Source organism: Copadichromis virginalis, linkage group LG17 (genome assembly GCF_057382275.1).
Source record: "Copadichromis virginalis isolate Kocher_CV1m ecotype Utaka linkage group LG17, C_Virginalis_male_GT1.1, whole genome shotgun sequence".
Lineage (NCBI taxonomy): Eukaryota > Metazoa > Chordata > Actinopteri > Cichliformes > Cichlidae > Copadichromis > Copadichromis virginalis.
The window spans coordinates 15,580,414-15,642,836 of NC_140634.1; the positions used below are offsets into that span (position 1 = coordinate 15,580,414).

Sequence of the window (62,423 nt, forward strand, 5' to 3'; positions counted from 1 at the left end):
TTTCCTGCAATTTTATTTAAAACAAATGTCATCCAGTAATACTGTAAGGAAAAGTCATTCTCATTATTCTAAAGCAGTTCTCAAATCCCTAGTGCGTTCTCGTGGTTTTTAGACACACGCTGCTATTGTTTCTACATACAAATCACAACTAAAGTCCTTTGTTAAGGTGTTGATGCACTTCTCACTTGAAACTGACAACTTATCAGAACCGTTTGTACTTTTGTCGGTCCCAGGTATAGATTGCTCACTTTCCTAAATGTTTTCCAGCATTGCATCAGTTTTTTCAATCAAATTACTTCAAACTTTTTTCAAATATGTATGAAAGAGCAAATACAGTAACACACTGTTAGAGGCTGACTTGCAACAAATAGAAATACATACTTTCAGTTTAGTGTCACAGCTGCTCATCCACATTTCCCATTCAATCATCTTTCTTCCTTATTCTGAGGTGTGAACTTCAGCAGGCAGTCTTGACCATGTCTACATGACTAAATGCTTTGAGTTGCGATGCGAAAGGATGATTAGATATTAGAATTACTGTAATGAGCATTGGCTCAGGCATATCTAATAAAGTGGCCGCTGAATGTATGTAGTGTGACTTTACTGGATTAAAATAGTTGGTGCAATTTTCTCACATTGTATCAATATATTTTTGGTTTGTTTTCTGATGCTTATAGGTTTACAAATATTATTTTTGCTTTTCTCCATTTCATCAAAGTCACTCTTACCGCACTAAATGCAGATCTCAAAATGGTTTTACACAGAGTCACCTTTGCAGAAGGCACTACAACAATCAAAACCTTTCTCATATTTGTTAAAACATAAATAGTCTGCCCATCACCACTCCCTGATCTTTATTTCTCAAAACCTTACCAACTCTTGAAAGACGTTTGTAGGCCTAATGCAGAGCAAAAAAATAAATAAATAAATTCAAAAACAAAAATAATATGTGAGGGGTTTTTTTTAAAAAAACTTTACAAAATGGCAAAAATGGAGAAAAGCAACAAAAATAATTCAATTCAATTCAATACTTCATTGTCCCACAAGGGGAAATTAGTTTAGCAGCAAGGGCAACAATAAGAATAAACAAAACAATGATAAAAAGTCCTAAGACAGTTATTCACTGTTAAGGAGACGGATTGCAGTAGGAATAAAAGAAACCTGGAGTCTTTTGCTCTTCCTCACAGGTACTCTAAAACGACAGCCCAGAGGGCAACAAGTCAAACTCACTGTGAAGCGGATGATTAAAACAATTAACAATAAAATGAGCCTTCCTCAGCACATGCTTGTTATAAATGGCTAAAAGCCCATCTTACCAACTCCCTGAGATTTTGATGGCAGTTTTTACCAAAAGTCCCAACTGTTTCTTGTTTTTCAGAGTTATGTTCAATAAAACTTCTGTAAAACAAGGACAAAATTTCAGATGAGACATTAAAAGATTTCATTTTTCTTCTAAAGAACAGTCTTTGCTGAACCTTTTTGGTAGTGGCATCAGCATGAGGCTCAAAACACAGTTTGTGGTAAAGAACAACCCTTAAATACTTGCATCAGGAAGAAGAAAATGATAATATATACAACTGGAGAACAATGCAGCAACCACTGTATAGTCCAGTAAATTAACACTACATACATTCATTTAGGGATCAGACAATGTCTCTAAGGAGATGGGGCTTTGAGGGAGTAACAGGAGGAGATAAGGTGCAGAGAGGCGTTTAAGACTCCACCTCTGGTCCCTGGTCCTCATTATGGTCACGTTTTGGGTGGCTTAATAAATTTGGCCAGATTTCTAGAAACGAGAGCTGCTCCATCCAAAACGGGCTACTTTTTCTCACAAAAGTTTCCCATTTATTTATAAAGCCCACAGCATTTTTTGGACATCACTCAGACAACCAGCAATTCAAGAACAAGTCTTCACCATTAAACTTGCTTGCAACTTTATGCATGCCTTCCTCTTGGAAAAACATCAGACTTTCTCCTCTGAGCTCAAAGACTCGTGTCAGCACTTTACCTCGTGAAAGCCACCTTGCCTCACAGAGTGAGGAGTCTTTCATAGACTCTTCATGTTGAGTCTGAGTCTGCAGAGGGTCCCAGTGCTGTGGAAGACACCATGCCTCATCCCTGTACCAAAGACGTCACGTGATCAGCCACACAGGGGCACCACAGGGACTGTCCTCTCCCCCTTCCTCTTCACCCCCTACACCACAGACTTCAGAACCTGCACAGAGACCCGCCATCATCAGAAGTTTTATGATGACTCACATCAACACTGGTGATGAGACAGAGTACCGGGCTGTGGTCGACTCCTTTGTCACGTGGTGCAAGCAGAATCATCTCCAGCTCAACGTGGCAAAGACCAAGGAACTGATTGTGGATTTTAGGAAGACCAACTAACCCTTGACCCCTGTTTCATTCCAGGGGGTCAGTGTGGACATTGTGGAGGACTATAAATACCTTGGAGCCGGAGTCGTCTCTATTTTCCGATGGATGCGGAGGTCCTTCAACATCTGTCAGGCAATGCTCAGGATTTTCTAAGAGTCTGTTGTGGCCAGTGTTATCCTCTATGCTGTTGCATGCTGGGGCAGCAGATTGAGGGTCGCAGGTGCCAACAGACTAAATAAACTGATCTGCAAGGCCAGTAATGTTGTGGTTATGGAGCTGGACTCCATTTGGGTGGTGTCGGAGAGCCAGATGTTGTCCAAGATAAAGACAATGCTGGATAATACCTCCCACCCACTCCATGACGTGTTGGCTAGCCACAGGAGCACGTTCAGTGAGATTACCAAAAAGCACCACTGAACGACACAGGAAATCATTCCTGCCCGTGGCCATCTCCCTGTGCAACTCCTCCATCTAATACAATGTAAACACTGAAGTAGTTACACCCTTTTGCACACGCTCTTTTCTACTCTGTAATATTCCTGTCAATATTCTTGATATTTATTTTAAATCACCTCTGTTAATCCTTGTATATATTAGTGCTATTTTTTAATTTGTAAATCTGTAACATATTGTATTGTTTAATTAGTTTACTCTGTTACTGTTACTGTATTGGAGCAACTATAGCCCACATAATTTCCTTAGGGATTAATAAAGCATACTGATTCTGATTCTGATTCATTTGTTGACCCTCATACTGTCAGCTGCCAGAGTTTTCAAACATAAAATACACACCAGTCTCTCCTCATCTCCTATAATCACTGTGAAAACAACAGCAAGATGCGATTCATCATATTTCCTTTTTGGCTTATTATCGGCACTTGCCTTGTCTGTCTCAGATGCAATGCATTGTTTTCTTTTTATAAATGGTAAATGGCCTGTATTTATATAGAGCTTTGCTAGTCCCTAAGGACCCCAAAGCGCTTTACATATCCAGTCATCCACCCATTCACACACTGGTGATGGCAGCTACATTGTAGCCACAGCCACCCTAGGGCGCACTGACAGAGGCGAGGCTGCCGGACACTGGCGCCACCGGGTGAAGTGTCTTGCCCAAGGACACAACGACCGAGGCTGTCCAAGCCGGGGCTCGAACTGGCAACCTTCCGATTACAAGGCGAACTCCCAACTCTTGAGCCACGATCGCCCCATAGATATAATTTCAAATGGGTCCAGATTTGCGATGCACTCTATTTTTTTTTTCAAGTACCGCTGCTTCGCCTCTGGACGCAATCGGTCTCTATACCGTCCGTTTTCTTTTGAGCTGCTTTTAAGCATGTTTCTTGTCGTCGTCGTTCCAACACAGTGTGTTTGTTTTGATTCGTAGACCCCGAAAATGGAGCTGCGCTCCCACAATGCATTGCGGCGTGACGTCAACTCCAAAGCCCTATACAGTGTTGAATGTTGAATGTGTTTGACCTGCTCCCCTCAGGCAGGAGGCTCCGGTCCATTCGCACCAGAACCTCTCGCCATAAGAACAGTTTCTTCCCCTCTGCTGTTGGACACCGTATGACTGTTCCCACCACTAACACATGACCCTACGCTGTGTTCACTGCATCATTCCATTTTTGGCACTGATCACCACCTGCACTCATGTATATATCATGTATATATCTATCTACTTGGCACTTTTAATTCTTATTCTTATTTTTATTTTCATGTCTATTTAAGCGTAATTTATGACAGTATGTTTGCGCTGAAGCACCGCAGCAATTTCCTAATGTTGTAAACCTGCTCAACATTTGGCAATAAAACCCTTTCTGATTCTGATTCTGATTCTAATTCTGATGAGAACTCTCAACCAGAAAACTGGTTCTGGTTGAGGGAAGGAGGTTTTGAGGCATTGACATTCTGACAGTATCTCAAAACATACGACACAGGCAACAACTTTGTGAGCTAAAGAAGAAGTGCAATATGGTCGTGGAGAAGCCCTCAGCCCTATAGAAAATCTGTGGAGGGAACTCAAACGTCAAGTTCCCAAGCAGCAACCAAGAAATCTAAAGAATTTAAAGTCTTTCTGTAAATTGCAGTGGGACAAAATTCTTCCTGAGATGTGTTTAAACCTTTTTCACCAACTACAAGAAATGTCTTACGATGTTAGCCACAATATAATTATTTAACCCACGGTATTTGATTCCCTCCAAACACATACACACACATACAAACATGCTCCAAACTTCTGCCTCGCCTGGCTCTCTGCTCTGACTCACATAGGAAAAAAAGGTTTAATCATTGGAGTAAATTGGCTCGTTGGAAAAATGATTCGTCGGGCATAATGTGCATGTGTGAGCCATTTTGAGCCATTTTGAGTCATTATGCTGTGATCTGAAAGGTTATAGAATTGAAACCAGCATGAGGCTGGAGCTTCCAAGGGCACCTAGAGCACTAGGCCTCGAGAGCGGCTCCACATGTTGCCAGACAGCACAATACCACAGCAATGCGGAGGAGGGGGACAGCTGCGTGTACTGTGGGAAAACCTAATTGGGTGACGCTGCTTTCAAACCTCAGTCAGAGCAATAAAATGAGGTGTTTGTTGTACCACATCACTCTGAATTAATGTATACACTTGTACTTTACAAACACACGCAGTCATGATTCCATCACTGTAGAGCACAGCACTGTAGCTAACTTTCAGTTCCTCATCTTCTCCTAACCCTTACCGCCACCTGCCCAACCCTAACCAAAATCTAACCATACCCAGTCTAGCTTTAGACTAGTTTCAGTATTATCTGGGAGTGAGAACCAGATAAATAATATTGTCAAAATTATATTGTTCTCCAAAAATTATAAATAAACACATTAATGAATCACATTATTGCATGGCGACATGTTTCTTCTTGAAAAAGTTGAGCACTATTTTATTCGGACACAGCAAATTAATCACCAATTCACAGATTAGTACAGATCGATGTCAGTCCCTTTGTTACTGTGAGTCAGAGGTCATCGAACATTCTCAGACAGATATAGTGCCGTTGACGTTACATAACTTCCTTAGTGTACTTTTAGAAATGTACATATGGGACTGAGTTCGCCACAATCAGGTATTTTCTAGCAATAACATATGCAGAAAAAAGAGACACTTAAAGTTCTCCAAAAAATCTAATCTGTTGCATGAACTGTGTGTGAACATCCACAGTGATCTCTGTCTATTGATAAAGGAAAAGTACTAATACCACAGTAAACAGTTGTTTAATGACTGAACACCTGAGGTTTCTGTTTGTTTTCAAAGAGGTGTTCGGCATTGGGAAGGCCAGTGGTTTATTGTGGGTGCTGACTGTCACTGATGAAGCTGTGCCCAACTCTCTAAATCCTCTGCACCTTACAGATTTTACTGGCAGACAATCCTCCTGACCGATGGGCTTGTGGAGCTCCGGAATAACACTTTGAAGGATGCAGGGTAGGTTATCACAGGAAAATTTGTTCCAGGCCCAGGAACGTCAGCAGTGCCTGTACAACAGTCACTAGGCACAGACAATTTACAACAGGAGATCAAATACTTGTACTGCTTCTTTTGTCCAGCTCAATTACTCACCAAGTGGTAAGGACCCTTTGTGGTCACACGACAAATGCGGACTTTGATTATGAAGTGGTGTGGTAGGACTGGGGAAAAGCCATACAGGTTTACCACCTCAAACTCTTGCATGGAAAGAGGTCGAATCAAGATGAGCTGGCGACTGTATTGCCAATTTCTACCATTCCCGCCTCACCCCATTACTGTAACCCTCTCACACCACCCCAGAGAACAGATCTTGCTGCAGTGCAACAGTATTTTGCAGATGCGTTCTTCCCTCCGCCCGGTTACACCCAACTCATAAAGCCCGATTTTTAAAACTGCCCCAACAAAACGATGCATTCACAGACCTATAGGTTACCTGAAAATAAAAGGCAAATAGTTTGGAAGGAATTGGCTGCTATGTTGGAGATGGGAGTGTTGGAAGTACTGGTGTGGCTCCATAGTTCTTTTGTTAAAGAAAGATGGGTGTATAGGTTTCTGTGTGGACCACAAGGTAAATGAAGTGTCACAGTTTGATGTTTGTCCCATGCATGCACTGCTCATTTTTTTCACACTGGATTTGACCAGGGGCTACTGGCAGATTCCCTTGTCTTCAAGTCTAAAGAAAAGATGGCTTTCTCTACTACATACACTGCATATGATACAACCTACCGGGATAATGTCATCATCCACAGTGACATCTGGCAGAAAGTTACTGAAGTGCTAGAATCCTTGAGCCAGGCGGGGTTCATAACCAGTAGTGGTTTTTGATACGGGTGACACGGGCGGTTGCCCGGGGCGGCATCGTGGTGGGGTGTGGCATCAAAAGAAAATGCACATACTCATGCTGCCCCGACGTCATGCCAGCGCATATCGGGAATGGCATAGGCACCGATCGGTTTTCTATCACCCATTTGCTGGGAGTAAGGGCGCCCTCCATTTGCGAGGTGCGCCTGCTGCTTGCGGTACAGGGAGGAGAGGGTGGGGCGGCGGGGGATTCTCTGACCGGATGGAGCAGCATCTAATAACCAACTCGCAAAATAAAGCAAAATAAAAACAAACCAACAAACACAAAAACACCAGACATTATGATAAAGACTTATAATTTGCACCGATGTTTTTCCTCGGTGCGCCTGCTCGCTGCTGAAGTCAAAGTAAACTTTATTGACATCTCCGCTAAATACAGTCCAGTATATAGAGAGACGAGACGACGAAGCTCCAGTTACAGCAGTGCAAGTAAACAAACAATAAATATAAGAAGAGTAAGAAAATAAATATACACTTTAGGACTCGAGGTAAAGGGATCAATACAATATTTAAAATTCATAATTTACAGTTTGATGATTTAAAGTCTCACACACAACTTGTTGAAAGGGGAGGGGGGCCGGCTGCTTCCAAATAGAGCACATTTCATTCATAATCGTGGCTCAAGAGTTGGGCATTCGCCTTGTAATCGGAAGGTTGCTGGTTCGAGCCCCGGCTTGGACAGCGTCGGTCGTTGTGTCCTTGGGCAAGACACTTCATCCGTTACCTACTGGTGGTGGTCAGAGGGCCCGGTGGCGCCAGTGCCCGGCAGCCTCGCCTCTGTCAGTGCGCCCCAGGGTGGCTGTGGCTACAATGTAGCTTGCCATCACCAGTGTGTGAATGTGTGCATGACTGGATGTGTAAAGCGCTTTGAGGTCCTTAGGGACTAGTAAAGCCCTATACAAATACAGACCATTTACCATAATGATGTAAATCCAAGGCCATTATGTATTCATGATTTGAACCCTGGGTTGCGCGAAATCCTAGAAATAAACCCTACACAAAGTGAATATGTGAACTAAGGTGTAGGTTGTAGGGGATGGGTGTTCATACTGGAGTGCAAAATTAAAACCAATGGAAGATGGACAAGAAAAGTTCAAAGCCATCAGTTTGAGTTTAGAGAAAAGAAGAGGAGGAGAAACGAGCAAAAGATACAGGTAAGCAGATGTGTCATTGGATAATGGCAGGTCATCCTGAAACAATCAGAATCGGAATACTTTATTAATCGCTCAGGAAATTATGTGGGTTACAGTTGCTCCAAGAAGAAATGGTAAAAATAGCAACAGTAACAGACTAAACTCCAAACAATACATTATGTTACAGATTTTAATATTAATTAGTCATTGTCAGTTGTTGATTTGTCCTGTTCTTATTGTATGACGAATTATGATGGCTGTCTGCTAGCCGTTTTATGTTAATGTACAATCCTTAATATGTTTTATGTGTGTGTGTGTGTGGGGGGGGGGGGGGGGCAGAAGGAGTGTTCGCCCAGGGCGCCAAAGAGGCTAGGACCGCCACTGTTCATAACCAACCCGAAAAAGATTACGGTTGGATGGAGGGAGGTACAGTGTCTGGGGTACCACTTAAAGGGTGAGCAGCTGCACTCTCATATAGAAAAAGCAGGAGCTAGTGCATCCTGCCCATGTTCCAAGACAACAAAAGAGGTGAGATGGTTTTGGGGGCGGACTGGGTACTACCACAGGTAAGCATGTTGGGCCGGACTTCAGGGTGTGATTTGTAGCTCAGCTGCAGGGGATGGGTGGCACAGTGGGTTCAGGGAGCAGTGCCAGGGGAAGCTGACTAACACTGCTGGCAGACATCAGCCAATTCTGCCTCTACCATTTTACACAGTAGTATCCTGGGACTGATTTGTGTGGCAGCAGATGACAGTGAGGAGCTGGGGACATAGACTGGAGCTAGGCAGGCAATGGCACAAGCATTGCATAAAGTGAATAATAAAGAGTTATCCTGAGCTGGGAATGCCGCATCCCGTGTGTGTATTAAGGGTCCAGATCAAGGCTAATGTCACAGAGACCTGGACTGGAAATACATGAAAATGCAGCCAATGGCCAAAGAAAAACTAGACATTTAAGGAAGAGTCCTTCAGAAGCCATTTAACCCACTTAAAAAATAGAAGAAAGGCAAGGGTTTGTACGTAACATATATGCTGTTATTTTAACTGTTATACTCATTTTGTTATACTAAAATACATTTGAAAGTAGGTTGCTGAAATCTAAATCTCAGTGTCTCGTTTAATGCCAAGAACATGACCCTGCATTGCTCCATTATAATCACAGTGAATCAAACACACATATTCCATGCCGTTCATGCCAGTTCCAGATGGGAAGAAATTCCTCCTTATTTTGTTGTTATGAGTAATGTTTTCCATCAGGCTCAGCAGGAAGGTCATTTTTTGGGAAGAGGAATTATTCTTTTTCAGTCAACACAGTTGCAGCAATCTTTGGGTGTATTAAGCAGAAGTTAGGACATTTTGTATGTGTTTTAAAACAGGCAGGATATTGTAATTTTTCATTCTTTCTTCAGTTTGGAGAATTAACTATTATGATCAGCAGCATCTGATCTAAGCTCCAAACCTACATTTGTTGATGAGATATTACACGCTTAGGACTGTGCAGAAGTAGAACAGAAGCAGTGACATTGTGTTGCTGTGTTGTTGGTTAATTTACTTTGACCCTCCCACAAAGTGAGAAATCATAGTAACCAAATAACTTTGTTCTGGTAAAATGAAAATATTAAATAAAATGGCCCAAAGAGAGGATTCTTATTGTCAGTGAAAGTGTACCAACACAGATCACTGTAATCGGCACCCGTTGGCTAGGTCTTCTCTGCTAATTTAAGTCACTAAAAAGGCACTCTTTGTGCCTTCAGCAACTTTTAGAGCATTTTAAATAAATGATATGATACATTTTAGGGCTTCTATGTGGACATGTTTGTGCTTCAGTTTTGGTGAGTGAGATTCTAGTATCATATTAATCTTTTACTTAGAACTAGATGTGTGACCATATACATTTCTTTTGCTAGCATTAGCTAATAACTAAATACAAAAAGAAAGAAAGAAAAGAAAAACAGTTGGGCAGCAGCCAAATCTTTAACATAAAGGCTTTATGAAATCCTTATTCAATGTTTCTCACAGCCATTGATGAAAAGGAAGTTATTGAAATTGTCAAACAGAGTGTTGAGTTGAAGCAATGCCCAAACATAAAACTGTTTAAAAAGGGTTATGAAGAAAGGGAAAATGTTGATATTCAGTGAATACCTCTGTTTAGGAATTTTATGATGATGTATATATTATATCAGACATATGTTCGTTAATATTACTGCAGATTATATCAGTAAGGAGGCTGATTAAATATTGATCGATAACTTATGGTAAAGGGGTGGGATTAAATAAGTGTGCACAGCTGACGCAATGTTGAAATGTATTAGCTTTATTTTGTATAGCATTTTTTCTCTTCTTTTTTCTGCTCGATGGACTTTGCATATTGTTTACATGATCGAAATAAATTAGAACAAACAAACAAACAAATGTGTCTTAGGGTTTGTGGGTGGTTGTAGTTCGGGAGATAAAGCGGGTCATCTACTAATCAGAAGGTTAGTGGTTGCTCCAGTCTGCATGTCAAAGTATCCTTGAGCAAGACACAAGTTGCTCTATGATGGATACATTGGAGTGTAAATGTTAGGTAGCAAGAACTTAAGTGGAAAAAAGTTCATGTTGTATAAAGTGCTTTGATTGCTCAAGTGGAGTAGAAAAGCACTATATAAGAATCAGCCTATTTAAAAATCAAAGGGTCCAATAAAAGAGTCCAAAACCATTTGTCTTCTTTTATATAAAGTCTATTTTCTGGTGGGGCGGGGAAGGACTGTTTCCTCACAGAAAGACAGTTCTTGATTAAATCTTCTGAGCGTGCAAGTTTTGTTTGTGCCTGTTTTGGTTTCCTCCTGGTAAAAAAGAAAAAAAAAGATGCTAGTTAGGTTAATTAGTTATTCTAAATGTTCTAGATTAGATGTGCAATAGATGAACTCGAGTTTTTGAGCTGTCAGTAATACTAGTCTAGACTAGACTAAGAAGAACTCCACCAAGGTGGTTATTGGACTACAAGCTAGTGCTAGGTTTTAATAAATCTTTTAGTTGTTTTGTGTGTGTGTGTGTGTGTGTGTGTGTGTGTGTGTGTGTGTGTGTGTGTGTGTGTGTGTGTGTGTGTGTGTGTGTGTGCGTGTGTGTGTGTCCCATAGACAGAATTATGTATTCGTGTTGCTTTAAATAACAACAAAGGTTTAAATTAACAAAACTGGACAATCTCTTGTCTGTGCATCACTGGACAATCACGAGAGCCCAGGTTTATTGTTACTACAAATTGCGTTACAATAATTTCATATTTTCTTTGGGCAGTGCAGTATTGAATCATTCCCATCAAGTTAGCTTATGTTGCCCTGAATGCAGTTATTGCATCCAACTGTGCTCTCTGTCTTCCTAACATGCTCTCAGCCTGCATTCAAGCCCAAAGCTCTGCACTGTTGATGTGACTGGACAAATTAGTGTTACTCCAACTAATGTATTCAAACTGCTGCCGAGTGGCTACAGAGGACATTGAGCGGTATTAGAAATGATCGCTTTGACTGTGAGCGACGCTAACCACTCGTGAAAAGGTGACAGCACATTTGGCTGCTATTTGCTAGGGGAAAGAAAAAATAACTCCAAGTTTAACTTTGTGGTATTTTAGATATTTAATTCATACAGGATGTGGAAAATGTGTTTGGTCTATTCACATCTTAAAAGAGTCATTCTGACGAGAGAAACATGCTACAGAGTTCATCTCATGCCATTGCCCCTTGAACGCTTTAATGATTTTGTACTTTCTCAGTGCCAGCCTACTCACTGACAAACTATTCTTTCATAAAAATCTCTGGATGGCCCAGCTCTGTACCACTCCTGTTGAGCGCTTGCACACACAAATATTAAATATTTGTGGTGACTCCTGGATGTGTCTTAAGCAGACAACATCTGACAGGCCTGAAATGAAGCCAGGGCAGATATGAAAACAGGCACTGTCTGTCAAAATCAGGAAATAACCCCCACATTCACCTCAAGGGCCCAGCTGAAAATCATTAGTTTAAAACAATGTGCTGCTTCTACTGTTAGTCTGTTGGCTAAGCTACTGTTAGCTTTCAATTTGACGTTTTCTTTTACAAAAATGGTCCAGCTAAAACTAGTTTTCATATCAAAACAAATATACAGTATGATTCGATAAAAGCATGGAAAACATGACACATCTATTAATCTGCAATATTACATGATAATTTATTTTTTTAAAAATACACAAAGGCAAAAGTATTTACAACTGACTGCACACTGAACAGAAGAAAAATGGTTTTAGTGGTTGTGTTTGATAAATTTTGTACTTCCTAGAGAACTCTAGTGTGTTTGCCCAGATTTGGTTATAAAAATGAATTCAGTTTATTATTTTTAATAAGGATTTTAACAAAGAGAGGAGGTCTAAAATAAAAGGACTGTAAATGTCTTGCAGTTTGCAAGCAGATTACAGTCAGTCCAGCCAGACAAGATCTGTGGTGATATTCAGAAATAAATAACTATGATCGAGATTTGGAGAGCTTATCTGATTCTGCCTCCTTCCATTGAAACTGTTTGTCAAGAAACTACACAGATGAACCCTTCCTATACAGAAAAAACAACTAGCATCTATAAAATAGGATCACTTGAGGGAACTCTCGAAAGTCTGCAACAATACAATACAACAGAAAAAATGAGTATATTACACTAGATTTCCATGTTAACAATGTTGACATCAGCACAAATGATGTATGAAACCAATACAGATGTCATTATTGGGGACCAATGCTAACATCAGCATGAAATATCCAAGTTTTAGTATTACCCTTGCCCTTTGGGGGGAGTTGCAATCTTTGGGTGTGCTTGTTTTTTTGCTTTTTTAAAATTAATATCTATTATTATTTTTCCCCAAAAAACGACTAAACTGTCTCCACATCAGCTCTATAAACATGCCAACATATGCTGTAAGAGTCTATGTAATTTCAGACAGAGATCTGTCATCCCTGTTTTACACGCAGATCACAATGACTAATTAAACTGAGAAATTAAAATACTCCCAGTTGGGATGTGATTCATTTGTAATTTTCCACTTTGTGGAAACATTCTAGTTTGGTGCTGTTTTGAATGGCATACTGCTCTACATTTATAATATTACTTTATGCAAACAGTTAGCTTTGACTGGACTGAAACTATGATAAGGTTAGCTTGGCTAAAAAGTTAAAAATTGTTCTGAGGAATCGGCTTGCCCAAGCTAGGTGTCTGACCTCTACAGCATTTTCTAGTTCTGCCAGTGCTTCTTTATGGTGGCCCCTAGAGACAAAGCAAGTACAAACTCAGAAGCAAGTACAAATTCCAAAACACAACAGAAGAGTTCCAGCACAATAGGGGCAGTGTTGAGCTTCTCTCTGAGCAAAGCACACTGACTGTTAGTTAACGTCAGATTTGACTCCACATTAAGCTAAGCGTTCATAGTAATTAAAAACAAATTAAACAAACAACAGTTTGCATATTACCTTTCTTATAAAGCGTGGTTGTTCTATCCTTGCAGGTGTTTCCCCCCGGTATCCAACGCCCTGTGTTTGCAACAAACTTGCCATTTATTTTGCAAATCAAGCTAAACACTGCCCCTAGCATCATGGAGCAGTTTGTACGTGTTTTGGAGTTTGTACGTGCTTTGTCTCTAGGGGGCCACCGTACTTCTTAACTGTTAAGCATTCCCAGAATACACAGTATGATGACATACTGAACCATCCCAGCTGTTTGCTGTCAAGTTTTCTAAACAAAGCTTTTAAAAGTTAGTTTACACCTTAGCAAAACCAATTGAAATGGCATGGTATCTGTATCCATCCACTGCATGCAACAAAAACAACATATTATTAACAAAAATAATATGCCATTTTCCAGACAATGTATCCAGATATATATTACAAGTTTGTGCAACGTTTTGTTATTAAATCTTACATGATTCATATTTGGTGTTGATGTTTGATTTAGTTCAAAACTAGTCTGAACCACAAGATCAAGATCATTGATGTCATAAAGATATAAAGAGATAAAAGTATGAATCTGCTGACATACAGGATGCTGTCTTATACTGTGTGTGTATACTGTGGCCTTAAGAAAAAAAAAAGCCCCAGTCTCCATAAAATCCCCTTGGTTGCCATCATGCTGTCCACATTGCTTTTTCAACATTTATAGATGGATTACACTGCTAAGATTTCTAGCTATGTTGTTCTGCTTTTCAGCAAAACAGCAGAAAAAAATCCTGAAATATCAAGTGAACTCAGCTATGAGCTGAATTTTCCTTTGTGTTATCAAAGCAAACCACAAGCTTAAGCTGTTTGCACTAAAATTGTCTCTTCTATTTCATAGCAATCATCCAGACAGGCATAATGACCTCTGGGAAGCCTCCCTGTCTCTCAACAGCCAGCACCTCCAGTCCAGCCTTGGCAATGATGGTCTTCATGATGTCCAGGTGGCGGCTAATGCTGCTATCGATGGGGTCCAGCTTGCAGCCTTGCCTAGCCATATTATCCTTGATTATGATAACACCATTTGGACGCAGACTCTTTTTGCAGCGAAACAAGAAGTTCATCAGGTCCTTGTCTGTTAGGTGGCCTAAAGGGAAAGACAGGAAAAATAGTTACTTCTAACTGATTTATTAGTCACTGCAGAAATCATCAAGTCCCCCAATAGAACTATGGAAGTCCAGTGACTGTGATTTCACCCAAATGCAAAAACCTTGAGTCAGAATAATCTTAACAAAAGTCACGTCGTTTATTAAGAAGATAATTCATTAACAAAAAGCTAGACATGAAATACAAAAGGAACTGAAAACTTCAAATTACACAAAATAAACTGGGAAACATACTATGAGGTACGAGGAGCTCGGACACATTAGGCAAAATGAGCTGACGCTCAAGGACAAAGGGAGACCGACACAATATATTCATACAGGAGGGTGATTAGGGGAGCAGAGACACTGTGATACACAGCAGTAACAAATTAGACATAACGAGATGGGGGGACATAAAGCACACGAGACAGGGGACTATCAAAGTAAATCAGGACGCACAAACACTGAGAGACTAGGACAATGTGAGCTTGATGCAGACAAAAAGTAAAAAAATATGGAGACATGGCAAACTTAACATGAATGACACTAAACTACAAAATACAGATATGAGACTAAAAGGACAGAAAGGGGATGCCAAAGGGAACTAATAAACCTAAAGTTATCTAAAATAAACTAGAGATACATAATATATAAGGAAAACAATATGAGATCAGAATAATTCATAAGCACAAATATAAAAATAGAACCTCGGAACATTCTTTTAAAGAATTTTAGGATTTTCTGTTTGAAAAAGTGCAAAATGCATCAACAAGTTTGCAGAATTACAACAGCATGCAAAATATTTGGAAAAGTTTCATTTTGTATCTGTATTTTGTATCAGCCAAAGATAAGGTAGATAAAGTGCCGAGGGTATAAGTGCTTTCTGTCAAGGGTACATGGGCAGTAACTTAGAGGACAGCAGTTAAGTGACAAGCCATTGTACCTCTAAGTCTAAAAGTATAAGTATAATGAGGTACTTAAGAGTATACTGTATCTTCATAAGTATACAATTTGAAGCATCATTGTACAATAGATGAAAATTCAAATATATCAATACACCTGATCTTTCATGAGCAGAGTGTATAGATAACCTTCATACTTACATGCCACCCACTGCATCCATATGACATCATACTTGTTTTGTGGAGGTGTGAATTCTTGCAGATTGTAGCAGTAGTAGGTCTCAATACGGTCAGCATCGTCACCCAGGTACTCCTCATGTGCATGGAGCAGGAAGTGCTCCATCATGTCTGCCATCTCCAGTTTCTCAAACACGGGAAGGAGCACACCTTTGGCTACCCGCCCGATCCCACAGCCACAATCCAGAGCACACTGTGTGCCCGCACTACCGGGCCCCTGTTGTTAAAAAGAAAGAAAAAGAAAGGATAGACTCATATAACTTTAATCAAATTAATTTTAAAGGATACTTAGAGTTTAAAGTTAGGAAAATGCAGACTGTCTATAAAGCAAATGTAGTCATAAAATGAGATTTTCAATTTTACAGAAAACAAAAAGATGCTTAAATCTTTCTTGTTCTTCTAGTAGTGCATTATTATCATGTCTAAATCATAAAAAGTTCTATACTTTATGTTTTATGTTACCAGGTGTCAAGCTTTCATGCTCAAAAGTACCAAACAAATCAACCCCAGTTCCTTAGGGTAACAAAGCAATGAACTTTAACACAAGGGAATAAAAAGTCACCTCACTTGACTTGTGCTGGTTTTCTTCCTCTTCATTTGGTATTCTGACCTCACTACAACCCCTCCACATCAGGGACCCCAGTTTATGATTGTAGGAAAGTATGGGGGCCCACAGGAGCTCTGTTACAGGAAGCTTCTTGGTTTCAGTGAATTACTGCCATACTGCTGTGCACTTATGTAGCTCTCTTTAATCTGGATGCGTTCTAAATCTTTTCCTGCCACACTCTTTTTTAATGGAAACGTCAGGTGTAAACAGAAGCTGTTCACAGCCAGGGAAGAGACTTTGGAAGAGAATAATGATCCTCCTGCTTTACGCCACACACAATGGGGAGACATAATCAGATGATGCAGGTTATGTGTGTGAGAGCCCTCCCCGAACACCACACCCTGAAGCCATTCATCCCCCCCCTACCCCCCTGCAGCTAAGCCACAAGCCACCCATACCCCCATCGATGGAGAGCCATCTAGGCCTAGCCGAGCAGGAGAGGAAATCAGTGACAACCATCTCCATCCCTGGCCTATGGACCACCTGGTGGAGAGCCAGATGCCACCAGGTGATCCGGACATTGGCATCCTTCATGCGACGGAGGCACTGCAGTTCCATCACCCATCCGAACACAGGGTGAAAAGGCAGCCCAGGAGGTAATAATGAAGGAGCATTGTTGATTGCCCACTGGAATACCAGGCACTCTTTCTATACTGTGCTGTGCCTAGTCTCCCACTCTGACAGTTTGCTGCTAATAGGAGAATTGGCTGAAGCGGCACTATGGGATATTTGTGGCTGTCCCCATGCACACATCTAACCTCCACCCACTCTGCCTCCAGCAATGCCCCAGGCCAAACCAGGGTTTGGTGGGGCAGGGTCTGCATAAAACCTGAGTCCACCATAGCCTGGTGGACACATTCAGACTCCACAGCATTCCTTCTGACATCATCTCTAACTAGTGGCTCCAGTTCAGCTCTCGTGTATGGGAGTTTTAGACTGAGGTCCCTCTTCAGTGCAATGTCTCCTCCAACCTGTCAATATGGCACTCCAAGCTGGTGTGGGTAGAATACGCCCACAACACCATGACCTCTGCTGCTATGGGCCTATTAACCTTTGAAGCATGGCTTGGCTAGGAGTCACCTCATTCCCAGCCACTGAAGGTGAGCTCACTGTACCCTCAGATGTCCCCTCCTATGAACATTGCGCTCTGTATGGAGTTGTTAGCAGAGACGGGTCTTCTAGCAGAATCTGCATGAATATTGAAGATACTTATTATCTAGACGGAGGAATAATCACACGTGGGGCATCGGCTTTTACCGGAGCATTCACACCAAAAGGTGACTTTGTTTATTGAACTCTCGCATATACTCCGCAGCATAACAGGAAGCATCCTTTCAAAATAAAATCACAACAGATGACAATGAGGGCATACCTATTAACTAGCTCAACAGGAGTCCAAAAAATTGGCTCCCAGTTTCATTGGCCTGTTTGAAATAGAATAAATCATTAACCCTATCTCTGCCAAGTTGAAATTGATATAGAATGTGAAAATTCACAGTGTTTTCAATATCTTCAGTCCACTGTGTACATTAATGTTTAAATTGCTATCCCAATTTCCCATTTTCTTTATGCTTTTTGAGCATTATAATTTTATATGGTTATATTACTGCTAGAGAAAGGATGCCTCCTAATTGTTTGTAGTTCCTTTTAAGCAGTCTTAGGAGTTTGTAAATAAAGGGCATGTAGCCTGACTCCCCTGTCTACAGCAGCAACACACACACAGACAAACCCAGAACATTAAAGAAATCCTTTCCTTGTCCACTGTACAGAAGTTAGCGCTGTTTTTAAAAAATAAATAAATAAAAATACCATAGTACAAAGTGATTACCAGCTGTTGGCTCAGCTCACTCTGTGTGGGTGTTTATGAGGCTGCCATCACGACTCCAGTATAATTAGAATTTGCACTGAGGCGCCATCATCATGAAACAATAATTTGTTTTGTACAATAAGGATGACAAATTTCTCACCAAAAATAGATTCTGGCATGTACACTAAGAGCTACATTGCAAATTGATATACTACAGGACAATATGCAGAAACTATGACAAAGTGCATGCAAAGCATATACTTTAAAGCTTAAAAGCTATTTTTATTCATCTTTAGGTATGAAAAGATGAATAAAAATACTTTAAAAAAAATCCTGACAGAGGCTGTCATAATTCATGCATGACAGGGTTAAATAACAATAATTACAATGAAACACATCATAGTAACATTAAACGATCAGTGGGTGGCAGGGTATGGAGTGACACATCAGAGTCCAATGGGGTGGTTTATGTTCAAGTATACCAACAACACTCACACAAATACAAGAATACAGCCTTTGACTAGCTGCCCACTGTAGTGACCAGCATGCATGAAAATTTCCCAGATTTGTTTTTGCCTGGATTCTATTAATTGAATGTGAGGTACTAACTTTTGACTTACCACGAACCTCTTCAAAAACTGAAGGGAACCTTCCAGATCAACATTGGATATTTCTACGAAATCTCCCATCATGCCCTCCTCTGAGGCAGGAACATCCTCGTAGAACTTCTGAGCTCTGTAGTAGAACTGTTTCTCTCCTTTGATGTACTCACAGGTGACTGGGAACAGCTTCACTGTTAGAACACAAGGACAAACATACCGGGTGACCTATCATAAAACCCAGAACGTCATTTGAACACAATTGACCAACTACACAGACTGTTTATTACTATTCAATGACAGTCACAAGACTCCTCCTTTAATGTGTCTTGTATTCTGTATGAGATACGAATATTATTGAGAACCAGAATTATGTGAGATTAAACATTTAAACATTTGGGATAAGGGTGCAGGGCAGAGCTGCAGGACAGAGAAAAAGTTCTGGAACTACACTCACAGCTTTCCCCATTTTTAGCAGCAACTGTCACAACCGCATCAGGCACAAAATAGGCATGGTATTTCACTCTAAATATAGTTCAGTGGCGCTATAGTTAACATCAACACCTCACAACAAGAGCTGATGCTAGTAAATTATAAACATTGCCAGTGCTTATTCCTAGTTTCTGTATTGTAACGCTTATCCACTAATATTAAATTGTGTTCTGCAAAAATCTATTATATCCACTCAGTTCTTTCAGAGTACCTAATCTTTTCATGTAACGTGTGGTTACTGTGGAAGCACCCTCTGAGGTGTTTGTGCCCTTGGTTGAGGGTGAGGGAGAATGTCATTGCCACCACTTCAGACTTCAAACTTGTGTTAGTTTTTAGACTTCACCATTTCGCAAAATTATGCTATAGCGATAACCCATGTATTACAATGTGACAACACGTTACATCAACGCATGTAATGAGCTATAGTGGGAAAGTGCTAAGAAGTTTACCAGATATGAATTTATAAGAATGATGTCTGTTTTAAATAATGATCAATTAGTTTGATATGATTATTTTTGACTGGTTTGAGTTTTTCCGAAGCATTACAAAGATGACACCAGACTGCTCTGTATGAAGATGGTTTCAGTCCCATAGGAAATGTAGAATGATAATTTGATCACTACTATAAATAGGGATGCGGTGTAGTATTCCTACACTCAGCTCAGCTGTTATATGGTACATGATAACCCTGTGGTTGATTCAAGTTACTGTTGTGAATTTACAAATGTTTAAAACGAATAAGTTTTATTACTGGGAGGCTGATAATAGAAATGTATACAGTGTTGAAATTTCGATATTGCCTTTCAAGAAACTTTATAATTCGCTTTTTAAACTATCCCAAACTTCCACTACTTCAGCTCTACTGAGCTGCAAATAATTTCTGTAATAAATGAACATATTTCTTGTCACTGACTTCATAACAAGTTGTTTCGGGGAGGAGGCTGAGGGCAATGTGTCAGTTTGATAACTAATAGCATGATTCATGACACGGTGGCTTAATCATGCTGCACCTGGCCAGGCTCACTAAAATAAGATGTAAAAGGAGACAAATGTGGTTATGACCTAACATTTTTCTCACAGTACCAGCTTTGATCAAAGCACCTACAACTGGTGTTTACTTGTCATGTTATCCCTCAGGACAGCTTTCAGGGGAAGTGTAAGTATAGAAATGTCGAGAAGAACGGAGAAGACCTGAAGACAGCTTGATAGCACACTTGTCTGCCAATCAAACTGTACATCTACCTCACACCTTGAAAGTGCACCAGCTCATTAGAAGCTGATCTTGGACTTTCTGTGTAACAGAATACTTGCTTAAATGATACAAGGTATGAGGATTAATCTGTCACGCTGTTAGTAAATGACCTGACTGCAGCCGCCTGATGGTAGATCAGACGGCATAGCACTGTCTGACATGAGTAAGTGCTCTTGTGTTTGATATGTCATTCCATTAATGGTCCTTGTATCAAATGGACGGTAAGAAAATAAGACACGTTTGAGCTAGAATGACCTACAGCTCAACATCTCCTGTTGCTGCTGTTCAGCCCATGATCTCATGATAGACATGAGTGCACTCTGGAGATGATTAGCTATTATTTAAACTGTTAATGCACTGCAGTGCTTCCAATGACACTTTTTATATGAATGTACTAACCATTAATGATTCATATATGTCAATTCACTCACTAGCATTAACACTAACAAATCGCTATCCTGTAACTGTTTAATGGTATAAAAACAAAGCTACAAAAGAAATTTTACTTTGTTTCTGTTAATAAATATTTCATTACACATATGGTTCAGCACTTGGGAGAAAGGCTAAGTTGTTGAAAACATTAGGAATTACCAGGACTTACAACCAATTGCTCATCAAATCCAATCAAGTCTTCATCTAAGCCACAATTACGGACAAAATTCCTGTCTGGTTACACTGATATCAGCTGTATTTGCTGCTTAAAGTCAAGTGACCTCTGGAATTTGAATTTGGAGAACCCCCTTAAGCAATAGATATGGCAACAACCTATATTGCCATATCTATTCACTCATCAATCCAAATCATTAAAGTCAAGTTTTTCAGTCACATCCATGGCCGCAGGTGTATAAAAGAGCAGAGCAGTCTGATGGCTGAGTCTGGGTTTGGTGGTTGCTAGGAGAACGGTACTTGCTTGGGTGGACTGTGCCAACCCTAAAGTTTGGTAGAGGGGGGATTACGATGTGGGGTTCTTTTTCAGGAGACAAGCTCCTTAGATGCAGTGAAAGGAACTCTTAATACTTCAGCATAGATAATTCAGACAATAATATGATCCCATTTGTGGATCCGTCCCTTCCTGTTCCAACACTTCCAACACACTCCTCTAAACATTGTGGAAAGCCTTCCTAGGAGAGTTGAATCTGTTGTAGCTGGACCAACATCATATTCAATCCCGTGGATTAAAAATGGGATCTCAGGTTCATATGCATACTAAGACAGATGGGGAGTACATTTGGCCATATATAGGCAATGTCGCCTATATATTTTCTGTAGCTGCTTGGGAAACTAACACAATGATAAGAAGGCATTTTATATAAATTCTCCATCAAAATTCTTTATGTTCTCACTGTTGTTTGCCACATCCCTATTGAGTTCCTGATGAAGACTTTTAGGGCCCTGTTGATCTCGGATCCTTTCTTGTAGTCAATGAGTAATTTTATTTTTTTATTTCAAGTAACATTACCAGGAATTTCTGTTTGCTAATAGTATAAGTCTTTCAGATAGGCTGGAAGCAGAAATGTGCAGGTAACACCACAGTTTATTGAACAGTGGTGTTGTTTGTTGTTGTTTAAAAGGGATTCACATGCTTTTTATCTTTTAGTGAAAGGCGAAGTGCAATATACTGGAGGTGTATGCAGCAACTCTAGTGTGACCATTACATGAAAATATCCACATCACCTTTCTATCTAAGGAAAGAGTTGTACTCTGTCCACTTTATTAGGCACACCTTGCTTTTACTAGGTTGCCCCCGTATGCCTTTACCTTAATTAGAAGATTTTACAAGATGTTGAAAATATCAGAGCTTTTGATCCATTTTGGCATGATAGCATCACGGAGTTGCTGCACATTTGTCAGCTGCCACGAGGGAGCAATGAGGCATTTCCCATTCTGCCACATGCCAAAGGTGCCCTTTTGGATTGAAATCTGTTAATTGTAGAGGTCATTTAAATACAATTAACTAAATTTTATGTTCAAGAAACCAGGCTGAGATTGTCAGAGATTTTTGACATGGTGCATTAATCTGCTGAAAGCAGCTGTTAGAAGATGGGTCCGGTTTGGATATTAAGGTATAGAATTTAATCAATGCTCACTTGATACTAGGGGCCCAAAGTGTGCCAAGAAAATATCCCAAAATATCATATCACATCATTACCACACCAGACTGAACTTTCTGATACAAGGTAGGATGGATTCAATGTATGTACACATGTTGTGATAACTTCGTCTATTTCATTACAAATGGCATCTGATATAAAATAAATAAGTTAATACATTTAAATAGTGCCAAATTACATATGTATTCCATCTGCTGTGTCAACCTTTTAGGAAATAAGGTAGCAAAAGTAGGAAAAGGGCTACTTAATCTATATAGAATAAAGGGAACTTAAAATCTTTTATATAATATATATATATAATTTTACATGTTTAAGTTGCATTCACACAATGGGACACAATGTCATGAACATGCACATGTGAGAATGTTTAAATATTTGGTAGCTCAGACAGGACCACTCGAGCTACAATCCGAGGAGACTTGTTTATACCCCACAGACGGACAGCATTTGGGCAGAACGTCCTCTCTGTAGAGGGAGGCCATCTGTGGAACAGTCTTCCTCAACCCATTAGAGAATGCTCGAAATTCAATTTGTTTAAGGCAAAGGTTAAAAACTGGTTATGGACAAATCAAGTGTGTGATCATGTATGAGTTGTATAGTTTTAATGTTTTATTTGGGAACAGAATGGTGTGTATGTGTAAGTTTGGTGATGGAGTTTTTATTATGAATGAATGATGAATTTTTATGAATTATTATGTCTATTTTTATGCTTAAGGACAACAGATGGAAATTAGCCCTTGGCTATAATCTGGTATGTTTACATTCATGTAATTTTTTTTTACATTTATGTTCATTAACATGCACTGACCTAAATAAATAAATAAATAAGTAAATATAACATTTTGTATTGTAATGCAATTAATGCAATTAAATTTAGTGCAAATAAATGACTATTCTGGTTATACAGTCACTAAACATCTATTTAGACTATATAAAAAACATAACAAAGGAAAAAGAGCTATTGTTATAGTGCACACTGCATGTCCTGCAAACTATACAACTGCACTAATCAGTCATAGGGGAAATTTATCTTTAAGGGGTTTCTCCCATAAAGCCTGAAGCCTATAAAGCAAACTTAAATGAGCTGTGGGCCACTGCTGGCAGTGTCATCTCATTGGAGGGCTACGTTAGTGCTCAAGTAATACAAAAAACAAACAAACACACGAAAATATTTCTGAAAATGTAGTGTTTTGCCTTTTTTTTTTTTTTAAATGTTGTATAACAAGGCAAAACTGCAAACATGAGCGCAAATATATATATTTTTTTCTCACTCTTTAACTGAAGCCCTTCATTGAACTACCAAATAAACAAACTGGTACTCTCTTTCTGGTAAGACACATGGCAACATTTCTGCTATAACCTTTTTTGTATTTAGCAAAATAAAAAATCAGACACATTAGTTTTTGACTGCTAGTGAAAATTGTTTTCTTTACAAATATCTCTATTAATGAACTGACACAGCCAATCCCTCAACATGTTTGTACTCTCTGCTCATACTGCTTTCATATTAAATCATTTTTTGCTTTTTAAAGAATTTATTTTAACATTGAACTCAACAACAAACAAATCCTCCCTATCAAAAAAAAGGAACTTCAAGGGCCAAATTGCATTATATTTCTTCACGTCACTACAAGTAGGGGTGACGTGGGCAGCAAGTGGTCCCCGTGCCGTGAGTTTGAGACCCCTGCTATAAAGCATCTCTGACCATAAAGGTGATTGTCAGAGTTGCAAAAAGATGTACTGCAATGGTTAAGTAGGGAGAAGACCCATATGTAGACAGTCAGTTAGTCAGTCCAAAATAAGAGATTTATGAAGTCAGACACGTGCTTTCAGTTACTAAGTCAACAAAACAGTTATCAGAAACAAAAACAAAAAGGTGAACTAGTCCAAAACACATAAGGAAGAAGCCTATGAAGGTGAATGCCAAAGCAATAATCTCAGATAATCTGAGAAAGCAAGAAAAACATCTTGAGAATGGCTAGAACACTTGACTGCAGTAATAAAGAAATTAAAACATAGATGTCCATAAATCAAGTTGTGTGTAACAATGAAAAATCGCACAGGGAAAAAAATATTGAACACCCTTATTTTAATTTATTTAATACCTTGTACAGAAGCCTTTTGTGGTGATGACAACTTCAAAACACCTCCCGTATGGAGGAACTACTCGCACGTATTGCTCAGGTGTGATTGTGGCCCATTTTTCCTCAGTCTTCAAAGCCTTTAGGTTCAGTGGGCACCTTCTGTGAACTCTGTTCAAGTTCTTTCCAAGACTTTCAACTGTACTCCGGGCAGGCTGCGCTAGCAGCTTTATTTTCTTTCTCTGAAGCTAATAGAGAGCTTACATGCCTCTGTGTTTGAGATCATTATCTTGCTGAAACATCTACCCATATTTCATCTTCATCATCTTGTTAGATGGCAGCAGATTTTTATCAATAATGTCTCGGTACATTTTTCCTTTAATCTTTCATTCAGTAAAATGAGGCATGCCAGTGCCATATGCTGAAAAACAGCCCCACACCATGATGCTGTCCAAGATAAAGACAATGTTGGATAACACCTCCCACCCACTCCATGACATGTTGGTCAGTCACAGGAGCTCGTTCAGTGAGAGACTGAGATTACCGAAAAGCACCACTGAACGACACAGGAAATCATTCCTGCCTGTGGCCATCTCCCTGTACAACGCATCCACTTAACACACTGTTTGCTGCTACAACTACACATGTTTCTTTTCCAAATATTTATTTATAAGTGACTTATGTATGTATGTATGTATATATATGTATATATTGTACTATTCTTAGTTAGCGTATTGTCTGTCTTGTCTTAATGTTGGTTTAAAATGGAGCACTGTAACAAAAAATAATTTCCCCCAGGGATCAATAAAGTATTCTGATTCTGATTCTGATTCCCAACTCCAAACTTTCATCTCAGTAGAGCAGGGCGATATGGCCAAAAATATTTATCATGATATATATTTGAAAATTTGCGATAACGATATAACTGACGATATAATTGATGCGAGACAAAATACAACTCCACAACATTACTAGCGCAAAAAGACAACCTTCCATTTATATTCACTTAAACAAGAAGCTGGTTTTTATGTACATTAAAGCTTTATAAAAATGTAACAGTGCAAATGCAAATTCCTTGCTGAAAGTTTAACCAAAAGGCATTTTCAGTAGAAATGGGGCTGACATATCCTGAGCATAACCATGTATAACAGATTCACTGTTTATGTTATGCTAACATAGCTGTGTCGCTAGCGAGCACGTAGCATATAATTATATACTAGCTAGCCCAACTTCAGTAACCCTACAAACGTCACTGCTGTTTCGTTTCCTGTCTTCATTTATGTTGGAAGTGATAGCAGAGCTGTACGTTTGATTTTTTTCAGAAATCTCTCAGTCAGAACATGCTATATCATGCTTAGGTAACTAGCGAAACTAGCGAGCTAACTTCCGCTAGCTTCCTGCTAACTTCTAACTCCGTTAAATGTAATACATTTTGTTTTCATGGATGCCTGGAAGTTAAACTTCATAGTTACACCTGGTAAAGCAGCAATGCTGATCGTTTTATTAAAGATGAAAGAATTTAGACAGTTTTTAACTCTCGGTGATGCTGCAGTGTTCGTTTGACCTGAAGCATACGGCGTTTAGGACCCAGATTACTCCCAGATTTAAGAGCATCTTAGTCCGACAAATACGACAATAACGACGGCCGCTTGCATGTTCTGCAAAAAAATGTGCTTTGTCGTGTATCTGACGGACAAACACCAAACCAGTTCCACATCACTGAAGTTGCACCATTTTTACAAACCAATTCTGGTTCATCTGTTTCACTCAACAATCGGCCATGTGCGTATGAAAACAAAGGCACTGCGCATGCGCGCTTTACTCATATTCTATATATTTCATTTTCCTATCGTTGCCTAACATTATACCGGTATTACCGTGAACGGTATAATATGGCCCAGCCCTACATCTCAGTATGGTGTTTTGGGCTAATATGCAGTGCTGTTTGACTTCCAACCATTATGGTATCCAAAGAATTCAATTTTGGTCCCATCTGACTAGAATATATTCTCCCAGTATTTCACAGCCTTGTTTAAATGTTGGTCAAAAAACCTTAAATGCGCTTCAACATGCTTTTTCTTCAGCAATGGAGTCTGGTGCATACAGGCCATGGTGGTAGAGTTCATTACTTATTGTTTTTCTTTTTAAACAATTGTGCCTGCTGGTTCCAGGTCTTTTTGTAAGGTCCTTGGGTCTGTGACAACTATTCTAATAATTATTTTCATTCATCTCTCTGAAATCTCGTGGGGAGCACCTAGTCATGCCCAGTTTATGGTGAAATTATGTTTTTTCTACTTCTGGGTTATGGCCACAGCAGTGCTGACTGGAACCTTTGGTAGTTCAGAAATTCTTTTTTAATTAATGCCAGTATGTTTTTTAAGTTGCAAAGGTCTTGAGAGAGCTTATTAGTTTTACCCATCATGAGATGTTTCTTGTGCGAAACCTTGGTAATGAGACATTATTTGATAGGCCAGCTATTGGGACAAAACCAGCTGATATTAATTTGCACTAAGTGACAGGATTGCTTTCCAATTCCTGATAGATTTCAGTTGGTGTCATGACGTTCCATGTCCTTTGTGTTCAGTGTTCACTATTATTCACATTCACATTATTAAACATAACTTGATTTATGGACATTCTTTGGAGTTCTTTGCATGCATGGACTGATTGTGTTGTTATCAACATCAAGTGAGAATTTCATATCAATGAATATATATATATATATATATATGGACACAGATAAGGCAGGAAATTGCAGCAACTCAATAAAAACTTGATGTCAACTTAAGCTGAGTGATATCAAAATAAAACAGGAAGTGGGTACACAGTCCAAATCATTAAATGTTTTTCCGAAAATTAAGAAGTAGTTTTGCTGGCTACGTTTAGCAACTACAACATCCTTTTTTGGTGTGTGTGTGTGTGTGTGTGTGTGTGTGTGTGTGTGTGTGTGTGTGTGTGTTTTTGTGTATGGACATACTGCAAATCAATTTCCCATTGGGGGCAATAAAGTTACCATTGAACCATTGGAAAGACATAAGTTAACTAAATCTGAGAACAAGCCATAGTTAGAGGTAAATCCTGGCATTCTAGGTAAGTGCAGTGGTGGTGATACAGGATTTAAAATCATACAAATCAATATTTACGAGTAACCGTCTAAGAATAAGGATCAGCATTATCCGAAGGAGTCTATAATGTGCCCTGAGGTGCAATAAGAACAACCTTTTGTTATTTTAGCTATTTCAGCAACCTGACTTTGGCAAAACATGGGTATGAAAAGAAGAGAAGAACACATCACACCTGTCATGAAATCAACATTCAAGAAAAAATTTTAGCACATTTCTATGACCCATCTTACCCAGTGGAACCTTCTCTAGCAGGTACAGGTAGCTGGCAAAGAACTCACTCCTCAGTGTGTGGTGTAGGTGAAAGGACATGCTGTGGCGACACATGGTGTCATCTGTCCCTTTCCAGCGGTCCCTGAATGCCTGGTGAGCACCCTTGTACTCAAAGTTTGAGGAGCTGTTTTTGTCATTTTCAAGTGTAATCTCCATTTTGTCCTGTTGGTCTTTTTATCCAGAAAGATCTTGAAGAGCAATGGTACAGCAGAGAAGTCTAAAAGACTGAATACTGTGGTGCCCGTTTAGGATACTGTTTCTCCAGCTGCTGCTATATCTGTCTAGCTGAGTGTTCAACAAGTCTCTGCCAGTGTTCAAATAACCAGCAGAGATCTTTTTCACAGGAAGCACACAGGAGGTGCCACCAGATTTACAGATCACCTGCTAGAGACACTGACTGTAAAGAAGTGAGAAGGGGGCAGGGCATAAATGAAAGGACTTATTTCTACAGGAACTCGTGACCAATAAGCCCACAGAAGGTGACTGAACTGCAGGGTTTAAATTCCAACAAGTCCTTACACCCATATTTATGACTTGATCCTAAAAACAGCGTTGTCTTATCAAGTTTGTATACTCTAGAATTAAAATACCACAGTTTAGACAACAGGCAGCAGTTATTAAAAGCTCCAAGATTCTATGAGTAAATATGACCAGACAGGAATATTATTCATTATTATGAAATATGAATTGAATGCCATTTTTATTCAAGGTCATTTATTCAAAACTTGGAATAAATATTAATTGAATTTATAAAGTTTTCCACTTTTTTAATACTGTTGAAAAAAATTGGGAATAATCTAAGTTCAGACAAGTTAACAAAATATGTGTTAGTATATCTGTGCACCCAAGTTGCAAAATAACCCTGGGACTGTCCAATACAGAATAACAGGATGTAAAACGCAAGCTGGGACATCATACTCTAAGAGGCACAAATGAGTGGCTGGGGCAGTGTGCAGGAAAATTTGTCCAGCATATAGATTAGAAGTCCCCAAGTCCCCAACACATCCAAAGGTGGTTGAAAACAACAGGGCTTAGGTCCTGTGGGATTTCCAGTTCCAAACCCCAAAACTGAAAGTGTGGCTCCATTCTTCTGATATTGTAAAGATGGGGATTTTAACATGAGATTCTATGGCAGGCGTGCCCATAGTCCAGCCAGGGGGCCAATCATGGCCCTAGGTCAGATTTTATATGGTCCCTGGCTCCTACCATAAAATGTATTATTTATAGTCAACAATCATAAACAGAATTAATAAAATGTAATTTCTCTTTTCACCATGAGTTGGAAAGTGAAATTACCAAGGAGTGCATAGGAGTTTTCTACACTCACACAATAAACACAATAGTAAGTGTCGTTTAAAATAAACCTGAAATGCTGATATTCAGCAGCTTCACTGAGGTTTCAGGTATGCCAGAGAGCTCAATCTTTTTTCTTTTTTTTACACAATGATTCATTGATTTTTTTTGGAACAATACAAACAGCAACAAATCAGCACAGCCAAATACAAACAAGAAGAAGAGGAAGAAAAAAAAACAAATACAGGTACATGAGTTACAAGTGTACATGTCTGGGTCAAAATATGTACAGTGTTCCACATTTAAAGTCAAGAGAAAGAAGAAAAAAAGAGGGAATACAGATATTAATTATTATGTTTAAAAACAAAATGTGGTCCCCCTTTATGCAATAGCACAGCAAGGTCACGAGGTAGGTGATCAAGCTAAGGCTGCCATATCCTACAGAATGCATCACAATTGCCCTTTATGATGGCACTAAGGCGCTCCATTGGCAGCACCTTGAACGTTTCTCTGTACCATTGTGTAACAGTGGGGTGCTGTCTCTGAATCCATTGAAACAGTACACATCGCCTCACTAAATGTAAAAGTTTACATAACAAAAGCATTTGTACAGAAGACAGAGAAAGCTCTTCTATAGATAGACCCAAAATGAACAGGACAGGGTTCAGTGGGATTGTCTGGTGAAAGATTGAGCGAAGCTCTATACAGGGAGTGCAGAATTATTAGGCAAGTTGTTTTTTTGAGGAATAATTTTATTATTGAACAACAACCATGTTCTCAATGAACCCAAAAAACTCATTAATATCAAAGCTGAATGTTTTTGGAAGTAGTTTTTAGTTTGTTTTTAGTTTTAGCTATTTTAGGGGGATATCTGTGTGTGCAGGTGACTATTACTGTGCATAATTATTAGGCAACTTAACAAAAAACAAATATATACCCATTTCAATTATTTATTCTTACCAGTGAAACCAATATAACATCTCCACATTCACAAATATACATTTCTGACATTCAAAAACAAAACAAAAACAAATCAGCGACCAATATAGCCACCTTTCTTTGCAAGGACACTCAAAAGCCTGCCATCCATGGATTCTGTCAGTGTTTTGATCTGTTCACCATCAACACTGCGTGCAGCAGCAACCACAGCCTCCCAGACACTGTTCAGAGAGGTGTACTGTTTTCCCTCCTTGTAAATCTCACATTTGATGATGGACCACAGGTTCTCAATGGGGTTCAGATCAGGTGAACAAGGTGGCCATGTCATTAGTTTTTCTTCTTTTATACCCTTTTTTGCCAGCCACGCTGTGGAGTACTTGGACGCGTGTGATGGAGCATTGTCCTGCATGAAAATCATGTTTTTCTTGAAGGATGCAGACTTCTTCCTGTACCACTGCTTGAAGAAGGTGTCTTCCAGAAACTGGCAGTAGGACTGGGAGTTGAGCTTGACTCCATCGTCAACCGGAAAAGGCCCCACAAGCTCATCTTTGATGATACCAGCCCAAACCAGTACTCCACCTCCACCTTGCTGGCATCTGAGTCGGACTGGAGCTCTCTGCCCTTTACCAATCCAGCCACGGGCCCATCCATCTGGCCCATCAAGACTCACTCTCATTTCATCAGTCCATAAAACCTTAGAAAAATCAGTCTTGAGATATTTCTTGGCCCAGTCTTGACGTTTCAGCTTGTGTGTCTTGTTCAGTGGTGGTGGTCTTTCAGCCTTTCTTACCTTGGCCATGTCTCTGAGTATTGCACACCTTGTGCTTTTGGGCACTCCAGTGATGTTGCAGCTCTGAAATATGGCCAAACTGGTGGCAAGTGGCATCTTGGCAGCTGCACGTTTGACTTTTCTCAGTTCATGGGCAGTTATTTGGCGCCTTGGTTTTTCCACACGCTTCTTGCGACCCTGTTGACTATTTTGAATGAAACGCTTGATTGTTCGATGATCACGCTTCAGAAGCTTTGCAATTTTGAGACTGCTGCATCTCTCTGCAAGATATCTCACTATTTTTGACTTTTCTGGGCCTGTCAAGTCCTTCTTTTGACCCATTTTGCCAAAGGAAAGGACGTTGCCTAATAATTATGCACACCTGATATAGGGTGTTGATATCATTAGACCACACCCCTTCTCATTACAGAGATGCACATCACCTAATATGCTTAATTGGTAGTAGGCTTTCGAGCAAATACAGCTTGGAGTAAGACAACATGCATGAAGAGGATGATGTGGACAAAATACTCATTGGCCTAATAATTCTGCACTCCCTGTAGCAATATTCTTCCAAAATCTAGTAATTAAAGGACATTGCCGTATGCAATGGTAGTAAGTCCCCACATCCATATCGCACATTACACAATGAGGAGAAATCTGAGGATGAACTTTATTTTAAAACTCTGGGGTACGCTGCAGTCTATATAAGATTCTGTAATGGCTTTCCTGGAGTCTGTTACAGGAAAACAATTTCTTGGCAGATCTAAAAGTTCTGGACCATGCTTCTGCACTAAGCTCAACTTTGAGGTCGGTTTCCCACCGAACCCTGGCCCTTATCGGTGGTTACAAAATTCAGAGACAATGATTTCCTGAAACATACAAAGACAAAACTAATTTAAAGACAAAATCTTTAATGAGCCAAAGCCGACACAAATGTGTTTTATCTACTTTCTAATCCATTTATCATAAATGTAACAATGTAACATCTTTTTATGCATCCATCTATAGAACGCTGCATGTTATATTCTAAATCTGCCTGTTCTTTTTTAGAAACCTGCCTGTAAAAAATAAACCTAAAGTATGTAATACATCAATGTAATCACTTTCAAGATGGAGAAAGCATAAAGTTTGTCTGTAAGTGACAGTTATGGACACCTAATATGATAAGGAGATTCTGCAGGTCAATTATCAATGTATAAAACTAAATGTATTGTAGTAACACAGGACACAAACACGGAAGCAAGATATATAATTAGGATTATATATAGTAAATATGAATAAATTATTGCAATTTCTTTAACCATCGAGAATGACTAAATCCTTCAGGACAATATCACATCAATGCACTGAACTCACTATGTTGTCCATCTAACAGAGTCTCCATATGTTCTCACTGTAATTTCGCCCTCATGACTGAATTTATGCTTGCGCTAATCAATCTGAATGTTCACGGGGGATCAAACGCATTTTACTCGCAGTACTCAAGTTGACTTACCTTTTTTTGAATGATGACTTACTCACAACGTGGAGGCTTAAAAATAGGCAAATCTTGTACTTAACCATTGGTGAATTGGCTGTGTGGCTCCAGAGATTTATAATTGCGAAATTGGCTCGCCATGTATGCACTGACTCCAGAGACGAGGTATGAAAATATATCAGGGTAAGTTAATAGCGGTTTGGTCTTTGAGGTTTCTACTCCACTGCCGTATTTCATACAGGTCCACATTTCCAATGCACGCTATTTTTTGCAAGTACCATCTCTTTGCATCCGGACACGATTTGTCTCAATAACATCCTTTTTCTTTTGAGCTGCTTTTAAGCATGGTTCGTAGCAATCTTCCTTCCAACACAGTTTGTTTTGATTCGTGGCCTTCAAATATGGCACCAAATTCCCACAATACGTTGCACCGTCAATTCCAAAGCCCTATATACATATTTTCCGCACTATAAGGCGCACTTAAAATCCTTTAATTTTCTCAAAAATCTACAGTGTGCCTTATGTATGCATTCTGGTTGTGCTTACTGACCTCGAACCGATTTTATGTGGTACATGGCACTCAAAAATCTGTCAAAAATTCTTTAGTAAGCATTTACTAAATGTAAAAGTAACACACCACTTGATGGATTGTCAGAGCATTACGGCTACTGTTCCAAGCCTGGCGGCGGAGTAATCAGGGTCCAAACTCCGCTTCAGGTCCTAAAGTCAAACGAACACGGCAGCATCACTGACAGTTAAGACTGTCTAAATTCTTTCATCTTTAATAAAATGATCAGTGTTGCTGCTTTACTAGGTGTAACAATTAAGTTTAACATCCAGGCATCCATGAAAACAGAATTTATTAAATTTAACGGAATTAGAAGTTAGCAGGAAGTTAGCTCGCTATTTTCCACCTAAACATGATATACCATGTTCTGACAGGGATTTCTGAAAAAATTAAATCGTACAGCTCTGCTATCACTTCCAACATAAATGAAGACAGAAAACTAAACAGCAGCGACGTTTGTGGGATTACTGATGTTGGGCTAGCTGGTATATAATGATGTGCTACGTGATTGCTAGCAACACAGCTATGTTAGCATAATATAAACGGTGAATCTGGAGGATAAACGCTAACCACTCGATAAAAGTTAATGTTCACCCGTTCATCGACAGTGCATCTTCTAATCTGGTGTGCCTTATGGTCCGAAAAATACGTACAATGATTTAAACGAAATCTTACTGGGAATGTTTCAAGTAATGCAGAGACATTTGTTTTTGGGAGCGCCTGGAAACTGTGAAAATATTTCAATGGAGTGGAAAAATACCCCGCTGAGTCATTGAACATCTCCTAAGTTTAAGGCTTTAATGTTTCAATTTTATTTTATATTTTGGTTTGCTTTGTCAGTTTACATGATAACAGCAGTTAGACGTTTTTGAAAGTATCTCAGAGGAAGTAAGTTTGAATTTGATTTAACCACAGAGGCGTTTCATAATATAGATCAGTCATTATTTCGTCGCTCAGTTGATTTCTCCCAAAAAGGCATATGATTGCATAGCCGTGAGACAAAAAACACTAACCAGCTAAACAAATCACACAAAAAATGAGATGAGGTGTTAAATACTTTATGCGTCCTTTATTTGGTAAATCTTTTTGTTACAGTACTTACATATGTGAGATGCCTCTCTGCCACACAGATGTATAGTATTTTCACTGTTGGTGTCACCAGCTGTTAAACAGCAGACCACAGCAAAATACACTGTACTTACCACAGCTGACTGTTAGAAAATGATATTGCTGCACACTTTAAACGGTCTCAGCTTCCTTGGGAAATTGCACCTGTTTACTGAACTGTGTTGGACTTCCCGTTCAGCCTGATGTTGATGCGGATGCCCATCTCATCAACATCCTGTCTCAGGGTAGACAAGGGTTGTGTAGCTGTCCTGTTCCTTTCTGAAATTGATCACCATCTCTCTGGTCTTCTTCACATTCAAAAGCAGATGATTCCTTTCAGACCACTCCAAAAGATTGTCCACAATGCTCTGTAAATTAAACTACCGGAGACTAATGACAGTATTTCTGTATGTGGCATGACCCAGAGTTGTATTGAAAGTCTGAGGTTGTACAAGGTGACTAGAAATGGAGACACCACAGCCCCGCAATACCAGACAGATCACTTCCCAGTATCATGTACTACAGCCAGTCTGTCAGGTAGTCATGAGATGGTGGATGTGTTTACTGAGATTTCCAGTAGCATCTTTTTTTTTTAGTAACAACAGCTGAATTGTTTTAAATGTACCCAAGAAATCAAAACAGGTGATTCTCACTGGAGAGCTGTTAGTATCTGGCAGTTAGCTCTCTGCAGATGATTACAACACCATGGTTTTGGTGTAAATTTTACAATTGCTTGACCCACAGGAATTTAAAGGGATGTACTCTGGATATCCACCCGACTGACACAGCTCTTGTTGTTCAGTATAAGGTGGAGGCAACTGTTCTTGGGGAGCTGGAGGAACCCAAGGTTGTCGTCCAAAAAGATTGTCAGAAAATGTGAGACTAATTATTGACATGAGCTGATTTTTTGTTATGTACCTTACATTAAAAAAAACATTGTAATTTAATGTTTACCTTTGCATTTTTGCCACTTTTAGCATTTGCCTAAAAGGCCTGAATGCCAGCACAGACACACACTCTTGCTCAGAAGGTGGTTGAGGAATCTCCACTGATTCACCCATCTAAACTCCATGAAGTGGAGCAGTTGCTCTTCTACCTGCAAAACGGCAAGCAATCAAATGGTACAGATGAGTTTTCTAGGACTATTTTAATATGACTGCGAGCATTTGTTGTAAGACTCATTCTTTATGAATAATGGAACTAGTTTATCGTAATAGTTTTGTTGTGGATGTTGCTTTTCACAGACACCCAGGAGAAGAAACAGATATCACTTCAAGACTTTCCTCCTTATGCTGGATTAGAAGTAGGGACTGATTTTAAGGCTCCATCAAAATCTTGTTTTAGTTAATAATGGAGTGCAGTGTTGGATCATATGTAAAACAGTATATATGTTTATATACTATTCTTCAATATGGTACTGTATTCTCTTTGACGACTGGTGTTTATTTTCTTACAGGTGGATAACAAAGCGGGCATCATCAGAATTGATGAATATGTGAGCTGCTTTATGAGGACATTGAGGAAAAGACTTGTTTAACTTGTTTTGTGCTCTTCTGATTACTTTTAATTATATCAAGTGACCTTAGGAAAACACTAATTATATCAGCAGGGAGAGAAAAAGAGCACTGAGGGACGTCTGTCAACCAGGCAGCGACATGGAAACCGGTCCAGTCCTGGCTAGCAGGTGAGCTCAAGAGAGAATTCAAGAATTTCAGCATAGGGATCCCATATGGAAAAGAAATAGTGAAAACTTATAAAAGACTTGCATAAGATGTGACCTACTTCATATAGTTAATCATATAAGGCTTATATGATTAACTCATGAAAGTGGCCACTGTCTCATTACTTTCATATATTGTTTTAGTAAGTATCCAAAACATACGTTTCATTTATATAATTTTTCAAGGGATCTTATATCTGTTTTCACTCTTGTATGCTTTTCATACAAGTTTCACACAAGACAGATAGAAACTTTATAAGATTTACATATATCTTTTCCATATGGGATAACAATGAATGAGAGGCAAATATGGAGACATATGACAACAAGATGGATCTAAGGTGTGTCTGGTAGGACTATATGGAACACAAAGTTGGCTAGGGATGGACTGTACATAATAACAAGCACTAGTATGAGTGTGACAATCTTTCGTGAGTCATATCTCATTACTGGAGGGGGGGCTTTTCAATACGAGAGACATACCCCCAAAAAACAAAAAGAGGAACAACAGGTGGGGAAGGTGGCTGGTACATCTTTATTGAAGTCCTCTTATTTGTACATAGTTAAACTAAGTTGCAGTTTGTTAATGAAAATGTTTTATTTAAACAAGGGTTCAATGGGGTGCCTGTGGGGGTCTCAAAAGACAGCCAGTAAATCACAAAAGGATAATGCATACTACACATGAAGAAATAAAGTGTATGTCCTTAATGTTGATGGCACTGGTAACCCAGTTAAAAGAGCCGAGATTATGACTAAACTCAAAAAGGAGAAGACACAGATAATTTTCTTACAAGAAACTCATTTATCAAAAATAGAACACAAAAAATTAAGGAAATTTAGGTTCAAAAAAACCTTCTACAGCTCTCATACAAATTCTAGGAAAAGAGGGGTTTTGAAAACAGAGATTTTCCATTTTTGTTTTTTTTTTTAAATCTTGTCCACACGTGCAGTTTTGAAAAATCTCTCCGTCCACATGTAAACGGCCAAAACACAGTCAAACGTTGTGAAGAACCAAATCCAAGCCGTGTAGAAATGTTGGCCAATTAGAAGTCTAGAAGCCTGGGAGGGAAAGAGTAAACAGGATTTTATGCAGTACTACTGAAAAGTTTTTGTGTTTTTTTGGAAAAACAGATAGTTTTGTGCAGTGTTGGGTGTAACGCACTACTATTTATTTTTCTAATTATTATTATATTTTTTTACATATTGTTTTTTCTTTTTTTCCCTCTATAGATCCTATATTTGTGCCTTAAGTCTGTGACTCTGTATTCTATTTCTCTGAAGAAACTGTATTTGTACATAGATAGGAGAGTTGTTCAAATAAATAAAATTTAAAAATAATAATAATAATTTAAAAAGCCGCAGTCTGAATGAGGTGGTCATATACTGAGATCAGATTATTAAGTGTTTGTTCAAAGATATTCTTCCTGGATCATTCTCTGACTTGACCTTACTCAGATCTATAAAAAGTCTTTATGCTCAAAATTGGAATTAAGCTCACATGACTTTTAGAAGACGAACCATGAATTACTGCAAACCTTTACTTAATGACTGTATTTAGATCAAAATTGCTAGAACTCACTAAGATCTCAGTGTTATAGCTCCTTCACTCTGCTACTCTTTGACTTGGGAAGAAAACAGAGCTCAGCTCCTGCTCGTCTCCCTTTCGTGACCAAAAGCCCTTTTTTCCCTGTAACAGCATGTATCCATCATTGCCTCCATCCTTTGTGAGATGGCACAACTTCATTTGTTTCTGTCATAAAGCATTGTCTGCTCACTCCATCTGCCACGCCACATCAGGCAGTCCAGTACTGATAAGAGCCAAGTATTTATGTGAACCGAGACTCTGGGGTCAGGGTGGAAAGAAGAGATGAACACGGAGACATATGTTGGATGTGAAGCACCCACAGGTCACAATCCCCAGTAGCAGTCAGCATGATCACATTACCCAACACTCTTTTAAATTAACCTCCAGTTGCACTTTCAAAAACTCTGCTTTTCCTTTCTTTTCCTTCCTCATTCCTTTATTTTGTCTCCTGCATATGCATTACACATATCTATAATGACTCTTGTTTACCCGTCTGTTCCCAGAAACTGTCCTTAGAGCCTTGGCCAGAGTCCTAAGAGAAGACTGGAAGTGGAGTATAGACTTGGCAACAACCATCATCTCTGTCTTCTTCTGTTTCTCCAGGTAAAAAATCTAGTATATTGTTTCAAGAGTAGTAACATAGCAGGGCTTAGAATCGGAGATGGCATTCAAGTCACTCTAGAATAAGCTTGGTGTATCTACAATAGAGGCAGGGAGAACAGTGATGTGGTTTGCTCCTTAACTGCATACTGCTCCAGCATGCTGCTGAAATGGGAAGCAACAGAGGGATTAGCTCATGTACAAGAGATGTGCCAGTCACCTCACCTGTTGATGGCCCTGAGCCATCCAGCTCCACCTCCCCCATTTGGAGCTGACCCAAGACCCCACCTCAACACCATAGTTAGGCCAAAGGTATCTGGACATCCGAACATACCAGCCATATGCATCTTGTTAATATATTGTTAGATTATTTATATTATTATATTTCAGTTGTCCTGTTCCAGGGTCATGTTCATGTTTATCTGCTCTCTCTCTGTCTCTCTCACATTAATCACCCATCTTTGGCAGCAAAGTTTTACTCTTTAGCTGTGTGTTTTGAAACGATAAAATAAGCCCTCACTAAAACAACACATAAACGTCTGTCAGGGCGAATTTAGGCTTCAAGATGTATGTCTGAAAACTGATCGTCATTCTTGGCTTGTCTCCCTGTCCATGTTACACTAATTGGCTTGTGAAATGGCTCAGGTTGGGCTGATTATGCGTCAGACAAGGACATACTGTTTGACTGGATGTGTTTTGACTTTGTCAGTTTGCTTTGTAAAATATTTCAGGGGTGACCGATTGGGTAATTTCAATGACAGCTGGAATCCCAAATTTGATTAAAAGAAAAAAAAATAGTTTTGAAAATTCACTTTTGGATAAATAGCAGTCTTTTACTTCAGTTCCATGGAATGATCACACATTTCAAGATTGGGTCCCTGTGTGTGAATATCATTGAATATGAGCTGAAGAAGTATGACCTTTGGCAAGATGAGCTGCAGAAGAAGGAGGCTTATATCCCTTTATAAAGAGTCAAAAACACTTGATTATGTGTTTTTTTTTGTGGTTTGTATTTATTTGAGTTCCTTGACTATTGCTACATGAAGCACTCTCTGAGGACAAAAATCTAAAGAAAGTAGAGGAAGAACACAAGAAGTCTATGTAGACTTAATTTTAGTGGGTGATTAGTTCAGCTGTCCTGTGGCTTGTTCTCCGTATGCAGCTATAATTGTTGATAAATTAGGTGTGATTCCTGCTGTTTTGGTTCTTTGACCCGTTGTTGCTCCAGAAAATTAAATCAGCTAAGTTTATTTAATTTCACAGACATTAAATGATAACTTAAACTGCATCATTTGGCCATAACTGCAGCACTTTTGTGAGTTAAAAAGTGGCCAGAATAATTATTTTATCTGAGTTGAGCACTGAAGTCAGATAAAAAGTCAGATCGATAGAAATAGGGTAGAAACTCTGAGTAAGGCTCAGGTAGATGATGGATAACAAATAAAAAATAAAACAGTTTTCTGAGGTTTTCAGGCTAAGCGTCAGGCTTTCAAATTAAATAATACTCTGTTTCGGTCTTTGGTTGATTAATAAGCTGGAGTGGAAGATTCCCTCCTCGGCCTGTGCTTTGAGGACTCTGGCAATTAGTATGAGTCTGGGTGTAGATTTAAACTAACATAATCATCCTGCTGTAACCAGGTTTCTCCAAGGTAGAGTGTTCTTCACTTTAATTTTCCTCTATGCAATAGATCTTTGGTTTTATTTGTTGTTCCTAATTATGCTTACCGTGCTGTAAAACTAGTTTCAGTAACAGGATTTTATGTCCTTTGTGGGTCTATTTTGCCTTCTTTCTTAATTTTTTGTCTGTGATTTTACTTTTAATATGAATCATCTGTATGAATGAATCCATAGTTCTATATGATGTTTTTGAAACTAAATGAAAAGTTCAGCTTTTCACAAGGAAAGATGTGCTCTTTTTCTTGGTCATGGATAGTGAGGTGGATACTTTGGGTGCTATACTGCTGATCAGACAAAAAAATACCTGGGGTTGCTTGTCTTCACTGTTTTTACATGAAATTAAATGCAAGATTAACCAATAATTAACCTAATCACTGGTTACACTTAAGAAGCATATGCAGTTAATCTGCTTGAGGACTGCTACAAAACAAAAGAAAGATATCAGCAGTATTCTTAGAGCCAGTAACTGTTAGAGTTTGTATTGTTGATTGTCATTTATGCTTAGAAATATTTAACCATAGATGCTTAGAGGTGTATAATCAATTGTGTAGTGATAAGTTGTGTGATCTTTAACAGGCTACAGAGGCTTGGTGTGCATTCCACACTAGAATGCACACCTATATCCTGGGAGCACGGGAAGAGGTCGCATCTTGTTTTAATTGTTTTATGGTAGGATTAACGTAGCTACGTCTGTTCTAGTCTAAGTGCTCTTTGTTTAGATGAACTGCAGGACTTCCTCACCGTGTTATCTAGGATGAACCATCTAGGGTGAGGGGGAGGTTACCCTCTTCCTGACCAAGGATGTTTAACCCTTTGATCAGCAACACACACACACACACACACACACACACACACACACAGGCAAGGTACTCTTTGTTTGTATGTAGACGTCGTATGTTAATGAACCTATGCATATTCATGTAACCTCAATAAAAGGACAGTGTATGGGAGAACGGACGAGACCAACTGGAGTCAAGCGGTTGTCCGGTTCTCTCCCGTGCACGAGTAACATGAAGAAGTTTGCCTACTTGCGTCTTGCTTGCAGTGTAATTATATTGTCTTAACGTTCCAGCGAATAGGTTTATGCTACAAACCTAACATTAATTGGTCCTTCGATGCCGGAGCCCTGGAATCGCATTCACCGAGGGGAGGAGAGGCACGCTGAAAGCCTGACGTCAGCCAGGAAGTTCCTGTGGATTCGCGGTCTGTCTTTTCTCCTCGATGAATGACGGTCGGCGGGATTCGGGCTGATATTACACTCTAAGCAACGCCAAGTAAGTTTAAAGAGGCCGACTCTATAACCGTGTCGTTGTGCAGTCTCCGCCACTGTGTGAGGCGTTGAGAAGAGGCCGACTCTATAACCGTGTCGTTGTGCAGTCTCCGCCACTGTGTGAGGCGTTGAGAAGAGGCCGACTCTATAACCGTGTCGTTGTGCAGTCTCCGCCACTGTGTGAGGCGTTGAGAAGTTCGCTACTTTGTGTAGCGATACCCGGGTTCCTTGCTACTTTGTGGAGCAAGAGGTTCCTCGCTACTTTGTGTGGCTAGAGGTGAGTTCTCCGCCGCTTTGTGGGGCGTTGAGAAGTTCCGCGGGGTCCAGATTGTGCTGGACGATAGGCCTATTTTGTGTTGTTTTTGTTGTCGTCGTCGTCGTTGTTGTTGTTGTTGTGTGAGTGTGTGCGGAGCAGAACATGTGGTCTGTGACACCGACTGTTGTTGTTATCACGGGTTTCTAAGCAACCAAGAGTGAGTCGGAGGGAGACAGACGTTTGTGCTGGACTTTGCTCCTGGCAGCACAAAGTATTTATGTAAAAAAAAAAAGAGAGAGCGACGGCTCCACAGCTGCGCGGGTTCACGTGAGCGCGGTCACGCGGACCTGAGCCGTGCGGTTAATCGCAGGCTTATAAATGGAAGAGATTCAAATGTTAGAAGTTTTCAGAAAACACACCAGCCTTGGAGAGCTGTGGAGAAGGCCAGCCCACATCAGCAGCACTTAAGATATGCTCTGGTGAATGGCTTTCCCCCCACCCCTTGCTGACACAATGTTTATTCTTTAGCTTGCCCTGATCGACAGCAGCCTGTGTGCCAGACCATAGATTTAATTGAGGTGGATAGTTGTTAAAAGTCATCTACATTACGCTTGTGGTTGCTTAAATTCAGTACGATGACATGTGAGGTGAAGTGATATAGATAAATATTTAAACTACTGAAGTGCATAGAGGCACTTGACCTGTGTGGAAGACTGTCGTCTTATTATGAACCATTGTTGAGATGTAGAGCACACCTGTGAAAACAACTAATATGCTGAACCCTGTATGAAACATCTAAAAGTACATGATGGAGAAGCTGAGTTGAATATGAAAGTGTAAGACTTTGCCACTGTGGGCAGAGCAACTACTGTGTGATGTTGCGTTGCAGTTTTTTTTTTTTCTTCTGAGCTGATGAGCAGGCTACACATTATCAGATCGAGAGCTGTCTGAGAACTACTCTAAGAGAGGGAAACAGCGCTATGATAACTGTGATAACTGGAGTGTGCAACGTTTCCATGAGCAGTTTTCCTGCATCTTGACTTGTGTGTAGAGTGTTCATAACATCAGCATCATGTTTTTGATTATTTGTTTGTTGGGTTGAAAAATAGTTAAATAAACTGGTGATCATATTTACGGATCACCATGGCACATATCATCAGCCATGTGATTTATTTTTGCAGATGACAAAGTGAGTGTGAATGTGTCTGACATCACAGTGTTTTTGTGCACTGTGCAAGAGTAATTGCCTTTGATTGTGAGTGACAGCGGTGATTTTGCAGGTCACCAGCTATTGTAAATAAAAAAATAAAAAAAAAGAGTGAATAAGAGGGAGAATTTATATTGTAGGAAAAAATAATCATAGGAAAAAGGTTTTGTGTTGATCAACCAAAAAAAACAACTATAATTTCATTTTCTGCTTTTAAGAAAGGACTGTTCACAAAAACACAGAGCAAGAGAGAGAGAGAGATATGTGTTGATTAAGCAGTGATGATAATAATGAAATGTCTTAGTTTGTCACTTTCAGGTGAAAAGCAGACCTGAATCAATTTTCCACATGCAGCGGTCGGAAGAAAGTTATAGTTTAACATCATTGGAAACATGCAGGCCAAGTTTCTGGCTGACTTATTTACAGTGCCATGTGTTTCTCAACCTCACAAGCGAGCTCACTCCTCCCTGAAGATAAGGAATGCAGCTCCATGATAAAGAGACAGCAGCAAGTCCTGAGCACAAAAAGTCCCAGCAAAGCAGCAGAAGAAAGCAAACCCATCTTCCTGTCTGATTGGATGAATTCCACGGAGGGGCGAGCAAGATGGCGGTGGCAGCATGTTGAAATGCTCAAAAAGGACTGAGTGACTCGGGCAAGCCACATGCAGCTAGCATGCTGGCTAGCGACATGAAAGAAATGGACCCTTCATGATGCGTTCAACGTGCCAGCGCTGTGGTGGGAAAGGCTCCATCATAAACACGCCCTGCGCCGAGGTTCAGGCCAAGAAGAAGAAGACGATGACTTCCAAGCCCAAGAAGGTCGGCCTCAGCGTGGGCGAGCTGATTGTGAAAGCCGTGGCCGCTCTCAAGAAGGCTCTGGCTGCCGGAGGCTACGATGTGGACAAGAACAAGGCCCGTGTCAAGACCGCCATCAAGAGTCTGGTGGCGAAGGGCACTCTGGTGCAGACCAAGGGCACCGGGGCCTCCGGATCCTTCAAGATGAACAGGGTTACTGAGACCAAAGCTAAGACGCCCGCTGCGGCCAAAGCCAAGAAACCGGCAGCAGCTGCTAAGAAGTCGCCCAGGAAGGCAGCAGCAGCAGCACTTCAGCCACTAGCACGAAGTCAACCGCATCAGAGGACAATAGTGAGAGTGGCTGTGACTTCACTGTGCATGTGAAGAAAACGTTTGAGGAGAACTGAACAGTTGGAGTTTGACATTTGCCACCTGTGGAGTAAAATGGCAAGAAGAGACAGTGGGACACAGGACAAAGCTGAAGGAGAACTGCCGGCTGTTGGACTGTTGAAGTGGGAGAGGACAACAGAGTGAGAAGACTAGGTGAGAACGCATAGGAATTATTTAATGTGGGAAATCAAAATTTGGGTTAGCAAACCTGGGGAAAAGAAAACTGACTGCTTAAGTTGGAAAATTGAGACGGAGTCTGAAACATTGCGAAAATAGAAACATATACAAAATCACACACACACACACAAGCAGAACATGCATTAACCCTACTAACAATTCCAAACACAAAATGACTCATGAAGACTCATAGCACATTAGTTAAGAAATGATTAAATAATAGCAGAGAAGTGTGTAGGAAAGGCAGCTTTAAGAACATGCTCTGCTGGAGATGCAGCTCCACAGACATGCATTAGACCTGCCTAATAACACAAACACATGTAATGAAAATTAGCTTGTTATCTTTCATCAGTGTTACAATAGTGTCAATTTAGCAGACACTTGTTATCAAATGCTGAATTTATCCTAAAGAAAAAAAATTGACTCTCCAAGTTGCAGGACAACAATTTAACTTTTGTGGGAAAAAAAAAAAAAAAAATCCTGGTTTGATAAACCAGTGATCAGACAATAAATTTAGTTGTTAAAATGGTAAATTGGGAGAAGCTTCCTGCTTGATTGAGGCAGCATAAGTAATTTACTGTATGAGGGAAATTGTCTTTTGTGATACTATTTTGAACATGCTTTTCTGTCGTCCTGTCAACTTAGTGGGTTAATAGCTGATATGCAAATTAGTTGATTGGTTTTAGATTAATGAAAGGTGATTGAATTCTAGCACGAGTGAATGAGATGTGTTGGAGTTTGTTGTGTGTTGAGTAGAGACTCTAAAACACTGAGTTTCCTGCTTTGATGTGCGAGTGAATCCTGTATTTAGATACACAACTCTGAATACGTCAGAACAGACTGTTTTGTGAAGTGCATGACAGCATGTCACATGTTTTATGATGAAGGGAAAAGGAAAATTGAATAAAATAGATCTGTGGCCTAAATGAGTGAAGAGCACAGACCTGGTAATTAAACTCATAGCTAATATGACATTAGGGTTATGTTGTGTGTTGTGCAGTTGATGGTTGGTTTGGAGTGAATCTAGCTGATGATTCTTCTCCTGTTGTGAAGATGATGAGGAGTTTGTGTCATGACTTAACAAGGCCTTTTTATTTTGATACTTTCACAGTGCACTGAAAGTTTTGTTTGATAATCTCTGTTCTTTAAGCAGATCTGCACGTCGGGAATTAAAAGCGCTACACGTCGTCGAGAAAATTGTGCCAAGTGAGTTCTCCACATTTAAATGGACTCTGGAGAAAGCCACTTATTTGGGACAATTATTAAATGACAGTCCCAGTCCAAAAGGATTCAGCGATGTAATCCAAACTAAAGTTCTTCTTTTTCTTTTTGAAATGACGTCATTTTGCTGAGAGTGGAAACTAAATGCGACGATAGGTTCCACTATCAGCAAAGAAAGAAAGAATGAATGCATGAATGAGTGAGTGAAAGGAAAACAAACTGACTGACTGGTAAAAGCTGACAAAAGCTGACAAGACTTTACTGATGTAACACGACTGTGTGAAGTTGACCCCCGCCTGGCAGGGGTGCAGATGAGTCTGTGTGTGCTTCCCTTTACAGGAGCAGAAAGATGACAGCAACACTCGAGGTTGCGTGATGATTTAACATTTTAAATGCCATTTTCTGTGTCTGTGAATTTACTATGTGTGCGTCATTCACTAGCTTGTGTGCTCACAGAGATATCTGTGACAAAGTATGCATACGCCTGCGCAAGCGCTAACATTTGCATTTTCGTTTTTACAGCATTACGGTTCTTCATGTGTTTGATCATGTGATTTATAGGAATACTGGCTAATGTTTCTCTACTACAAGATTTCTGGGTTTATGTGTGAAGAAAACTGTAGTTACAGGCATATGTTGATGGAGAAATTAATATAGTTTGAGACATACTGTGATGAGACCAGTGTTACTTTTTCCACAGCGAGTGTTAACTTTATGGTGTTTTATGGCACCTCTAGAATCCGTTGACCTGTGTCTGACCTCCGTCTGACCACAGTCAATGTGTATTGCTAATGTTTGTTTCTTTGAGAATGCTGTAGTAGATTCAGCTGAAGCGGACAAGTGACATGGGTAAAATAAATAAGAGATTACGGTAATTATGGAATAGTTTATTATGGGCTCATTTGCTGGCCACTTTTGAACCCATAATAATAATATATGAGTGGAGTGACTTTGCTTAAGAGAAGTCACTGATTACATTAATGTTAACAGAGTACATGGGATAATCCATGTCTGAGGTGAATTAGGGTAATAGTTGTAGTTACTGATTTGAGAAAACCTGCACATGACACTTGTCTTGCTGATGTTGAATGCTTATTACTCTTATGATACAATTGTTTACAGGTATGAAGTTTGGTTTCACTTCCAGATTTTGCTTTCCAGGCCGTGATGGTGTGTATGCAGGCTCCTGGGAGAGCCAGGTGTTAAGCAAACTTAATATGCAACACACGCTAACATCTTTTATTGCAGGGTTACGGAGCTACTCCAGAGGAGATGCCCTGATGTTGCCTGGGACATGATCTAGCTAATCTTTTTCTTTAAGACAGGGATCCAGGTTTGGTGAGTTGACGCATGGGAATGTCCATGCGTCAAGAGGAGGGGTCCAAGGATTAACATTAAACAATGTTTACTATTATTGTTGCAGTGATTTGTGTGATTAGCCGTTTTATTTACAAATATTAAACCTATGCAAGTGGTGCATCCATGTTCAGATGAGGCTTTGATGGCCTATAAGTGAAGTTCACTGAACTAAAGAATGTGGTTTGATGATTGTTGATATGCTCTCCAAATAGAAGTTTTTCTTCTTAGCAAGGAAATACAGGTGCAGCAGTAATCTCCTGAGAAATCTTCAGAGGCCCAGTGAGAAACGTGAACCATTCCAGGCATAGCTGACAGCCAGGCAGTGGTTGAGGTCAAAGGTCAAGCTGGTTGGGGCCCATCATGAGATCAGACCTTGGAGCCACAGCAAGGACCATGAAACTGCCTGCAAAATAGAGGAGAGGATCGTCCACAAGATGGGAGCTGAGGCCAGGAGAGAGGCTTCAGGAGGATCAGAGATCATCTTCAGCACAGCAGACATCACACAGAGAGCTGTGCTACTGAGCTTCCAGGAGATTTTAAATAAAATGAAAGATTCAATATTGACGCTGAGGAAGACAACTAAGGTGTACGACGTGCTCTGCCTTAAACCTTCAGCAGCGTTGGAACATGAAAACTCGTGGGATGAGGGGAGCGTGCCAAGCTCCATCGACAGCGCAGAAGGAGTTCGAGGATGACATCATGATTCTGTGAAAGCACAGGAACCAGAAGCTATGGTGGTGATGACAGCAGTTTCCTATGAACATCACCTAATGCTGTGCCACTATACTGTGCATACGATGACACTCTGAAGGCTGCTGGGATCATAACAGCAGTAAGATGACGGAACCCAGCACCCTTTCCACAGAGAGCTTTTTCTGCAGAGCGTGGACAATTAAGGAGTCATAAATATCCCCCTCACAAGACGAAGGTCTGAAGTCAGGTGATGGGGGCTGGTAAGAGGCCATAAAACTAGAGTGCTGAGAGGTCTGCAGCTTTGGAAATAGCTGAGACCCATGTTGACAAACAACAAAACTAACTGGTATGTTTGAATGTTTATTCTACATACATTTGGACTCTGGTCCTATGGACAACGAAACAACTAGAAGAGACATTCATGACGCCCTGCAGAACTCAAACCACTCTGCAGAGAGACATGTGATTTGCACACCCGGAGGAAGCACCACCAAGCTGAGATGTTTTTGAAAATGTTACTTTCTTAGTTTCACTATTAAATTAACAATTTCTTTGGTTGCTCGTAAGATGCAGTTTGCCATGAGATGAGCTCAATGAATGGGGTAACTGCTAATACATTTATTAAACTGTGTAACTTTTACAGTAATTTAGGGTGATTTGACATATGCTGAGTAAAAAAAATGTTTACATTGAAACTGTCAGACATGAGGTATGCATAACTGGGAACTTTCTAGCATAAAGGTCAAAAACGGGGGAATGTTAGAGTTTGTATTGTTGATTGTCATTTATGCTTAGAAATATTTAACCATAGATGCTTAGAGGTGTATAATCAATTGTGTAGTGATAAGTTGTGTGATCTTTAACAGGCTACAGAGGCTTGGTGTGCATTCCACACTAGAATGCACACCTATATCCTGGGAGCACGGGAAGAGGTCGCATCTTGTTTTAATTGTTTTATGGTAGGATTAACGTAGCTACGTCTGTTCTAGTCTAAGTGCTCTTTGTTTAGATGAACTGCAGGACTTCCTCACCGTGTTATCTAGGATGAACCATCTAGGGTGAGGGGGAGGTTACCCTCTTCCTGACCAAGGATGTTTAACCCTTTGATCAGCAACACACACACACACACACACACACACACACACACACACACACACAGGCAAGGTACTCTTTGTTTGTATGTAGACGTCGTATGTTAATGAACCTATGCATATTCATGTAACCTCAATAAAAGGACAGTGTATGGGAGAACGGACGAGACCAACTGGAGTCAAGCGGTTGTCCGGTTCTCTCCCGTGCACGAGTAACATGAAGAAGTTTGCCTACTTGCGTCTTGCTTGCAGTGTAATTATATTGTCTTAACGTTCCAGCGAATAGGTTTATGCTACAAACCTAACAGTAACCAGTGTTGGGAAGGTTACTTTTAAAATGTATTCCACTACAGATTACAGAATAAATGCCCTAAAATGTATTTTGTAACGTATTCCGTTACATTACTCAATGAGAGTAACGTATTCTGAATACTTTGGATTACTTAATATACTATCAAGCTTTTTCCAACTACATGAATGTACTATTGCTGTGTGATTTATTACTATTACTGAAGGATAGTCGCCATACCAATACCAACTAGATTTTTAAATCTTAATATAAAATGAGTAACAGTAGGGCGGACATTAGGTAAGGCTGCACTTTTTGCAGCGATCTCGTACAGGTCCGCGGCGCCGAACCGTAGCAAAGGGACCTCTGGCTAATACGTCGGGTTGCGTGTCGGGCTCGTAGCTGAAAACTAGCTTTACTTTGTTGTCTGGGTCAACTTTGCTCGTCAAAGACAGAGAGAGGCGTTGAAAGGCTGCTCCAACGGAACTTATTGTTTCAGAGGAAAACACGAACACAGTGTACAGTCAAGTCTCAATAGCTTACTTACAACTGGGCTATACTCCCCATGAGTCACCATTCTTTAGGGCTAAACCTGTAACACTGCCTATTGCCTTCATATTAACTAATTTTTGGAAAAATAATTTTTAAAAATATTTAGTCATGTCATTATGTAGGCCGCAAGTAGAGGTGACATGGACAGCGAGATTAAGACGCAGGTATTAGAGCCTCTAAATGCGTGTTTTGTTTGGGTTTCCACTGGCGGAAGTAGTATTATTTGAATATTTCATGAGCTCAATTTAAAAAAAGATTTTATAAGATATAAATGTCCAAATTCTGAAAAATATCATCTTTTATGCTCATTTATGCTCCTTTGCCAAGAATTACTCTGTCAGCGTGGCATAACTTGGAGGTGATCCACGTGTGCCAGTGCTGAGTTGTTATTGAAGCCCAGATTGCTTTGAAAGCAGCCTTCAGCTCATGTATATTTTGGGGTTTTACACTTTCTGTCAACTAGGTAACAGATAAATACTTTCTGCTGTTCTTTTATAAATGAAAATGGACTGGCATTTATATGGCACATTGTGAGTCTTACTGACTGCTTAAACAACTTAAGTCTACAATCAACAGTTTAACCACCCATTCATACAGTGTTTTATTCTATGCACTTAATCCTGTTTTCGTATTGTGGAAAGAAGCTGATGTACTTGGAGAGACACATGGAGAACATACAGACTCCACACACAAGCCTCCAGCCAGGTTTTGAACTAGGAACCTTCTTGCTGTGAGGGGACAGTGCTACGCACTCTATCATCATGCCACCAAGCTCATACTACCTGGTATTGCCATCAAGAACTTGAGAAAGCACAGTGGATCAACTACCACCACCTGTGTTCCAGCTATGATTGTGTGAGAGTTGTAGCAGCTGTCACAAGTTCTTATTTAATAATTCTTTAAGGCTGGTTTCATCTCCATTGCTTATAAATCTTTTGCTATCACACGTTTCCCTTCTTGTCAACTTTCCATTAGTGATGTGCTGGTCGCGAATGAAACGGCTCTTAGAGCGGGCTCTTTGAAGTGAACGACAGAAGACGTGTTTGTTTGTTTTTTTTCTTTCTCTCACCCTCTCTCTCGCACTTTTTTTCACTTCACTCCGCACGTGAGCCTTGTGCTTGCACTGAGCAGAGGGAGGAGGAGCAGTAGTTACACTTGCAGTAGCACAGGAACAGAGTTGGAGGGAGAGAGAGAGAGAAAGAGAGCCAGGGGCAACAACAAGACACAACATCATCACATTAGAAAGGTATAGTAATCATCCACAACTATTTTCAGTTACAGATGGTAAAGGATTTAGAAAGATTATTCATGCAGTGAATCCTATGTATGCAATTCCAAGTAGGAAAACACTCTCCCAAAAAATCCTCCCAGGCCTATATGACAGAGAATGTACATCTTCTTTGTTTTGCATATTTTAATTTATATTTTATTGTGTTGTGGTTTGCAGTGTTTTGTGGTTTCACTTTAAATTTGTTTAAAAGGAAAAAGCTGAAAATTTAAATAGTTAAAAGTTGAAATGTGAATAGTTGGTTTTTGTATTATATGAATTATTTATTACATTTTATGTGGAGTGAATAAATAAAAGTATATTTACGGAGGCCCCTAGAGACAAAGCACGTACAAACTCCAAAACATGTAAAAACTCCAAACACATACAAAAGACAACAGAAGTGCTCCAGGATGCTGGGCACAGTGTTGAGCTTTTGTTACCTAGTGGCTACACAAGCCAGCAAGTACCAATGACCGGATTTGGTGTATGGTAGTAACAGGTAAATGAACATTTGTTTAAATTATTTGAATATATATGAGTGCTTGTGTATAAATACACAAACAATACACACATGCTTTCAATTGTGTAATTTAAGTGATCTAAGTAGCTCTGCTTTGGAAGTTCAGTTAACGCTAGCAACGTGTTTTGGAGTTTATACGTGCTTTGTCTCTAGGGGCCACCGTATATATTTATATATAAACATATATAAATAATAAAACACAGGGTTTTTTTACATTAGTAATTTCTTTTCTGCATAATTTTATATTGTTGTTGATAATAAATTAATTAAAGCAACAAAACCGCCCTAAGAGCTGGTTGGGAGCCGAATGAGTCGGCTCTTTTTAGTGAGCCGAGCCAAAAGAGCCGGTTCTCTAAAAAGAATTACCATCACTTTTTTCCATTCATATCCTTTGATATTCAGTTTTTTCAGATGTGACCTTCATTACCCTTCTTGTGGAGGCTGTCCATCATCATCATCATCATCTGGACAAATATTAAGTCATCAGTTTTGCCCATGTTTGTGATTGAGTGTACTGAACCAGACCAAGACACATATTATACTTTTAAAATATTAATTTACGTACTTGAGATGTAATATTCTATTATTTTTTCATATTAGATTTCTGAATTATATGAGCTATAAGCTTTAATCATCAAATTTAACCAAAAAGGTCTTGAAAACAATTCACATGTAATGAAAATAGTTTATTAAAGTTTACCGTTTTTAAATTCAGCTGCAAATAAAGAACAACAACAACTAACCTTTATTTGTCACATACACAATCATACAGAGTACGGACAGGCTGCAGACGTAGCTGTGCCATTCCAGGGCTTGGTTTTAGCATGGGGGTCTAGCAGGACCCTTACTGGATCCGGGTGGGAATTTAACTTTTTTACAGTATTCTGTTTTTAAGGTACACTTGTATAAGTCATATTTTTTTGCTAGTTTAGTGTGTTTTTGTATTTGTGTCTTTTTATAATTAAGTAAAGGTTTATTTATCTCTAAACAGCAGTTCTAAAAAGTCTTTAAAAGCAAGGTACAAGAACCACAGCTAAAATAACTGTTACCTGCACTGTTATCTTTGACCCTGCAGTTGCTCTGTTTCTGCTGCTCAACCTGGGTGAAGACACACACACAGAGCTGAAGATGAGGAACAAAAACACTGTTCACATGCTTTTGAAGATTGTGGACCGTGAAGATAATGAGCTACTGCTGGTTGTTATCACCATCCTCAAGAAGCACTCTATCTTCCTGGGGAGCAAGATTGACAATGGTAAACAAAAGATCTTAGATTATAAGAGAAGGTATTATTAAACATTGTAAAACTGCATTCAGAATATTTGTATAGTATTTCAAAATTCAGAAGGAAAATATCAGGGCATCTATACTGAATCTCATGCAGCACAACAGCTACCTTCAGCACAACGCAAGTATTTATAGGATGATTAAAGAAGAATAAAGATGTTTTCTAGTAGCCAAGTCAAAGTCATGACCTTAATCCAACAAAAATATTATGGAAGGACCTGAAGTTAGCCTTGCAGAATCTGGTTTGCTCTGGGTTTAATAATTTGAGGGAAGATTGTGGGACAGTGTCCCAAGTCAGCAAAAATGTTGAATGTTAAACCAGCCTAATTAATACAGACTTCTTGCTCACATTCTTCTAATTAAGTAAAACAATATTAATATTATAATATTGTCTTTTTCATACAGTCTGTATAACCTACAGACACCGTGGAGCACAGAGTCTTACCAAAATAGGTAAAATCTTAACAAAATGACCATTGTTAGAAAAGCTTGGACTAACTGTTTGAAACTAGATTTTTAAATTCTATTTTCTACCTTTATCTTCACCTCGTCTAATCAATGGTTTGTTTAAATGCATTGTTTTGTTACATTACATAAATTACTCATAAAGGACTGAGGATTTATTTTACTGTATACAAAAATGTAAAGGATAATATTTTCACAAATGTCTGTAACCTTCTGCAGTGCCAGTTAAAACCATGCTTAGATTAGATTTTCATTTTAAAAACATTATTCAGAGTCCACTTTGGTGGGCCATAGTGCTCAAACAGAACCCTGGCTTTTCAACTGTCCCTAATCCAGTCCCATGTGGTTCCAGTCTAGTTCAAGTTTGTGGGTCTTTATCAAGCCCAGACCCTGTCAGAAACTTGCTTTATCTCCTTGTTTACCATTGATTACACCTTTAATTCACATTAGAAAAACTTTCATACCCACACAAGCTTGTGTCCAGCATGGAAATGTTGGTTTCAACACTTTGACTCATTGAAGTATTTAAGGGCATGGGTGTTTAATGAATCAAAAAGTGATGATCCCATCAGGTTATATTTACTCAGCAAACTGAATCTGATAAGAGTTCAGTACTGCCTAATACATTTTTATTCTGCCTATGTCACCAGTGGAAATGTCAGTGGTAGGTGACACAGGCTGCAGTTGATAATGCAGCTCAGTGTCTGGTTTGGGATGGAGTGACTGGAGCTAGTTTTGCACACAGAAGCAATGAGTGTGTTTTAACTGGTAGCAGATTGTATCACCCTGGTTTCTGGCTTTCAGCAAATCACAGGAGATGGAAACAGACACTTTAGAACGCAGAACTAGACTGAGTGGCACTGCTGTGCTGATAGTCACAATCATAGAGTGTAGATGAAGTTGAACCCTGTGCTATATCTGTGTCAATCTGACTTCAGTTCACAACAACTCATTTCAAGGTGCTTTATACTGTGCTATACAAAGTGACCAGTAGAGAAGCTGGCCCGTTTAGTTCCCAGTGACTACAAGGAGCTCCTGGACGCCACCCTGCGCCTCCTGTTCAGCCTGTCTTTTGACACTTCTCTCCACAACCAGGCTGGATTCATTCCCAAACTTTCCTCTCTGCTTGGTAATCAGTCCCAGTAAAGATTAAGTGTTTATGTTTCCCTTTGTTTGTTCCTGTAGATTTGTTTAATTGTGGGTTCATGTGTCGGAACCAGCATTTAAGGTGTTTTCTAAAACAGAAAGACACGGGACATCAGAAAGACGCATTGATCTCTGCTATTAATTTGCAATCATTAACGCATATGTATATAGCTTTTATGCCCATCCCTTGAAGTTCCCCTTGGGACCATTTTGCAAAGCTGCACAGGATGTGTCTTTGCAGAGTTGTGTGACATCGTCATCTCTGTTGGGGCTTTTGAAACCTCTCAGGAGAGGCTCAGGTAACAGTACATAATTAATAGAGTGTATTTGTTCGAATAACATGCCAGATTCTGGTCAGATGATTTTGTTTTATACAATCAGGGTTGAGAGACGGATATTTATGTCTTTGGAGATTTAGGTAGAGCTTTGTGGAGGGGTGGGGGCATGCATGCACAAGTAATAACATGTAACAGTGAACAATCACGCCTGCTTATAGTCTTGACACTAGGTGTGTGTGTTCTGTGCCCTGTGTGTGAACCAGGAGACCATTAATCATCTGCTCCCTCTGCCAACTGTCCAGTTTTCAGCTGACACACTAAATGCAATTATCTCTAAGGACAGACAACACAGCAATGGTCTCCTCTCCCTTCATGCCTTTTGGATCTCTGTTCAGGCCAGACCTGAGGTCCTGACCCTGACTGATAAGATGAAAGTGAAGAGGGAGACTCTACTTGACATCATCACCTCTTTCCTGTTTCATCAGACAATCAAGCTTGAACACATCATTTCTCTTCATCTCTGCTTTGCAGCTCACGCATAAACATTGGTAAAAAAAAATAATTCACAGTTTAATGTGCAGTAAATTACATTTTTCATCTATTAAAGTGGATCAGTGGGGTCGGGAGTGCAGAAAAGACTTGGGACCTCAGGACCTTGTGGCAAAAACAAATTTATAAACCAAAAATAAGTTTTCTCTGAATTTAAGACAAAACCAAAACAAATAAATAAATAGTAAGTAAATAAAACTGAATTTAAGTTATTGCCTTAATTTCCAAGAAGTCACAAAGCATGTTATTGTTATATTTTCAACTACTTTATTTAAAATGCTTATTTAAAATGACTCTATCACATGAAACTGAAAGTAAGTAAATTAGTTACATGACTCATCATAAAGCCATACAGACTCCACTGTAAATTAGTTACATTAGTGCATTAGTACTATGAGCAGGCGTGATTGTTCACTGCTACATGTTATTACGTACTATTAACTGTGCACGCATGCCCCCACCCCTAAATTAGTTACATAACTCATCATAAATGCATACAGACTCCACTGGAAAAAGAGCTAGATATTGTCAGAATTTGGGCTCTTCACAAACACACAACCCAAAATGTGAAGATCTACAGTGCAAGTGGTTAGAATGTTTGTAAAGCTTTACTCACATGTTGTAAACAGCACAGTTAGAGTAATTGCATTCACCAAAAATTTATTGAAAATATGTTGAAGACAGCTTTTCCACAAATCTAAATTATACTGAGATTTGGAATAAAAGTCAAATCTATAAATATATCTTATGAGGTCATTTGGAAAATGATAGGAGGTAAAATAAGTATTGAACACGTGACTAATTTTTAAAGTAAATATTTTCCTAAAGGCCCTTTTGACATGAAATTCTCACCAAATGTCGGTAAGAACCAATCCAATCCGCACATGCGAAGCAATCAAACCACTGTGCATAAATTAAGGTATGTGTAATAATGAGAAATGGCAGAGGGAAAAAGTACACGAACACACTTACTGAAATGTATTTAATACTGATAAATAAATTTCTACCACTGCTAGCGCTTCAAATCATAAGCTACAGTGCAGCATGTTGATTGTCATTACAAGACAAATTAGAGGATTTAAGTGGGGGCAGGGATCTTTGTGAAGCATTTTTATAACATCTCGTTATGTGGTATGTGATGTCTTCAAATACCCAACCCTTCATGCTTATTTATCCAGAAAATTCAATAACAATGGAGAGGTGCAGCCCACAGACATTTCTTAATGTTTGTGGGTGTAATTTTACAAAGGCTAGGCAGTTTTAAATTAGCCTGGGGTGTAATTGAAGTTTAGCTCTCCCACTAACTGCCCTTGAACATAGTCTAGTTAATTCTTAACAGCTCCCCTTTACCTTTTTTTCCTTCTCTGCTGCCCTAACCCTACTTGTGTTTTGAACATTTAATGGGGTCTTTCTTTTCGCTCATAAAGAATCCTCGACTCTATGTTCATTCTAGAAAAGTAGGGAATTTTCTTGGCCTGGACAAGCTTATTGCCTCTCTGTGTGTGCAGTTGGTAGTTGTGCACTTCAAGGTGCTGGTTAAGGTAAAGGCTCACTAATGAGCAGCACATGTTCCGGTCAATTGGTGGGCACACGGGAAGGGCCAAAGCAGCGAGCAGCGTGGCTTTAACTTATTAAAGGCAGTAAAATTGATGCTTCCTCCTGTTTTCCCAATTAAAGCTAGAAGCTCCCTCTCCTTAGCATTCACTCCCTTCTGTGATTCCAGAGGTTCACTGAGTACATCTGGATCTAATTTTTCTGAGATAAGGCTTCCTAAACAGCCAGTGACTGAACACAGCTGAGATCAGTTTTAATTGGAACAGGGTGGGGCTTTGGAGGCTGGTGGACATTACAGGGTGTCTCTCAGTGGCTGTCCTCCAGTGAGAAGCCTCTCTCTTAACACTTCCCTTAATGAAAACTCCCAAGGTGAAACTCTGGTTTCAGCTTCATTAATTCTCTGTAGCTGGTTCCTCCTTCAGGCCCCCAGCTGTGGTCACAGGTCAAACTCATAAAGTTCCTGGGCTCACCGACAGCCTAAGCCTAGATTATACCCCACTGTGGATGTGGACAGGGACAGCAGGGGACCAGTGGCTGAGCAGTCATTCCTGTTATACTTCTTTGAACTGTGCTCATGGTGGCGCATGCAAAGTTGATGCTTTAAAATGTAAATTCTCTGCGAATGAGTCTGCGCAGGTAAGGGGCCATTTTTTTTCCCACCTTCCGATAGATGCATCTGAGAACAACTTTGGGTTAATATCTTGCCCAAGGATATTTGGCATGCAGACTGCAGCAGCCAGGCCTCTGAGCACCAAACTTCCAGTAAGTAGATGACCTGCTCTACCTCCTGAGCGACAGCTACAGCCTTGGTGATGTTTGGTGAGCTGTGCCTTTAGAGCATGACAATCTTGCCTTCATGATGTTTTTGTCTACTAACTGCTTAAGAGATGCAACAAACTGAGAAATTGCAGTTGACTGTTGCTGATTCTGCACTGAATGTCAATTGACCTTCAATTAAAGAGGCCTTTCATCCCATTAATATTTTTAGAAAAACACACAGCCCTCCTAGATGTGGTCATTGGCATCCTGTGGAACATTACAGCACAACCAGTCATTCATCCATTAACTTCCCTCCCCCTCCTCCATTGACTTACCTCCTTCTCTTGTGTTTATGTTGTAGCTGATGAGGGCCAGAGACAGCTCAGCATGTCCATTCTGTATAACATCAGCATGGACCACAAATTTAGGTCCATGTTTGCCGACACAGACTGCATACCGCAGGTAAGACTGGCTAATGTACACTGCCAGTAGAGCAAGAAACACACATTAGCATCAGCAACTAATGACATACAGGAATTAATGCATGAGAAACAGAGCGAAAGTGAGAGACACACCACATCTGGAACCAAAACCCACCAGAGGATTGCTGCTCATTCTTCTGTCAGAGTGTGTGCACATTGCTTTGTTTCCTCCTTCATTTCTTTTTCCAGTGAGTCCTGAAAGCAACCTGGCACGATTTCACATTTTTCTGTATCTTTTTCCATATTAGCGTTTTTAAGTTCCATTACTAAAAGGGGACATAAACACCGAAATACAGCTGCTGATGAAAATTAAGGTGAAACCTCAAACAAATTTCTTTCAACTTTTATTTTAACATCATTTGGGTTTGCTAAGATTGAGCTGACCGGGTCAGTCATTCCTTTCATCACTGCCATCATGTCCGTGTTAGCAGCTAATGTTAACATCAGGGTTCTCCCATGGTAGAAGGAGTACCAGTTTGCAGTGTGACCAGGATGTGAACTTCAACCTTGCCCTTAAATTTCAACAAAAGTTCTCCAAAGGCACAGGCACAGTGGAGAGTTGAGTTCAGGGAATTAAATTAGGCTCAGGAGATGGCTAAAAAACACATCCAATGTATGAGTTATAAAAATCCACAAATGTCATGAAGAGTATCCATAGAGACCAAAAGCGTTTGTTTTTGTTTAACCAGTCTGTAAAAATATTTTCATGGCTAAAAGCTTGAACATTTTAAGATTTAATGCTGTTTGATGCATTCTTTCAGAAAACTTCAAGGAGCTACTTTGGTTTACATGAAAGGTGGTTTTAGATCAAACTACCATAACTGGCTGGTTCAAGACATCTATGAACAATAAAATGTCTGTTTTTTTGCATCACACTCACTCGCTATCCTTCTGTCAGCCAACCTTCGTCTTTGTGGACATGCTGTGACACCGTACCTGGATTACCGTAATGACCCTGATATCATTGAAAAGCACCTGTCTGATCCCAGCGACAGGTTAGGCTTTAGAGGCTTAGGGAACTACAGTTTTGGGCACTTTGGCATTTTAATATTTTTAGCCCTATGTTTCCAAACTGGAAACTGGCATATGTGGCAAAATGATGATATCTCTAAATTGGTGAAGTTCTTTCTGGATACTGCTCGTGAAACTATTATGAAGCTTTTTTGATCAGCACAATGAAAACAAAAGTGACTTGAGAACATTAGAGTCCTTGTATTATTCCCAAAGATTCACTTCCAGTTTTGTCTTTCTACTTAATCCTCCTTGTTTATCTTCCCACACAAAACACAATTTCAATTCAATACAGGGAATACGTGTTCTTCCATTTGTAAAAAATGGATCCCTGACCAACTGTTTTGCCCTATTTTCCACCTTTTTATCCTCTCACCTTTCTTGGATTTATAAGACCCCTCTATTTGATCACTTTCTTAGCATGCTCACTGACCTGCCCTTTTCCCCGTCTTCTGTTTTAATGGGGTCACCATTTGGTACGATGCGAGCTTTACAGAGCAGGGAAGCCAGAAGTAAAGGAGAGGTGCTTACAGAGATGGAGGAGGGAATGGAGGTAGTTGTGTTGGTCAGATTGTGGCATGGTGCTGTGGCCCTGACAAAGCCTCCGGTGGCTCTCTGTGGTAAATAAGCAGATGCAGGTGCCAGAGAGTCTAGACAGGGCTGATTTGGAGTCTGGGGCCCCTGGTATGTGATACCTAACCCTGGCCCGCCCTAGTCTTTCTCTCCCTCTCTCTCTGATTCCTAACGCCTCACTTCCCCGTGAGGCGTTAGGAATCTGCTCCCTGCCCACTGCCACCCCTCAGCTCAGAGCCTTTCCTGTTTAATGTTAAATCAGTGCAGGAGAGACTTACAGACAGACTAGTTAGCAGAAGGAGGGTAGCTTAGGAAATGACGCTTCTTCTCTCTTTCTTTTTAAAATTATTTTGGGACATTTATTGCCTTTATTTTTATAGTCATCAGCTGGAAGAGACATTAAATGTTGATAATGAAAGCTGGGAATTGACACAGCAAGTAGTCCAACGAGTCGGAGAGTAAGAGCTAGAATTTGCATTTGCAAATTTCTTTCTTTTTAAATTATTTTCTTGTCACTCTATTTTGTCCTCACCCCTTTTCACTCTCACACTCAATGTCTACAAATCTGAATATGAAAAGAATTTAAATATATAAAAGTGTATGGAGTTTTCATCTAGCAAGGGTTAGAATTATGCAAGAAGCCTGGCTCCTATATAACATTTTCTTTTACTGTCCTTGAGCACCTAAAGTGCATTATACAACATGTTTTATTCATCCATCCAGAACATGCAAACAGAAAGACCCTAGACTGATGGTGGAATTGAACTCAGGACCTTCTTGCTGTAAGGCAACAGTGCTAACCACCGTGCCACCGTGCTGCATTCACTATTCCTTTTATACAGACATCCATACAAGCACTTTTTTCTACATCTAGTTGCTTTATATCACACAAGCACACAGAGCGGAGCATATCACCAGGGCAGGACAGAGCATCTCCAAATCTGCAGTTCTTGTGGGATGTTCCCAGTCTGCACTGGTCAGTATCTATCAAAAGTGGTCCAAAGAAGGAACAGTGTTGAACTGGCAGCCAAGACACACTGATGCATGTGGAAACGAAGGCTGAATGAATTGTTACGTATTGAAACTGCGTAGTCGCAGACTAGTCAGGGTGTTCGTGCTGACCCCTGTCCACCCTCAAAAGCATCAACAATGGGCACCACAGATATCACCGTCTAAACATTTGCTGACTATGTGCACACCATTTCATGGAAGCGGTGTTCCCTGATGACTGTGGACTCTATCAGCAGGATAATGTGCCCTGCCATAAAGCAAAAATGGTTCAGGAATACTTTGATGAGCACAACAATGAATTTGACTTGGCCTCCAAATTTCACAGATCTCAATACGATCGATCATCTGTGGGATGTGCTAGACAAACAAGTCTGATCCATGGAAGCCTGACTTCACAAGGTTTAAAGGATCTGTTGCTAAAATCTTGGTGCCAGATACCAAAGCACATATTCAGGGCTCTCTCTAGTGGAGTCCATGTCTCAATGGGTGAGGGCTCTTTAGGCTAACACAATATTTGGCAGGTGGTCATAATGTTATGTCTGATCAGTGTACAGTACAATTCAGACATGATGCATTCTGGATTCATTTTGTTTGATTTATACTTCTAATCGAACTGCTTGACTGATTTAGTTGGATCATGTGTTTGACAGCTCATGAAGAATGGTGTATGACTGTGGGGTAGAGATGATGGACATTGTGTCATGGTCCCCGTGCCTCGCTGGCTGACTCTGTGGTAGGCAACACGTTTTGTTTGTTCTTTGACCTCTCTCTTTCGTAATGAGCGGTGCTCATTACAGGCTCCCGCCCCTGGCCCAAGCACCTGTGCTCACCGTCACACCTGCAGCTGATCCCAGCGAAATGAAGTAGGGGTGGGTTTTGATGATCGATTTATCGATTAGAATTGATTCTAGCTTGAATAACGTGATATAGATTCATTAAAATCCTGAATCGTTTTTAAAATATAAATTTATTTTATTTAAACCTCACAAAATTTCTACAACCGCCAAACAGCTAAAACAGTAAATGAGAGCAGGTACACGGATTCTGCACAAAGAGCTAAACACAAACCTGCCGACGCATCAGAATCGGTGAGACGACACACCGTCGGGGCTGAAAGCCGACAGCTTCACTGATTTTGAAGCGTTGGCGGGCGCTTTGTGTTTACCTTTTTGCGCTAGATTCTGAAGCTGCAGGTTTTATCTCTCTCCAAACAATATTGACTGAACCAGCAGCCAAAGACGATCCAAACTACGCTTCACATTTCGCTTCACATAAACATTGTCACGAATTTCCTCTTACTTTTGCTGTTTTGCTTCTACCACGATAAAATCACACTTCATGTAGAGCTCTCTCTCTCTCAGGAATAGTTTCCCATCTAAAAATCTCTGTTTTTTGCATTATTCACTTACTTATTAATAACCAGTCTACGGTGTCGGCTGCTGTTTTTTGTTTTTTTACTTACTTCCGACAAGAAAGCCTCATTTCTGCTGTTCAATACTGAACAAATGTAAACTTTTTAAAATTATGCAAAATTGCAAAATCCTTAGCTGTGTCTCTAATCGAACCTCTGTAACTTTGCTTCACTTCGCTTTTGACTGCACAGTATTTTTAAGGTCATCTTCTATAAAAACCCAGACCAGGAAAACCACCTTCATGTTTTTCTGTGTTTTATCCTCAGTTACTTTGACACAAAGGAATCTGCTGTGATGCTCACACCTTTGATAAAGTCTCACAAGTGTCAGCTTTCTTTTTATAGATATAAAAATACCGATATGTACTGATAAGTGATCAGAACTATAATATTTCTGACTGTCTGTGGCAAAATCTCCCCAATTCGAATCGAATCGAATCGAATCGAGGATCGAATCGATTTGGGACCTTGTGAATCGGAACTGAATCGATTCTAGAAATCAGTGACGATACCCAGCCCTAGATTGAAGCACTATTTATGATGGCGGACCTGTGTTATTCTTCGTGTGTGTGTGTGTGTGTGTGTGTGTGTGTGTGTGTGTGTGTGTGTGTGTGTGTGTGTGTGTGTGTGTGTGTGTGAGACAGCCCTGGACCTGTTCCCCGTAAAGCTGAGGGAGCGTGTGTGTGTAAAGAAACTGCTGAGGAGAGGAGCTCTGTGTATATATCGTCACCTGGTGTTTCACTGTAAATAAACGCACTGTCTTCTTTGCCAAGGATTTCTGGTCTGCGCCTGAGTCCATTTCAAACTCTGTGACAAAACGATCCAGCCATCATGGAGGTCAGGTCAGGATCCCGTGGCTCAGGCGCTGGCTGCCTAGCTCGCCACAAACAAATGCTTATGCAACAGAGGAATGAGATTGCTCCGTTAACACAGGCTGTCGCCCACATAACACCTCTGGAAAGCAACGCACAGCCAGGGAACGCAGCCCCTCAGGCGTCCCCGGCGGCTAGCCCACCTCGGTAGCCACACCATCTCCGGAGGGACCCCTGCCCACTCCAGAGCCATTCTCGGGTGAGTCAGACAAATGTGTCAGTTTTCTAGCTCAGTGGTCGTTGATCTTTCGAGAGCAGCGACGTTGTCATAATAAT

The 62,423-nt window shown here is 39.9% G+C and overlaps 2 protein-coding genes across 2 annotated transcripts; one reads left to right on the forward strand and one right to left on the reverse strand.

Annotated features, from left to right (window-relative positions):
- Window positions 1-12,037: 12,037 nt before the first annotated feature.
- Window positions 12,038-28,300, reverse strand: ntmt2 (N-terminal Xaa-Pro-Lys N-methyltransferase). The gene is made up of 4 exons (XM_085436894.1): window positions 27,883-28,300; window positions 18,613-18,785; window positions 15,543-15,795; window positions 12,038-14,441 (listed from the first exon to the last, which is right to left on the reverse strand). Exons 1-4 carry the CDS (start codon window positions 28,076-28,078, stop codon window positions 14,185-14,187), a joined length of 879 nt encoding a protein of 292 aa, XP_085293020.1. The 5' UTR covers window positions 28,079-28,300; the 3' UTR covers window positions 12,038-14,184.
- Window positions 28,301-34,592: 6,292 nt separating this feature from the next.
- Window positions 34,593-60,589, forward strand: kifap3a (kinesin-associated protein 3a). The gene is given in 17 exon segments (XM_085437571.1): window positions 34,593-34,615; window positions 34,823-34,954; window positions 35,056-35,091; window positions 35,093-35,199; window positions 35,323-35,381; window positions 35,535-35,571; window positions 35,574-35,609; window positions 37,560-37,646; window positions 37,887-37,986; window positions 38,813-38,937; window positions 39,024-39,084; window positions 43,422-43,468; window positions 51,825-52,004; window positions 53,152-53,169; window positions 53,496-53,630; window positions 57,149-57,249; window positions 60,515-60,589. Coding segments are annotated over 17 exon segments (1,305 nt in total). The 3' UTR covers window positions 60,536-60,589.
- The last annotated feature ends 1,834 nt before the right edge of the window (window positions 60,590-62,423 follow it).

Excerpts from the sequence above, each read along its gene's own strand:
- ntmt2 (XM_085436894.1), bottom strand. The coding sequence starts at position 28,078 with ATGGAGATTACACTTGAAAATGACAAAAACAGCTCCTCAAACTTTGAG. Across the intron at positions 18,786-27,882 it reads GCTAGAGAAGGTTCCACTGG|TGAAGCTGTTCCCAGTCACC; the intron begins GTAAGATGGGTC and ends GTGTTCTAACAG. Across the intron at positions 14,442-15,542 it reads ATGGATGCAGTGGGTGGCAT|GCCACCTAACAGACAAGGAC; the intron begins GTAAGTATGAAG and ends CTTTCCCTTTAG.